General features: G+C 43.3%; 1 protein-coding gene across 1 annotated transcript; it reads right to left on the minus strand.

The window, feature by feature from the left end:
* Positions 1 to 26,559: 26,559 nt before the first annotated feature.
* Positions 26,560 to 49,495, minus strand: PXDC1 (PX domain containing 1). The gene is made up of 5 exons (XM_084282034.1): positions 49,105 to 49,495; positions 38,142 to 38,233; positions 37,782 to 37,899; positions 33,628 to 33,739; positions 26,560 to 28,169 (listed from the first exon to the last, which is right to left on the minus strand). Exons 1-5 carry the CDS (start codon positions 49,358 to 49,360, stop codon positions 28,052 to 28,054), a joined length of 696 nt encoding a protein of 231 aa, XP_084138160.1. The 5' UTR covers positions 49,361 to 49,495; the 3' UTR covers positions 26,560 to 28,051.
* Between the last annotated feature and the right edge of the window lie 22,594 nt (positions 49,496 to 72,089).

Here is a 72,089-nt window from a genome sequence, read left to right on the forward strand (position 1 = left end):
TTCTTCTCAGAGCTGAAGTTAGCTTCTCTTTTCTTTGGGTTGACAACTTCCCAGTGTTTTTTGGACAGCCTGTGTCATCTGAGCAGAGGTCCTCAGCTTCACTGGTGGTTTTTGCCTTCCAGTGCATTAGCACTGCTTGACATGGCAGTTTCAAGAGAGCAACTGATATGAACCTATTACTTTTTTTAAAAAATAAAGCTTTCACTATGCTGCTCAATATCAATAAGTTGTCTATAAAATAGGAAGAGATCCTTATCATCTACCCACAAAATGCCCGCCTGTGTTTCTTCTTCTTTATCTGGTTCAAGGCAGGAAGGAAGGAACTGCCTGGACAAAACCCACTCCTTTCTCAGGCCAGCTACTCCCACATGGCACTCAACATCTCTACACAGTCATGTTCACTGTAATGCTGAAGGCCTGAGGGATGGTCCCATATGTATTGGCCATCAAATGCCTCTCAAAGTAAATCCAGACAGAGAAGCAAGCCACCCTTCTTCAAACTCATCTGGAAGCTTTTCTGTGGGAGCATGTGAGATGTCTCAAGGCTGGGGCTGGACTTGTTTTCAAGCTTTGCAACCATTTCTTTCACCCATGACTTGTCAGAGTATAAATACTCAAACAATCCCCACAAATGAGCCTCCACGCTCTTGCCCTCTAATTATATCCACAGCGTTCCCTTTTGCATCCAAACCCTCCCACATCCTTAAGCAAACACGCTGACACCCAGGCAAGCCTTACACAGCACTGTGGAGAAATCCCTCACCATGCTGAGCTTCTCTTCTGCGGCCAAAGTCTGCTGGGCACGCCTCAGTGCTACAACCCCACTCACAGCTGGCTAATATTAGGGCTATGTACTCTGCTGGTACAAAATTATTAAGCCAGTGGCAGATGAACCTCAGCTTTGTTGTCTCTATCACACCCTTTGCCCACCCTGTGGAGACTGCTGTCACCAGCCATGCACCACTGTGCTAGTTTTTCTGAGACAGGGAGCATCTCAGCTCCTTCCCACCCACTGTACTCACATGAGCAATGTAACCCAAATAAACTGGGTGGATAAGAATGGAGGGAGAATAGGTGATCCTGATGCAAGGCACTTGGGCACACTTACGTAGTAAAAAGCAAACACCTCTCTGCTGAACTCGATGGTGCAAATCACTTTAAGACAGAACAGGAGGAAGGAGAAAGGGCATTTCTCTCCATGCAAATGGGCTGGTAGAAGAGCTGTTTGCAAGGACTTTGTGTGCTAGTCCCCAGAGGAAAGCCACCAAGCAGGGCTAGTAAGACTCTCAGTGGTTTTCCACTGGAGACAGACAACATTCTTGCTGAAACACTGTCCGAGCATCTGACCAGCTTTGAGCAATTCTTGCAGCCTAGCCCATGAGACTAGGATTTACAGTCTTATCTTTACCTCTTGAACAAATAGCAAGAGGCAGCCCCTGAGCAGTTCAGTATCCTGCAGGGCTGCTTGGTACCCACATTTGTTAGGTACAAAGAATATAAAGCATCAGGGAAAGCAGCGAGCAGCAAAAACTGCTTCCTGAGGCTCCAAAATGGAGACAAAACAACTGACACTGCTGGAAGGGTATTTCACACTGGGAGGCAGCAGGGCTGGAGGGTGCAGGTAATGCTGAGATGTGTGGGGCAAGGCACAGGACACGGTGCGGTGCTTTGAGCTGTGCTCCGAGGGCATTGTCCACCACAGTACCCCATTAGCAGCACCATGGGATTACCAAAACACCATTTCAGGCCCACTGGCCTTTCACGCAATGGTTGGTTTCTGTCATGAAGAGAGGTGGCCTTGGTTTCCAACCCTATAAAAAAAAAAAAAAAAAAAGACCACTAACAATCCAAAACCAGCACGTGTGATGGGTTTTCCTGTTCAGAAGATCTTAGTTTACTGTATTAAAGATTCAAACTAAGTGCAAACAAAGGGAAAATGGCTATTATAGTTACAGCCTCATGAGCTTGCAGGAGGCTTGGTTCGAGGTCTGTTTTCCTCTGTCAAAGAAGTTGCTGCCTTTAACCCAAAGAAGAAAAAAATATTATTCCTTACCCAAAGAAAGTCTCAGCTGCCACCCAGTGGAATTAGCAATCTCTGCATTATACCAGTGGCTCCTATTGCTACCTCCTCACTCCTCCCAGGCTACAAAGTTTTACTGCCCAGCAGTAAGGCTTGGCTTGTTTGCAGTACCACTTACCTAGAGATCGTTGAGCACAATGAAGTCTCACCACTTCCATTTGTCACAGGGGAAACTGAGGCACAAGAGCCAAATGGTCTCCCCAGTCACAGAGCAGGCCAGGAGCAGAGCTAAGGCTACACCATGCCTCTCCCTAATGGATATCCTAAACACAGGTGGATGCTGAGACAAAAAGGATCCTACTACATCAGAGTTTGAAGCAGAGGGGACACTGCAGAGCAAGGGGTTACACAGTGGGGTTTGGAAATGGGGTTAAGGTTGTCACTTAACTTAGGCCACTAGTTGAGCAATTTATCTTTGTGGTCTTCTACATTTTCTTGTAAGTAAAACAAGCAAGCAGTCTGGTTTAAGAGATGCCTGCAGGGATGTTGCCAGCTGTCACCAGTTATTTTTCACTCTAGGAGAGCATGCTCCATTACTGCAAGAAAGATTTTGACATATGGTAGGCTCTAGAGGGGAAAGACAGAGCTGTCTGTACAGCTGGCAGTGCAATTCTCTGCAATAAGTGAGGAGCCAGGAAGTCTGAGGTACAAAGAGTGAAGACGAAGTGCTAGATAGAGGCATGCACAGCCCTAACCAAAATGTGAGCAGGATCTGTCCTCGCACTGGGCTTTGACCACTTTATGTGCAATGGGAACATGACCTACCTTTCAGGTCTTACAGGGGGCCTCAAATCCCACAACCCCTCCTCTGTCTACACACAGCACAAACTTTAAGCCTCTGTGAGCCTTTTCAGTGAAGGAAAATTAGAATAGCTGGAATATTTCCTCCCCATCCTACGCAAGTACATTTCTGAGCTGCAGCCCTGTGTATAGCAGGGACAAGACCCAGTAAGTGCCACGCATGGGGATGGGTGGAAGGATCCTAGAAATTGGCAGTGGCAGCCTGAGGGGCATTTATTCCTGAAAACAGTGTGTATGCGTGCACATGCATATCTATGTTGCTTGGAAGATGAAGAATGCCAGATTCACGGGAGACCCAGATTCTGACAAAGGCAGCTCTCAGCTATTTGCAAAGCTTGACCTCCTCTGACCTAAAGTACAACGGCAGATATATATAAGCAGGTTATTTCTCAGAAGAGGAACACTTTGTGCCTTCTGCTGTCCTCCTAAACAGCACTCGGCAAACAATCATTATCAGTAAGAAGTATATAGCTTTTCTAGAAGCCTACGCCCTCCTTGAATAGCTGGGTTTGAAAGATGCATGTCCAAAGCCTCACCTAGAGATCCAGATATCTCAGCACGAAGCACAGCAACCTTTGGGATTTTAGGGATTCAAGGGAGAATGCCCAGCAGCCAGCAGTTCAGGCTACTCCAGGTCAAATGGGAGCTTTGTCTTTCAACCCACTTGCTAGTTTGCTGAGCCTTTATTCCCTTTAGAAGAAAAGATGCAGTGGATACTGAACAGGAGATGAACACATGCACTCAGCTGTTTGTGAAGGCCCCCTGTTTTTTGGTTGGGTGTTGTTTTTTTTTTTTTTTTTTTTTTTGGCAATTTCACTCTGCTATTGAAATTTCACAACACTGGAAGCCCACTTCAAACCAAAAGCGAACAGTGACCCAGAACCACAGAGCAATCCCAGATGCAGCACAATTCTCGATTTGAGGGCATCATCAAGTTACCCCCCAAATCTCCCTTGTTAGACTTACCAAATTGAAACAATTTCAGAGGAGGGTTATCAAGCTTTATATTTTAAAGATGGAAGTGACCTACTTAGCTTCTCATCTTACCTATGGAAGAAAAGGCACTTTCTGTTGCTGTGTGAGAGGATTTTAAAACAGTTTCCATAGAAAACCTCCCTGAATAGTGTTTACAGCAGCAGCAAGCCTCCCCTGGCATTATCTACTTAACCTCATGCACTGCTGCATCAAATCCACAACTAGTGCAAATCGTCGGTTGATCGACTGTACTAGTCAGGGGCTAAAGGATGTTGATTAGCAAGGTGAAAAAATCTGTCATTAGAAATCCAGATAGTCTCACATGGCCAGATCTAGGCACCGACAATTCCAAGCAGAGCAACTACATGAAAGTCCCAAGATCACTGGAGGGAAAAAAAAAAGAAATGTGTAAACAGAAGCCTTATTTACCAGGCTAATTTTGTTATTTAATTAGTTGCTCTGGATGCACAGAAAATTAAATCTGAAGGATGTACTTTGCCAGGCAATTGCATCATGATGGACACCACAACCAGGCACACAGGCTGCCAAATCTTGCACCTAAAGCCATATAAGACAGCGCTAGGCTTATTCCCTTTCTAAGCAGACCTTGATGGGTAAGATACTGTCATACTCTGAATAAGCAGTCACAGCAGACCACATGTACATAGTGCTATCTGCCTCTCCCTTGGGAGCACGCATCTTTGGCTATCCAGTTGTGCTTCCATGTGCAATTTCTCCCAGACCCTATGGAATGACTTTTGTACCTCTCAGTGTCCAAAGTGCACTGATATGCTCATGTGCCAGTGCATACTAACATTGATGTTGCTTTGGCTTTCCTAGCATGCTTGGCCTCCTTGTTTTTTTTTTGTTTTTTTTTTTTTTTGTTTGTTTGTTTGTTTGTTTGTTTTTTGAGAAAGAAAAGCACACTGCAGTCTTGAAGTCTAAAGCATCAGATGCCCACAGTTATTCCAAGGAGGCACTTCATGACTATCCCACAAAGTAAATCACACTTGCTTGCTCGGTAAAGCATACCACAGTGAATGCACAGAGTGTAAATGAAAGTTAGAAAACAAAGCAGAGGAGAAGTGCAATCAGATGGCCTTCCCCAGCCAATTAGAGCCTCCTTACACTATGTTTCCCTGCATGAAGGCAGATTTCACTTAACCCAAAAAATCCACGCCACCAAGTCTGTTCAGCATGAAGGGATACCTCATTTAGCTTGGCAGTGTTGGAAGCAGTTGCTGTAGCATCTATTTAGAAGCTGGGTGAATTGAGGGACTATGAGGCTTCAAACCAACTCCTTCTCCATCCCCAGGCTACTGTGTGGGGCACTGAACTGTGTTGAGGGAACCCACTTTAAGAGCTTTTCTTTAGAACCTATGGACTGTCCTGCTCCATGCAGCAAATAGCACATGCTACACAGGCCTCAGGGAACCCTCTCCATCAATCCTGCTGCTCATGTCTGCATCCTGACAAGCTCCTTACCCTGGTGCTCATTGAGGGTCCACCAAACACAGCCATTCCGAACCAAAAAAGTTCAAGGTTAATGAACAGAAGGAGAGTGGGGTTCCCAAAATAACATCCTGTAACATAATTATGAAATCACTTGAAGTCTCAGGCAATTACAACTTCAGAGTGCTGCTACCCAGAAAGTTCAGCTATGCACCAGCATTGCACTCTGATTTCTCTTCTGCATTAACCACATTATAATGTGAATACAACTGCAGATCTTCCCTAGGACTCTTTCCTTTCTCTCGAGGAAAATATATATTAATATATATTGTCAGTCACTTCATGATTTAAACATATGTTTTGTTTTACATGCCATGAGAGACAAGGTTTTTTATTTTCAACATTTTTCTCATGATCTACAAACATGTCAAGAAGACAAAAGAAAGTTCATGTACCTTAGTATACCATTCAGCTGTTCATAGCACTAGCTATACACACTGATATTTGAATGAAAGTTATAGGTAATGTTGATAAAAGATTTTGTAAGTGTATTTAAGACAACCAAATAGTTACACGTAATATGCTCTTCAAGTAACAGCTTAGCTTCAAACAAGATACTTCAAGTGTTTCACTGTCTCCGTGACAATTATCCCATTGGGAACATTTGTTCTTCCCCACTGATTAGATGGGAATTTGAGGTGTCTAGCTTTTCTCCTCTCCAATATCTTCTTGTTAGGCATGCAAAATATGCAGCTTAATACGTCCAGTATGACTCCAGCTTCCCTGCAGTCAGAGGAAGCACCCACGGGTTGGAAAATGCATCTTGGCTTTGCCAATGCACAAGAGACCCAGCTGTGCTGCTTCAGAGACTGCAACAGCAGGCGTCCCATGGAGGCTGGCTGCTGGGTACAGACCGTGTCACTGTGGACATGATATATGAGGAATTTCATTCTGAGTGGAGCCTTGTTCAAAAGACATCTGGACTGAAGTCTGTGAGGATTTGCCTGCCCCTCCTTCTATTTTTAACCTGCTAGTCAGTGGGGAACAACAAATGAGAGCATTTCGAATGCAAGAGACAGCTGGGAAAGGATTTAGAAAACTCAGTAGTAGGTACCAGGAAATGATAGTTGGTGTTTGTTCACAATATTTTGTTTAGTACAGAAGAGTCATTCTAAGATAAAGAAAAACAGAGTTACTCTTTGGAAGCTTTTATTCCAGATAATGCTTCAGTCCTTTGAAGTTATGATATCTTGGCCATGAAGAAGGATTGCTTTGTATTAGAACCAGTACAACGCGATGGTTTCTGCCTCAAAGAACTTATGCTTAATGAGTCATTAGGCTATTGAACAGACAGGCTGAAAACAAGAGTGCCGGAATAGGGAATTATTTGTTTTGCTGTTGAAAATGAGTGTAGTAATCAAATATCCAGCCAACATTAGCAGCAGCTCCAGCTCTCAAGCCTGCGTGAAGTTTTCTGGTAAGGTTAAGAAAGCTGATTCTAAAGAAAGGCTTGGTTCAACAACTACAGCAGGGTGGCTTGTTTCTGGAGCCTAGGGGTATTCCTCACACTTCAGAGGAAGAATTCTTCCCTGTAGTGCTCTGCCCTCCTTGTAAAGCACTTGTACTCTGGTTTGCATCCTTGTAGACAAGATCATCATTCCTACACCTGCCTCCTCCACTTTGGGTCAGTTGAGGCTTTAAAACATGCAGATTCCAGCACACAGGGATTACAGCTGTCACTGACTTCTCTGTCTGCAGAGGTAGGAGCAGTCTTCTCAAACTACGTCTCCTTTTTGCTCACCTTTGCATCATCTTGCAGCAATCTCACTCACCAAAGGTTGTAAACCTCTCTGTTAGTCAATCAGTTCGACATTGCTCTTCATTGTTATTCAAATAAATTTAGCAATGAAGCTGTAGTCCTCATCAGTGTAAAAGCACAGTTTCTGCAAACATTTTCTCATGGTTATAACTTGTCACCTAAACTCATTTATTGCCTGAGTATGTGAGGCTTTGGAGTGCAGCAAAAAATCAACATACAATCATGATCTATTGGAAAGCCTGATGAATGCTTACAAGATACCTCTTACAGGTAGCCAAAATAATGTCATATTTACAAGATGGAAAGAGCTGAAATGAGAAGGATGACTTCATTGGTTGCTTCAAGCAACACGATCACTTCTCTTGCAACTCACGCTACATTCACAGCCAATTAAAGCTACCACAGAGAGATTCCTTTCAAATGTTACCAGTCTAAGCTAATAAAGAGCAAACGACAGAACTACAGAAACAGGCTTGCTGTTTGATGAACAGCAAGGATTTCTCAACCTTTTCCAACGTTTAGAACAGGCAAGTAGTAACAGCAGAACAGCTGGGACCACCGCAGTGATTCACTAAGTTTATTTATAAACTTCAATGCATAGACAGAGAAGCTTGTTTTCTTCCTGTGGCACCAAGTGGCATTGACCATTGCTTGACATCATTTACAGCTGTGTTCTTATCATTACCCAGGATATCTGTGCTGTTTTGCCAATGAAGCAGCAGCAAGATAGCAGCGCAACACAGCAGTCAACAAAATTGCTCCTCTGAAATGCCACTTACAGATACCTGAAACACTTGTTAACAAATAAGACTGAACCAGCTAATGCATTTTGAATTTGGAAAGTCATATAGGATTTCATTCACTGAAATACCACTGACCCACCTCATTCAGGACCATGGGAAGGACAGAGAAAATAAGAGTCAACTCAAACCTCAAGGTCTTGTAGGTAATTTTCAGTGCAAAGTGAGAGGCAGCCAAGGAACAAAATGGCTGGGACAGAGCTAATTGATTTTAGTTCCAGCCCAGTATTTAGAACCAAATTCTCTAGTTCTTCATTTAAAGTATAAAGGTTCTTCAGCATATGGGAAGGTTGGTGAAAAGTCTAATACATGTGTACAACTGTCTACATATATTTGACTCCACTGTTTATATTTGAGACTCTGAAGAATCATTCCTTCAACCATGCTAGAAAACGCCAGTCCTAAGCGCATATTTTCCCTAGGAACAGCATTATGCTGATAAGAATGACATGGTGGACTCTTTCCAGATTGCCATACTGTAATTATTAGGGAATAATTGCAAACAAGAATGAAATGTAATCACAATATTGACTATATCACCTAATATGCTTCAAATTATACTCCTCAAACAGCTGCAATAATAATGTATTAGCTAGGAAGTAATTCAATATCATAAGAGTCCTTTGTTACAGGGAAAAATAGTAGGACAGCTATAATAAAAGTGAGAAAATAGAGCTCACGGAGCACAAGGTCCTGCCTCTTTTGCACTCTGGAGATACCTCTCTGACTTTTTAAATGCAGCCATTTGTGCTGCTCAGTAGCATTACCACCACCCCCACAGGAGTCACACCTTGAAAAAATCAGCTTAGTCCCATTCAGTTTTGGCACCACATTAGTGTGTTTGAAATAATTAAGAACTAAGCAGAAAAGAAAGGAACAAGGAACTGAGCTGACAGAAATACCTGAAAACATCAAAAACAGTCAATCACAGGTTACCAGGACACAGATATTAAACTGAAGCAAGTGTTCACCATACCCAAAGCTGGGAAAAGTGAGCAGTCTTTTGGGGTGCTCCTAAACCAGATGGGTTTTCCCACAAATACTCAAGGGACACAGCAGGACTGAAGACCCACACTATCTTCCCAATGAAAATGTGGCAGCCTATCACATTTTTCTTTGAGGTAGGGATCAATCTGTGTACTCAAGCCTGCATGTCTGACAAGACGAGGAGCTTTAAGGCAGACCAGGGTGTGAGATCATCACTAGTACTACGGCCAGAGGGAAGACTCAAGCAAAAGCATTCTCACAGGGTGAGCACAGAAAAACTGAGGGACAAGCTAGGATGGGAAATACATCCACTGAGTAAATAGATTTTTACAGCTAGGCAGTAATAGTGGTGCTTATTTTATATGTTTAGTGAGCTACTGTCCTGAAAAGTGGTGTCTGTCACATTCAGGAAGTCAGATCATAAATCAGACTTGGAATTCCTCACTCAAGTGACCAAAGCATGATCACTTATGTTTTTCTGCCAAACAGCCACATTAGGCTCAAAGCCCTCCAAACTAAGAAATGCAGGTTGCAATATTGTTATTTAGTAGGTTTTAGTAACAGGCTGTCTGACATGAATACGGAAGGCATTAATATTTACAGCTGACTGGGAGCAAGCTTCTTGCCAGTTAGTGTCATTCATCTACTGAACACCAAAAGCTTGTCTCTCAAGTCACTACAGCTCATCTTTCTCTCCTTTAAACTTCGCTGCCTGTCTTGCTGTGACCTATTTTCTAGGGAACATATACTCACCTAATGCTTGAAGATCAAATCAAAACTAGCTATGCTTCCTTTGAACAAAGATACATCCTTTGCATTTGAAGTACACTGTATCTGCCTCCTTCCTGGCACTTGCTTCTAAATGGAAACACTAAATCTGATGGGAAGCCTAACTAATCTGAGAATCAGTCATCCTTATTATCAAAAGTACTTCTGGATTACAGCAACAAAAGCTCATTATTTTCTCAAACTAGGCTGGGATACCTCTACAAGTAACTCAATTGAAACCTCTTATCCGTAACACTGAAAAAAAAGCAGATGGGAATAGCTCTGCTATCTGACTTTTGATAAATTTGTACCTAGTTCTAACTGTGCGGATTTACTTGCTACTTCTAAAGCCCACTAGACCCTCACCAAGCACATTAACTTAATTGGTAAGTCGAACCCAGCTGGAAGAAATACCTTTGGGTCTCTTCCTACAACCAGCTCAGCACAAGACATGCTCAGCTCTGCTTCAGCACCTAGTTACTGCTCAGTCTTTCCACACCTTAAGGAATTTCACGGGTGTTCACCTTCCTTGCCCAGCAGCAGCCCATGGCCTACCCAACATATATTCTCCCCTCTGTATATAGCCTGGGATTACCAAGAGCTCATTTCATTTAACAGAGCACATTTCCCTCACTGATAGCTGTGTCTGGCCTGTGCCTTGGCAGGCCTGTCTCCGCTATCTCCCCTCAAATACTAGAAATACTTTGTGTATGTTTTTTCTGGGCTTTATGCCCATAGAACTCCGGTTCCCCAAATACATGAAGTTATTTCAAAAATGCTCTCTCCACAACAACAACAAAAAAAAAGGCAGTGCATTACTACAGAGAGTCAGGGCAAGGCTAGATACTGCAGAAGGCTCCTTTAATGCCTTGTGTCGTGGGCCATGAATCATTTCTAAAGCTCTTCTGGAGTTAATGGTCATCGTTCCGCTTGCTTCACTAGGAGCTGGATCAAGACCTTGGCTTTCATCCAAGAGCCCCTGCACTTTAAATGGCATAGCATTTATCTGCTGCAACTGGAAAAAGGCTGAGCTGACCCTACAAAGATTTATAGCCAAACTTCTGGGGAAAGAGGTAGGCACATTGATACAACAAGAGCAGTCACATTTTCTCCTTCTATCAGCTAGATATTTTTAAGCTCCAGATGTTATTTTATACACCTAGATCTTTTGCAGCTTTTGAAGCTGTATTTTTTTTTTTAATGTTTCAATTAGAAAGAAAAGGAAATCATGTTTTTTGTCTTTTTTTTTTTTTAAATGGGGTTTTGGTTCTCTTTTGACTTAGTCAATTTTTATTTATATATACACATACGTCTGTAAAAGCTAAAAGTGAGTTTGAGAAAAATCTTTAAAAGTACATTTAAAGTATTTTTAAATTAACTTTTTTTTTTTTTCAGTGCTAGAAGAAAAGTCAGAACTTTAGACTCTGTCAGCTTGAAAAGATGATATTCCTTTAAGACAGCACATTGCCAGATCCCCAAATCATCTCTTTGTTTGTCCAGTGTCCAAAGAGACTTGGCCTCAATGAAAAGTGTGCTGGATTTGATCAGCAACTAAGAAAGTCCTGAGAACAAGTTCCTTTTCCCCAACTGTTCCCCTTCATGCTTTTCTGCGCACATCATCTTAAGACAGACTGACCCAAGGGACTTGCTCTCCAAAAATGATCATCAAGGTTACATGTCGCGTTTGTACAAAGCAGGATTCACAGCTTCTGTCCTAGTGAAAATGCAGCATTGTGATCTGAAACAACTGCATATGCTCTAGTGCTGATTTTTCACAGATTTCCTTCTACTCCACTACATGCACCTTAAGAAATGCTTTCTGTAAAAAATAATGATAATAAAAGGCTTTTTCTTCTTTTTGTATAATTTCGATGCATACCAGGTCACAGCTTGATAACCTTGAAGAATTTGATGTGATGACTTTAACATACAGCTACAGACATCCACAGTATCCCTCTGCAAGACTGTCTTGACCTTTAAGTGCTTCAGCAACCAGCTTTCAAATGAATTATACAGATACTCATATTCAAAATATAGAGCATGGGGCAGAGGGCTGACTGTCAGGAGTGACAATTGACAGAGTGAAGTCACACTTGCTGTGTTCTGCAGTTTTGCCTTGAGATAACCCAAAGACCTTCTAACAACATGATCCTGTATTGCCAGGAGCTCAGAGTCCAGCTTATGAGTGAGAAACTCAAGTACTGCAGGTTCCTTTGTGTGGTCACTCCTGAAATGGGAGAAGTTTGATTCTGGAATAACAACTCAGTTTTAAAGCACAGGCCTTCTCCAGAATAGAGTCATTTGTGTTCTGGGGGAGGGTGCAAGTCAGAGGAAAGAAGATAGCTGAAGGAAACTCATCAGCCTACCTTAATGATAACCAAACTCACTGCAGCAGAATAGCACTAAGGCCAGTCAACAGCCCCTCATGCAGCCAGTCCTGTGTCCCAGCTTTCAAAAGCACATTGCTGTTTGCACACCATTTTAGTCCAATACAAATACTTGTCTCTAAGCTGCTTTTGGAAAAGCAGATGTGCGCTCCTTAGTCACTTAGGTATTACAGAAGTTTCTACTCTGCTCATATTAATTAAGAGGAGAATAACACTCATTAGAGATCCTAATTAGTACTAGAGTTGGCAGAGAGTTGGTGTATCATAAACATACAATGTTTAATGAGTACGTGGCAGATGTTAGTCATCTCATTTAACACACAGCTGGCAGAGGTTCCTCTCACAACAGAGTAGGATGGTAAAAATGAACCAGCCACAGATATTGCTGTCCTTTGCAGAACCATTTCTGGGGCACTAGCTGACCCATTTCTTTTTTCCCTAGTTATCTGTTCCTAGAGGTTTCACCTTGATCATTGTGAGCTAGCACAGCCCCACATATTGCCAAAGCTGCTGCATGTCTTTCAAAGATGAAGGCAAAGTTGTAAGAGGTTTTCTGGGTGAAATAAAACAGATAAAACCCCACAGAGCCAGCCAAATGCCAGTAAGGAGCCACACATACAATTACTACAGTACACAGTACAGCAGTCCCTAGTCTCCCCAAATTTGGGGGAATTTATAGGGTCGTGTCCTATTGCTGCCGGGAGTATGGGAAACAACCACTGCAGACATCCCTACCAGATCATTAAGACTTCTCTATCAACAAATCACATATAAATGCCATCAATAAATTACTGCCAAGGAATAGCCCCATCAAGCAGCTGCTGCCTCTCTGGGAGAGCCTCACAGCTGCAGGTGGCTGTTGTGGTGGCCGAGCACCAGCAGCAAGCTGCACCCAACCTCATGCTCAGCTGAAACTCATCCATCACTGCAAGTAGTTGCTTGACTCTTTAGCACTAACAGCATTACAAGACTATGATATTAAATATGAATAACTTACGCTGTTAAGCCACCACCTGCTAGAAATAGCAAGGAATTCATTTCAGTAATTTCATTGGAATATGAAAGTCTGGAAGTATTTTGCTTCAGGATGTGAATGTTTATTGCCATTTGCAGTGTTTTACTGCTTGGTAAGCTCCCCTAAATGGTTAGCTGCTCCTTCCATCAAAAACTCATTTTATTTTTCTTAAGTACTGCAGAGCTGTAAAAATTGCAAACAAGACATCTGCAACCTGGGCTTTATAAAAAGTCAGAAAATACATTTAAAAGAAATGGGGAAGCTTTTGGGGTGTATTTAGCCCAAAGGCTCATTTTAACAGTAGTTGAATGAGGGATTTTTTTTTTTAAACAATTAATGAAAATTAAATACATTAGCACAAAGCCTTTGATAATCTTGCTTGTAGCACCAGCTAGTCCCCTGAGTGCTTTTATCATCATCCATGAGATGCAGCTGCACTCACCTTGGAAATGTTGTTTGAGCAAGCATCAACTAACAGCCCTGCATTAACAGGGTAAACAGCTACAGTTCAACCTTGTGGAGGAGGAAAACAAGAGAAGTCATTGCTAAGCCTAACTTCTCATGTACAGCTTTTCTTCATTTACTGCTCTTTCTTTTCCTTTTCTCTTCACTATAGACAGGTCTTGCAGGAGAACGTGAACCAAAGTTGGCGGATTGTTGCCTGAAGTTGCCAAAGTTGCTAGCTAGCACTCCTGACTAAACATGTTTTAGTAAAAGCTAGATTGTTTATTCCCCTAGCTCCTCTCTCCTGGCTACACATGCATGCAGAGGCTCTGCACTGGCCTCTTCAGAAAGGCCTGCTAATTCACCCTTTGCTTTTGTAGTCTAGGCTCCCTAAAATTTTGTTGCAGAGGCAATGAGTTCTTCAGTGACAATCAGGTGAAGAAGGCTTGCTTCAGGTTTACAACAACCAGTTAATGTGTGAAAACAGCTTCTTCACACTAATACTTTTCTGCATAGCAACAAACAGGTTTAAAACATGCCATGTACTGCTCTCTTAGATGTGGCCAGCACTTTCTGGGTTCAAAAAACCCAGCACTGTACAGAGAGCCCCCAGTACTTGCCAGTGCAACCAAGGACAGTAAAAGCAAGGAGAAAACCATTGCATCCCTCTCCAGATTCTAGATTTTACACTTGCATTCAGTTCTTTCCTCCAAATAAAATGCAATAATAACCCTGGACAAAAGAGAGAAAGCACTTTTTCCTTACACAGCAAAATAGCACAACTTAGTTTAATAGTGTATTTTGCAACACAGACGGTTTCCTGCCCTCCAATACTCGAGCCACGACAGAAATAACAGTGCTTCCAGCAATCTGAAAAGACCTAATGGTAAAGGAGAGCACTACATTTCACAGCAAGACAAGAGGGTTGAGAATAACATCAATTTTCCTCTGTTTCCCATTGGCTTTTACCTAGGATGGAATGGCCATTACAGCTACAAAGCACATTTCCCCTGTCCCGGATGTGCTGGTTTGTGCATTTGCTCTCTGCAGATTTCTCACTCCAAGAGCAGCTGTGTCCTCGTAACCATGGAAACTGCTCGTGGCAAATTCCCTCAAAACATGAAAGTAGAAGGATAGAAAGGAACAAACATTTTAAGAAGGCTGTACACGAAGAGCAAGACAGCAGCTTATCTTCATAGCACGCTTCCAGTGACTTGGGGATCATGTGAGAGAGAAAGCCATGGTTTCTTGAAGCTGGAGGGTTGGTTGCTCACCTTCCTAACTGGACAAAATAGAGGACTTCATCCAAGGTTGCTCTGTAGCACTACAGTTGTACTCTCTGAAGACTTGCACCTATGTAGAGTCAAAGCTTTTCTAAACTTCTGGAGGAATCGAAGGACTCAACACTGAATTTTCATGGCAGTGCAAGACAACCTTGTGCCATGCCTAGGACAGAAGTACATCAAATTTAAAAGAGTAACTTGGATCATCTTCAAAAGGAAAAAAATAAAGGCGTGCACCTGTGTAAAACTGTAACAAAAAAAGCAAGTTGTATCTGAGTAGACCTTGGTCCTCCTAGTTCAGGGTTTTGTCTCCAACTGGGCTTGTAAATAGGGAAGAGTAAATACCCTTCATGCAGCCCTTCCACCCTAATAATCCCTACCTGTAACTCCCCCTTTTAACTCTTCAGGCTTTCTCCTGCTCCAATACATCTTGACATGAGAAGACCAGAACTGCACAGAGGAGGGTGAACCTTGGAGTCATACAATGGCTTTAAAAAAATTCTCTATTCTCTTTCCTAGAAGTAATATCGTTTAACCTTCTTTCCCATTACTACTGAGCACTGAGCTGTTGGAGCTATGTATTATAAACCCCCCAGTGTCACCCATAAGTGACAAAAATGATACCATAGCTCAATATTTTATACATGAGGCCAGGATTACTTTTATCCAGGAGTTACATTTACCTGCATTGAACTTCATCTTCTATTATTACTGTCTCAAATACAGCAGGTCCTTCTCCGTGCCTCAGTCTAACTCTGAGTCCCTCCAGATCACTTGGGTGAATACCACCAGACAGACCTGGACATTGGATAGTTTTTTGTTTTCTTTGTTTGGACACCTCAGCCTGCTCCATGATTAATTCAGACTTCAGGCTGATCATTTCCTGAGTCACTGATTAAAAGAACAGAGAATTTCTCTGTTTTCCTCTACAGCTATTGGGAAAAAAAATGTTTCTCCGCAGTAGCCTTGTACACATGGCTCTCAGATAACCCCACCAACTTTCTGGTGGAGTTTTTGTTAGGTAGCCTTGATTCCTCCTCCTCCCAGAGGTTTCACAGCTGCTGCTCAAGGCCAGCTCTGACACCATGCAGCTGTGTGACCTTGGGCCTGACCGCTGGGAACAGAGCTGGGAGAAGTCTTGGTGGGAGCCCCTGCTCTTTCCCTTGGGAAATGCATCTAAGATGTTCTGTCAGTCCCCTCCTGAGCTATGCTGTAGGTGTCCCTGTGCCCACCTTTACTCCTCACCAGCCCAGACCCTGACTCAATGACTTGACTTCCCAGCCCCAGGCCTCATCACCACCATGGGCTGGCCTGACCAGCTGGACTCCTGCCTAGCCCAGGTCACTGCCACCCAACCTGCTCTGCTCTTTGTGCCTGGGCACTGTGGGACTGGGACCCAGCCACGAGGGAGCAGTCCTGCCAACCTTGCTTCACCTTCATTCCCAGCTCCCCTTGCCCTGAGGGGCAGCTTCAGCCCCACTGCTCCCTGACAGACAGGCTGAGGAATCAGGAAGACTGATTCTTCTAGCCAATCTTCAAGTTTGGAGCATAATATATTATAATAATATTTTTCAAACCCAAGAAAACTAAGCATGAGTTGTTTTTGAAGAGAAGAAGTGAAGACTCCAATTTGTTCCACCGCTAGCTGAGGAGGCAGGACAGCTGTGTACTCCACATTTCCTGTGCATGACCTTCATCTTGTCACTTAGATGCTCCCTGAGAGTCTCTCTTGCTCTAGAAAGGGATAAAGTTTCCTCCTGAGAGCAAAGGAACCCTGCTTCTTCCCTCACTGTACCAAAATGTCAACAGTGACGGCCCTGGCTGGGAGGCTCTGGAAGTTTGCCATTTTCCCTAGCAAGCTACCAGGCTTCACATACAGAGCAGGGACAAGACTGACTACAGGAGAAGTTGGTCCTCCTCTGTGTATTAATACAAATAATGCACTAGCACTAGGATATAAAATTGGGCATCAGATATCATTCCCAAGCCTTGTCCAAATATATTTAGAAACTCAAAGAAAGAAGGTTTTCATACAGAAGCAGCAAGAATAATCTTTACTAGAAAGTATAACAATTTGAATTGCTTGCATTGGTATAGCTAGTTTGAGCCTCAGCTAGCAGGATTTCCTTTTTAAATGGGTATTTTAGCAACAATTTTACAATGCCAAGCTGTAAAGATGAAGACCTGTACTTTTCTTCTCACTAAGCTTCAGAAAATTACTCCTGCAATATTGCTTTCCAAAAAGAGTGCTAACACAATTTTGATAGCTGTGTGTTGAGGTACAGGCACAGAAAGTGAGAAATAAAATTCAATTTAAGATCTATAGTGCATGCTTAAGCATGTTGCAAATCTAAACTTCTACAGAGTGCTAAGGGCACCTTGGAAAGGCAGGAGGTCAAAACCACCAGGCTTCTTGGCATAGAAGCCACACAAGATATTAAAATATCTATTCATACCTATTCTGCTCTGTAACACTGCAGTTGCATGTATCATGCCTATTCATTATACATTTACATTTTCCAAACTGGCTAAAATGCTTATTTTAAATCAGATTCCAGTCTCATATCTAAGTTTAAGAAACACTGGTACTAACGGAATAAAATGAAAACAAGCATGTTAATTTCCTCACTTTGAACATTTAACATCAGTTCTGCATTTGACTGTCCCTACCTGGGTGCAGGGAGATCCATAAAGCATCTGCACAGAGCATGTAGAAGATTGTTAATAGCAATAATTGCAACAGGACACACTGCAGCTGAAATGGAACAAGGACTTTGAATTTTGGTCCAAAAGTCTCCCAGAACAGGCTTGACATTTCTTAGGCAACTGATCATAGCCAAAGGGAAGATGTTCCTGCCTCTCCTGTGCAGACTGTCCTCCCAGCACAGCAATCTGGTGATTGTCTCGGCTGCCAGACAGAAGCGGGTGCACTGTCACACCGGGCCCTAGGGAATCAGGGCTGCTCGTTGTACATCACATCCTTTCTCCCAGGCTTTAGTCATTCAAAAGGTTTAAAGTTGCAGTGGACCTAGAGAGAAAATGAGACCTCCCCTTAGATATGCGGGGTGGCAAGTAAAAGGGGGCATCTACAGCAGGTGACTGAACAGCAGCCCCTGCTTGAGCCCTGTCCTAACACTCACGTTGAGGTGGAAGAGCTTGGCTATCTAAATACCACACAGCAATGTGCAGGGCAGGGGCATGTGAATCCTGATCTCAGCAGCAATTAAATTTCGCCACTTTGTGAAGTGTGTGAGCAGCAAGGTGGAAAGCTAATGAGATAGGAATAATTCACTTGGTGGAAATGGCCTATGGACTAGAAAGCCAGCTGCAGGTTTTAATTGTTCAGGATAACGTTTCCTTCAAATGCATGCCCCATAAGCTTCCCTTAACCAGAAATTCAACGTTCCTAAGTACCATCAGTGTCTCTGTTCCCAAGCTGTAGCTGTGGTCCCTGCAGCAGCCATAAGCAGAAGGCAGCTATTTTTAGCCCAGCAGCTCGGAGTCCCATTTCACGGGTGTTATGTCTGAGTATGCTTCACAGACCAAAAGGGTAACACTGCTGTACGCAGGCAGGATATTTTCCCTCTTCGGGTAATTAGATGTGTTAAGGGAGGTTCCTGATGAGCACATCTAACTGCATATAAAGCACAAAAGATATCTATCTCCCTTTGCAGCTATTAGTGAATCACCATTTCGATGCCTAGTAAGCTTGCACATTAAATTCTAATTGCTTCCTGCTTCCCTCATTAACCTGAATTACTCTACCTACCCATAAAAATCCTGCTCTTCCAGGAGGTACTGCAGTGCCTGACAGTCTCTGATCAGTCTAAATCCCTGAATCTGGATCTGCAATCTCAGAGCTGTCAAAAGCAATAATTCCATCTTCTCTATTTATCACAGCCATGTAACTCTTCGGCAACTCTCTTGACTCACCCAAGTATATTTCTCTGCCCTGTTGCTTGCTTCATAAAAATCCTGGCTGGCATTGTGGGTCTATGGAAAATAATGTCTGTTTTCTATATAAACATTTAAAAAAGCTTAAGCCAAAATCTGGTTAGTTCACTATATGTAGCTGTAGTATCAGTTACTATATCCCTCAGCTGGAGATCTTGCTCCTGTTTTGCTAACATCTGCTTACACGTATTTGCCAGCTTTTTCTCTCCTCAGTCATGTATCTAACCACCCATCCTCCACATCTGGCTTTCCTCCTTCATTATATCTCAGGTTGTTAAGCACGGAGGAGACAAATCTAATTGGAAGTCTTCTTACAGCCTGCAAACTGCAGATCTCTGCATTGCAATACAAGATGGGTTAAACACCCTTACTGCCTCCTGGATATGGGGAATGGGACTCCCAGCCCCCCCAGCCAGTTCACAGCCAAACCCTGGGATATCATGTTTTCCTGACTGTGCTCCAGTAGTGCTGAAGTAGGAAGGAGACCAGAATTGTTTATTCCAAGAGTTCCCTAGCTTGCACATTGAAGATAACCAGCAGTCAGTGATTACGCAGCCTCCGCAGTAATGTCCCATCAGAAGAGAAACAGAAGCAAAGTTCCCAGTAACCAAACATCGACCTCAAATACAGTAAATTGATTATTTCTAGAAGCTACATGTGAACATACTTCATCATTTTAGACTAAAACCTGAAGAGCCACTGCTGTGGTTTAACCCAGCAGGCAGTTATGAATCATACAGCTGTTCCTTCACCCCATCGCCCCCATCTGGGTGTAAGAGAGGAACGAGGAAAAAAAAAGTACAACTCATGGGTTGAAATAAAAACAGTATAACAGGACAGAAAAGGAAGGAAATATACTACTAATAATAGAATACACAAAGCAAGAGATGCACAATGCACTTGCCCATCACCTGCTGACCAATGCCCAGCCAGTCCCCAAGCAGCAGCACCCCCCTGCCCACCCAACTCCCCTCAGTTTTATTGCTCACCATGACACCACACGGTGCAGGACGTCCCTTTGGCCAGTCTGGGTCAGCTGGCCTGGTTCCCTTCTCTCCCAGCTTCTTGTGCAGCCCCAGCCTCCTCCTGGCAGGGCAGCGTGAGAAGCTGAAAAAGCACTTGACTCAGTGCAGGCACTGCTCTGCAATAACTAAAACGTTAGTGTGTAATCAACATTATCCTTGTCCTAAACCCAAAACACAGCACTGTAACTGGCTAGTAGGAAGAATATTAACTCTATCCCAGCTGAAACCAGGACAGTCATTAATTCTTTATAAGTATCAGCATCACATCAGCGTTCTCTAGAAGTTGAGCCAACAAGCAGTTGTATTCTCCAGACAAAACTAACTACGCTATAAGCTTATATATCACACAAAGAAATATTCCCAAGTATCCATTTCTTTAGACATCCCTAGAAAGCACTCCCCTATAACAGAACAGTTGACATCTGTATTAGCACAGGCTTGTAAAGACGAGGTTTACTAGAGCAAGCAGATCCAGGGAACTCACTGCTGGGTGCAGCAAGGGGTCTCGGCAGCCCTCCGGCAAGCACCAAGCTGTGCACCAGCCAACCCAGATGGCAGCCTAAGAGCTTCTAGGAGCCAGACTGAAGGTCCACGCTCTTACAGAACAGCTCAGGAAGAAGCTAAAGGCCCTGGGCTGTACTGAAGGAGAGCTGTGGTGAGAGGGTGTGGCGGTGCAAGCGGTCAGGGCAATCAAAGCCAATTAGTGCCCTCAGGGCCCTGGCACCTGCCTCTGTGTGCATTCCTAACCTGTGAGTATGAAACGGAGCACACCGTGAAAGGTAGATGCATGGGGGACTAAGTGAAACAGAAGCTGGAATAGATAGATCCTATGAGCTGTGCAGTGTTTTTTACAGGACAAACACCACAGATTTTGTTGCTGCAAAATGTCTGTTTCTGCAACATTCAGCACGCTCATTTAATAGAAAGGCTCCTGACCAGACACACAAAGCTCCTTCCAACAGGACCAACCAGGACCAATACCATTCCTTGCAGGATAACTGGTGAGGAACAGCAATTTAGCACCCAGATAACACCCGTACAAGGGAACCCAAGTCCACTCTCACTCTGACAAAGATGACTTACTGCAGCTTCAAGACTGAAACAATCCCTGGAGATCTCTGCTTGCATTACAATCCTTCCCTTATTTCTGCATCCCTCTCTTCCCAAGCCATCCATGTGCCCCCTTGTGCCCCCTCCACATACACCCACTGCTTTCTTTTATATCTGAAGGTCACTTCAAGACTGCTGAATGAAGCATGTGGTATCTCTGCGTGCCCAGCCACCGTAGCCAGCTCCCTCAAGACAAAAAGAAACTTGACAAATTTCTGTAGGCTTCTGTGTTGGGAAGAGCTTATGTTCATGCAGAAGTCATGGATCCTTTTCAACTCAATTTTAATATCTACAAGGGAAAATAATGGACAATGGTTGTTTTGCTGGTGCTGGTGGTATTTTTTGTCTGTTTTGTTGTTTTCATTTTACGTAATGAATTTGGCTTCCGGTACATGCAATTACTTCTCTCTCCAGTCTGATTAGTACAAGGTGACACAGCTAAGCAAGAGGTCATGATTACCAATGGATGGTTTCCAAACTAAACTGCAAAGATAAATGAAGCTTATCTACCAATGGAAATTACCGAAGCTGCTTACAGCCCCCCATGATGCTAGAGGCATTTTAAGGTTACAAGAGCTTTGTATGGAGGACCAGTGCCTCCAAGCAGTTGAGAGCCTCCTGTAAGATGCCAGGGGAGCCAAAGGAGGCTCAGCATCTCACAGTCCTTATAAACACATACTGCAATTGTGGCTAAACATTGTTTTTTTGCCAGGCTGTGTCAGAAGTAGCTGCAACAGAACACACAAAGCCTGACATAGAGCTCCAACTTGTGCTGTAAGAGATTTTAGAGAATAATCCTGTTTGTTTCTTTGGTTTTGTTTTGTTTTGTTTTGTTTTAACTTCATTTGAAAACACATGCACAAAGCTGATGCCAGGATGGTTTTACTCAAGATTCAGTGTGTAGTTGGGTTTTCTTCTTGCATCATCTGTCTTTTATCAACTATTTTCTTTACCTAAAAGCCTCTGAAAACTGTTTAACAGACTCTGTACACTAGAAGCTGGTGCCTGCAGCCTGGGCAGGAGCTGGGTCTAATCCAGCCCTTTCTGTCAGCAGTGGGCCCTTGTACAGCAGAGAGCTCATCTATAAGCCATCAGCTTTTCAGTTCAGAGATGCAGTTAACATCACCAGGCAGCAGAAAATGAATTTTACTCCTGCGCAGTGTTTGAAAAAGCATCTTTAGAGATGAAGAAGCTTTTCTTTACAATCTCACCTGAGCAGGTTCCCATAAAAGCAGCCTTTCAAGTGACGAATGGCACCTGAAACCTCTGTGGCACCTCCCGTCCTGTGGTGCACGGTATCTGCCTGCTAGCACTGGGACAAAGACTAAGCACTGCAAAAGTCTGTCCTAGTCATCTCTTGCTGATGTGGAAGTTTGAACTGTTCTCTCTCTCACCAGAGCATGTGGGGTTATACACTTCAACTGTAAGAAGCACAGGCACGTAATGTTAATGGGGCCTAGGAGAACCTAAGAAAGTCTGAATTCATACAATTCAATAGTAAATGCATCTGAGCAAGCTCCACATCTTCACTGTTGCTCTAATCTTTTAGGTGAATGCGAATTCTCCAACTATTAGATAGAGATATATTGTATATAATATTACCTTGATGTTCTTCCCTTACCTAAATCCCCCAATGTATGTATCACTAACAGTGTTAATTATAATGAGAATGGTTTTAGAGCCTGAAGAAATTACACTGAAAATGGGAATGCTTTGTCTGCTATAAAACTTGGGAACAGCACTTCAGGGTGTGAATATTTCCATAAGGAAGCAATTATATTGATGAAAGCTGACTGGTAAAATAGTCTGAATAATTTGTGTATGTGTGAGGAAGGGAATTCAGAGATAGCTGACTGGTACAGGAATGAACATTGGGATGTGGGATGCAATGGGAAAACATTCACATATACATTTTTAAAGAGCTTGGTGCTGAGCTACAGACTATTCCTGCTACAAAAGAATCCAGTCTTGGAATCCAGTCCTGGCTTTTTTAAAGGTATTTGCTACAACAAATAACAAAAAGACTGATGGACACTATGTAGTGCAGTGTGCTATCTTTTATCTTCCCTTTTCATTCTTGAGATCTAAAAAACTCTGAAGGTTTGGCAACATTACAATGCCAGTGTATTTCATGACCTGAAAAATAAAACCCAAATGAGTTTGTCATCACTGCTCCTCCCAGAAGACATGTGCCTCCTGGTCCTTCAGTAGCTAGTAGCATACTTCACCTTTGCTCGTGCAGCTAACAGCAAGCACTGGTACACGTTATTCCCTTACAACACGTGAAAGGAAGAAGCCAAAGCTGCTGAGAAAATAAAGCCTGGCTTTTTAACAACGCAGCTTACATAGGAAGTGGCTTTGCGTTGTGGAGAGGGGTTTGAAGATTAAGTCCTTGTGTCATCCATTTCTGTCAGAATCATCAGAGGCTAACTAATGACCCACGCCAAAAATTACATTTTCATCATTAGATTTCTGAAGCAAAACACCACTGAGATGAATGGCAGCACTTTGCATCCCAGCAGATATTTTCTGCAGGGTTGTGCAGGCTGGGCAGAGAGGGTTTTATACCTGCTGCAATGGGAGCACGGGGGAGAGGTCTTGTTTACAAACTGAAGAGAAAGTTTTATTTCAGCTACTCCTTTCTTAAGTGATGACAGACTAGTTTTTGGAACACAGTACTGCAGCAAGAACTGAATTCTGCACTATAATCCATGTATGAATACACATTTAGCTATTTGTAGCAATTGAAAATAATAAATGCATTTCTGAAAAATCTCTGAAAATTTTCTGAAAATCCTGGCATCCAGCATTTTAGGGAAGGACTGCAAGGAATGTTTCTGCAGGCTGATTATGAAATTGTTTTCCTAGCACTGGCTGCAAACAAACCCCAACATGTTAGGTATGAGCTCTTCCCCCAGTCACAAAACCTGGCATTGGTTCAGGCCTTGCAGCCCCGTTCCTACACCCACAAAGTGAGGGAAAACCTTTGCAAAGCAGCTGTAACTGCCTGGTCCCAGCAGCCAAGAGAGCCCAACATACGCAGCTGATTTGGTGAGAAGTTTCTTTCCACTTACTGTGCAAGTCACTGCACCACAACACTAGGGTTGTACTTCAGTGACAGCTTTTGCCCATGTATTTGCACTTTCAGTACCTCCAGAGACTCATTCATATACAACCATATAAACTGGCAGTGTTGCCCTGCAGACAAATACATGTTAACTCACCACAACCATGGCCACAAGTCATTTGAACTCCACCATTTTACTCCTTTTCATCAGGATTGCCCCATGGAAATGGCCACTTCCCACCCAGTTATTAGGAATCTAGGATGGGTAAAGCCTGCCTGTGCTCCAAAATCCTCCGCTGCCCCTGCCTGGGGATCAGCTCAAGTCCCCTGGAGATCAGCTCAAAGTCCCCACCACCACTGGCCGAGGAGCAAGGCAGAAGCTCTGGTGTGACCACCCAGCCATGAGCTCCAGAGACATGGCCCATGTGGATGCCAGGTGGCAATGAGCTCCTCCTGCCTGATGGGATCCATGAAGGAGTGACAGCAGCACGGTGACAATCAACCCTGGACAGAAATTAAGGAACAGCTAAGCATAGATGTCAGGGTGAATTCCTGTTTCTCAAGACGTTTTTTATCCTCCCAGAGAAGCAACTACAAGACAAGAATCTTTCAGCCACCAAGGTGAAAGAAGCAGCAGCAGCTAAGAAATTGTTGTTTGCCTTTTGTTGTTGTCGTTGTTACTTGTGTTTTTTTTAAGCTTTTCACTTCTTTGAGATAAATTCTCTTCTGTGAGAGATTTTGTTGTGACACAAATCTGCTGACTTAAAAATGCCCGAAAAGGGCTCTGTAAAACAGAAAAATATCGCTGTAAATCCTCCACAGCTGCCCCAACGAACGATTGCGAGGATATTTTGTGGTGATTCCAAAAGAAGAACCACATCTTACCCAGGGAGTAAGTACCTAGGACTATACTTTTATTTGCTCCTCAGTACTTGATGGCTCAGCTGAGGCAGGTCCCACAGGCCCAGACCTCTTCTCACACTTGTGTAATGCCGAGGACATTGCCTGGAAAGCCAACAGGAGTGGCCCAAGCACCACATGAAGGGCTGGCAGGACACAGCAGAACACATGTGCCTACTCTACAGGGCTCAACTGCAGGTGAACTGTGTGCCAGGCTGGCCCCATAGAGTAATTCAGAGTATTTTAAGACGTGAGCTGAAGGACAGCTGGCCTGGAATAGAATCCTGCAGAAATGTAGAAAGCTCTGAAGACTGTACCGTAACATACACATACAAGAAAGCTTCACTCGAAACGTAAATGAAATTTTCTAAATTTCTACTGTTGCATTCAAGTAAAGTCTTAGTAGTCTTTTAACAAAACCTTGTGCACACATAAATTGCATCTTGGACTGTAAATGCGAATTTATTTTAATTCCTCAAAGATGATATTGGTTCTACGTCACCACTGATCTATTCTGAACCTATGAATTGACCATATGCATAATTCATACTCTGAACTTTTAAGTTGTAGAGAACTGGTCTGCAGGAGAAAATTGCAGTGGTTTAACAAAATTAGTGTTGTTTCTTCTTTTTACATTAACTCTCTGCACAAAGTAATATATGCAACGATTTATATTGCTTTGATTTACCAAATAGCTAGATTTTAGTTAAGTGAAATCAATTAGGTAATCACCTCTGGAAAATTATTGATTAAAATGTCTTTTGAAAAATACAAGTTAAACAGTGCAACTTCTGTTTGTAAAGAATTTCCTTTGCCCTACACTTCCCCTTCCTTGAAGACTTCAATGTCCATGCAGCTTAGCTGTTTTTCATGAGGAATGTGGTTGTACCTTTTAGAAATTAGCAATACTTTATTTTTATAACATATAACTTAACTACTTATATTTTCCAGAGCACTTTATCACTGAGTTAAAAATTCATAGGAACATTCAAATGAACCAGGGGAAAATATTGCATCAAAAGCCAATGACACTGCGGTGCTCTAAAAAACATTACTCTAGAAAAAACTCAGGCATAAGGCAACAAAGCAGAATTACCCAAAGCACCATGGTAGGCTGAGAGCTGGGCCAGGAACTGGAATCAAATATTCCAACTCCCAATCCAACATATTTATTTACTACATACTAACCCACCACGGTTAACTGAAAGCACTGACAGAAGAGTTAAAAATAATGAGATTAAAAACAAACAAACAAAAACCCCACTATTTGAATTCAAGAGGCTGTGCAGAAAGCCTTTGGATGAGTGAGGACATGCACCTTTCTACTCTAGAAGTGTTATGTACAAGAATCTGCTTTATCTTTAAAAACTGTGAGTGCCAGACTTGATTTACCTTATAGTTGTAATGATGCAGCATTCCTCCACTAAACTTAGTGGTATTGAACAACATTCACAAGATCAACAGTTACGCTAAGAGGCTGCGCATGTGTTGTCCATAATGCTGAGATGGCACATACTCGTGGAGCAGCATAGAAAGAGTTCCCAAAACTCAGCATTTTTCCAAAACTGCTAGAGAAAGAATGAAAATTTGGCATGACTGTGAGAGAGTCCCCAAAGAACAAGAAGGGGAGAAAAAAAAAGTAGCCACCATTTAAAGCTGCAGAAATTTTACTGAAGGCGAGTTATATTTTATTTCATTAAAATATATTTTGAAAACATACTGTGTAAAAGAATTAGGGTTCTCAATAATTTATTATTTACATTAGCAAATGCTGTTTGACTGTTATTCTACAGATAGAAATGAGAAGTCTGCAGAAGGAATTGTACCAATTTCTTCAGGACCACACAAGCCCCATTACAAGGAAACATCCAAAACACACTCCTCCCCGTTTCAATCCTTTCAAATTCACGTTTGCAATCAGATCACAAGAAGCCCAATGACAGGTCACACTGGCGAGTGTTGAACACTGACAATGAGAGCTGGGAGTTCACAGCGCTCCCCAAGAGAGAGCCCCCGAAGAGGTTGTAACCTTGCACTACTCAGTAGCCAAGATGCTGTAGGGTCCAATCCCTCTCTTGCTCCCACTGTCTTAATGCCACTGAAACCAAGAGCATTACATGACAAGGCCTGCACCAGGCCCCCAGGCATATCCCAGAAAGCTAGACAGACTCCTCGAGCTTCACCAGCCCAGGAGAGAGTGTATGTCCTACCACTGTAGACACACTGTAGCTTATTCTTTTTCAGTCCAAACACGTTATAAATCTCATTGGCTTCCTCCCCATCCTCTGGGGAGAAAGATGCATAGGAAATTATCTCTCTGATGTAAACAACTGTAAGCACCATTCACATTTTCTGGTCCACGTGACAAAATTCAGATCCAAGTGCCTGTCATAGCCTTGACCATTCTTAGCAGGGCAGCTCAGCTTTTCCATCAGCTTTCCCGATCTCTGACATCATCCAGGTACCCAAACATTGTGTGCAGTCCATTGCAATGCCAGCTGCTGTCTGCTTTACTCATGGAAAGAGGGTAAGAGTAGTCATCTCTTCAGGGATTTTATAAAAATCCACAATTAAAAGAAATAAAGCAGTCAGCTCATGTGTCCTGTGTCCTGGAGGCACTCAATGGTATTTCTGACATCTCATGTAAGGCACCAGTCACCCGGTAGCTGAGCAAAAAGTGACCTGCAAAGCCTCCATTTAGCAACCGCAGAGGGAACTGACAAAATTCAGCTGGTTTGCTTGCCTTCTCGCTTACATAGCATAAAAAGTGTGGTCGAGACATCTGGTGGAATCCTGAAAGAGGAAGCCTCAACTTGCACTGCAAGCCAAGGAACACGGGTGACAGCACACCACAGCACAAGTTTTCATGGCTGTATCAGTCACAGTTGCCACAGACATTGCAGAGATTTCCTCAAGCCCCGGGAAGCCTCTGCTGCCTTGCTTTCATGGAAAATGAGTTTGTTGTCAGCAGCGAAGCAGTTATCTCCTCACATGATGTCTCTGCAAGACACACCGGAAGGCCAGACTCCGAAGCCAGCTTTGTGGTGTACTTGCTGCAACTTCTCTGCTGTTGGTCCTGTCTGCACAGCCATGTTCACAGAGCTGCAATGCTGGAGAGAGCAGAGAATTCACCTGTGGACGAAGAGGTTGGCTGGATGCTGGCTGACTGCAACACTGAACAGCCTCAGTCCAGAATATCAGTCTCAAATGGGACCAGGTGGTAGTATGTCAAGTTGGTGACATAAGCTGTTGGGTCATCACTGTCTTCTAGCTCTGAGGTAAAGTCACTCACACTCTCAAACCTAAGGAGAAACCAAACCAAAAAGACATTAAGTCATTAATATTTATTTTTAAAAAGTCAAGGGAATCTGAAGAAAGGTACTGGGGGAAGAGAAGGCTAGAATATTTGAAGACTGATCCCTAGAAATTTTGAGAAAAGACATTTGTGAGGTCATTTGGAATAAGGGCTGCAGGCAAGAATGCCTCTGCTGGCATCTCAGGTTAAATTTCTGAGTAAATATAATGCACTGACTTCCTTTGCACCTGAGTAGTGTTACTGTGATAGTCTTTCTAATGCTCGTTTGCAGCTTCAGCTTTGCAAAGCTCAGTTTGCAAGGCAGAGATCTAGAGTCCCAACCCTTTTCTGAATGAAATCATCAGTATCTCCACCTCTCAGCAGCTTGAAATTCAAACTTACTCTAGAAGCTGTCAAACAAGGTCCATGCAGATCAGCCATGAATCATTAAGTTACAGTTTCAGCCTACATATTGTTGTGCTAGTGTGGAGAGACCAGAAATGGCATCTTCTGCCACTTAAGTAAACCCAGATCCAGCACTTACTAAAGAGGGTTGAGACAAATGAAAAACTTTGCTCTCCATGTCCTTAATTACAAAGAAAACCTGCTTCTTTGTAACCTGTGGAAATGAATGGGCAAAAGAGCTTACTTTCAGTAAAACAGGATGGCTATTCCCTTCTAAAACTGTGGCAAAACACAGCCACACAGCACACTAGGAGAGCAAGTTCCACATCTCTTTGGACAGCAGTCTTCAGTGGAAGGGACTTTTATCACTCCTCTCCCGTATGACACTGACTCTTCACAGCACTTGTCATGGTAATACCTGAACTTATCTCATGACATCTGGTGACCGTGTTGAGTTGGAGGTGACCTGGATCAAAACCATTATTAATTGATTTTAATTTCCTAGGGCTCCTCTCCTACTAATGAATGAATGATTTCATAGGATGTAGCCTTTCTTATCAGGCAATTCTGAATACCTTTGAAACTGGATTTTTATGAGTCTAGAAGAGCTTTCCCTGTGGTATGGGAAGAGCTCCATAGAAAGTACTCAGAACTTATCCCGTCCACCTCCTCCTCAACACAGCCTGGTGTTGATGAATCAACCACAGGACAGTGAGGACACGCAAATCTTCTCATCCTCTCTGATTTTCAAAGGTAGTTGTGACGAAGGAAGGAAGCAGCAAGTGAACTCTGGTAAAGTGAGTCATGAAACTGAGGTCCACATTCTTCCATTTTGTTCTCAGAGCATTTGGCAGCAACACGAAATGCCTCTGTTCCCACACAAAAGTGGAACAGAAACTGCCTTTGTATCCAGACTGAACTTGTACCTATGAAGTGAAAGGCTACGAGTCCCTTCTTTCCCTTTGGCTTTTCTATGAGGCCAAATGTTTAAGACAACCAGGAAACAATGACTAAAACATCCTTCCCACAGAGCCTTGGTATCCTCCCCATAGCATGAGATCTAGATTTTGATAAGCCGAGGATATCTGAATACAGAGATTCCCAAATTTGGTTTAATTTGCTTTGGTATTTTCCTTCTCACTTCCTACCTCCTGTGTTACAACTCGTATTTCTGCAAAGATCATTCAGCACCTCATGCCTACTGTCAACCAGAAGGCATCAACTTGTTAAAACCTACACTTTCCTCAGTGACACACATTCCAGTTCCAAGGAGGCTGCGATTTCTGCACTAAGAAAACATTTTACTTCTTCCCAGATAGCATAGCAGTTAAGAGCAAGTCACTTCAGACCAAGGATTAAATCTCATCTTAGTTCAGGCCAGGGACCTGAAGAACTGTCAAATTTCTTTTTCGTACACTGTCACTTTAGTATTTTGAAAGAACATGCATTCATTTAATACAGAGTGAAAAAATGGAAACTAAAAAATTGCACAAGATGGAAAAATAATTTCTAACCTAGCTCTGACTATTGGATGTGTCCCTTTAGGGGACATATTTTCTAACTTTTTTTTTTTTTTTAGACTGGCATACTTCAGCTCTCCGAATAACAGGTAAACAGAGAAAGCTTTAAAATGATTTGTTTTAAAACTGCATCTACCTTCACATCAACTACTTAAACTCCTGCAGTTAAGTAGGACAACTGCAGATTTCATTCTAACTTCAAACTAGAAAGCCCTAGGACTCAGATATCCCTGAAACTCAGGTATTTCAGAAGACACAAACAGGCATGGTAGGATAAAGAAACAGAAAACATCTGCTACTTCCATGTCTTCCCCAAAACTCACTTTCTTTGGAAGCATCATGGATTATTGGATAGCAGTGTCCATACATCCTGGAATATATGGACATGGACAGCTCTGTCTTTTCCACACTCCTGTCTGGTCATTCTCAACTCTTAATGATGAGGACCACCACTTTCTGAACAGAAAATCATGCATTTTCTCCTGCAGTGCTGTCACTATGCTCTTTACTTACAAGCACACAAAAATTACACTGAACACTGAAGGTTTATACGTTCATTCCTCTACTCCCACCAGGCTGTTTGTTAGCTTCACGTGTGTGAAGGTGCGTAGAACAAATTTGACTTAGTTTCCTACAATTATTTCACAGGTGATGTTGTGTTATCTTACAGACCACCAGTGATTCAGAAACAATAGGTTATAAAACACCAGTGAGGCAGACAGAATGACAAAGCCAGAAGAGGAGGCAAGAAGGCTATTCATATTCTTCTTTCCCTCTCTTATCAATTATAGAAAACTAGACTATTACAACGTGCAGAGCCCACAGATTTTGTGGTTCTTCAACCTTACCAATAAGGTTCTACAAGCAGCACACAAGGTACAAAGCTGTGGCATTCACATGCTGTGGGTAGGCAGAAAGGATTCCTTGCTGCTGGAAAGGAAAAATGGGCACAGGGTTCTGCAAAGCTCTTTTCCTGACAAGAGCAGGATTTTGCTTTCCTGGAAACATTCGGCATCTAACTTGACCAGCACACACCTACTTTTGCGTTGCCACCCATGAAAGCCTCTCCCACGAACAACAAGATGCTAATGATGACAGCAGCACCGTCCTGAAAATACACATCTGTCACTGGAATGAGTTTGCCAGAAAGGCAGCACATCCAGCTCCAAAGCCTTTGCTGCCTGCTGCTGGCTGGAAAGACAGAAGTGCAAACGGTCCTCGCAGGGAAAGGTTCTCTCTCTAACAAAATCAGAGTTTGTATGTGCTTATTCACCACCTTTTCTTTGAGGTCTGCAGAGTACTGAAAGAAGCTTATATAAGAGGACTGTTTTATGGCACCTGGAGACCGAACGCACTGGGTTCACCACGTTTTGCAATAGTACAGTGTACTGGCAACTAAAAAATGGTGGAAGAAGAAAGCAAGTACTTCAGAACAACAGAGTAAGCAACTCCAACTTGCAAAAACACTAGTTTCTTCTGTAAGAAGTTTCAGCCTTTTCAGCTGATGGGCTGCTTGGTAGGTAGCACTGTAGGCAGTCCAGCAGCTGAGCAGTGCAGCAGGGCCTCAGCAAACGAATGCTACCTGATGAAGATCCAAGTGCTTCTATCCAAAAAATACAAGTTTGCTTTGCAAAATGTCTGATTCAAGCACATCCGCAGCCAAAACCCACATGGAGTTTAATGTTGCTGAAAGGAAAAAGTTCCCATTTGAGGATATACAAGTCCACAAGGAATTAACTCTAATTTCAGAACAGAAAACATGGGTCCCATAAATCCAATTTTACAGAGACCAAAAGGGAACTGAATAGGATTCCGAAAGATTTTAAAACTTCCTTTCTGGGCTACTAACCTACACTTAAAGCACAACATAGAAAACCTTTTCTTTAAAAAAAATAAAAAAATCAATTTTTACAAAAGAGCTGTTCTACACAAATGCCATTACTTCCTAACTACTACTTTCCAGCTTCAATATACAGCTACAGGAAGAGCAAATTTAGGGTACCATGCACAACAGACATTTAACATTTATTAACTTCTTCATTTCTGATATAACCTCCTTCAGGAAGTTAAGATACAAATCCACAAAGCCAGGCTGTTATCCTGGATTTGTTTCTTCTATCACAGTTTCTGGGAAAACAAACAAATCATCCAGTTTTTACTGTATTTTAGTATTTAGTACTATATACTGGCTTTAGTATCTTCTGACCTTCTATATAGGACAAACAAGGGGATGACAAGTAGATGACAGCAATTTCCAAACCCATACTACTAAGTTTTGCTTGGTCCAGAGCACATTTTTCAAATCAAGACTAATTTTATTTTTTTATTTTTTAAATAAAAACATTTTGAAATAGTAAAAATGGAAAGCCTTTTGCTGCCTTTTGGTAATCTGTTCCAATTATTTATCACTCTCAGCACTAAAACAAGATCCACTGTGAACTGTCAACATTAATTTCCAGACACTGGCCACATAGAATTATCTCCAGCACATCATTTCAACCTCATTAATATAAGCTTATGAGCTTAATGCTGTTAGCAAGGTCTAGGTTCAAAACAGTAAGTGATAAAACCCTGGTTCTTTTAAAAGTTAATAGAATGGCTTTAAAGAAATTACAGTGGAGCCAGAGATACATTTCAGCCCCTGACAAAATCTCGTCAAGCTCTAAATCCTTCTGCAGACTGGCAATGATCACATTTCAAACGTGGCAAGACAGCCTTGTATTCAAAGATAAAGCCTCTATAAGGCAGTTAGCACTCTGTTTCCATCATTTTGACTGCTCTAATGAAAATGTAGGTCAATGTTTCTCATTAAAAATATTTAAAAGCTTCATTACCTGCAGCTCATTGAAATACCAATCGCTTTCCATCACAGAAATTTCTAGGAGCCTATTGCCATTGGTGCCCATCTGTCATTATAGTCACTGACTTTATATGTACATGAAAACCTTTCTGGTTACTGGTCTCTGACCCCAGAATACCCACATGCATTAACAAGCAAAATTTACAAATAAGGCTAATCTAACTTCACCCCTTCTTAATGAAATACACATTTCACCAACTCAGAGCATGTGGCAGCACCTGAGCAGCTGCCCAGCTTCCTTTTTTTCAGGGATGTGTTCCCCCTCTTCTAAGGATGGTGTTTTGCTTCCTAAATATTTGGGATATTTCATCAGTAAGGATTCTCCAGCTTCCAAATCTGGGATCAAGTCAGCTCCTTCACAGTCACGCAAGAAAGAAAAAGCTCTTCTGTTCTCACCTGTCAGGGTCCCTGTGACAGTCACAGCTTTTTGATACACAGAGGATTGAGCTCCCTGGGGTCAATAATTCTCAGACAGCCATTTAATACATTTTAATGTAAAGAGCTGTGAAGCCTTAGCAACCATGCCCAGTAATCTTTAACCAGCTGGAATGACAACTGCACTAGTCTTGCTCCCATACAGAAAATATTTTGCTGGCAAGGGCATAGAGGGAAAGAAACAGCCAAAAACTGAGAGTTTATCTCAAACTTGACAGCACGACTCATGGACAAACCACACTTACAAGTGTTCTGCTGAGTCTACGTCCAGGTGCTTCTCTTTTCCATTGGGTATACTGTGGTCGATGACTATTGTTTCAGTGTTTGCTAAACAAAATCCATTTGATCGCATGATTTCTGTCAGGGGAAGAAAGAAAAACAAGATGAGAGTCCAAAAAAAAAAAAAAAAAAAAAAAAAAGAGGAAGCTGGAAAACAACTGCATGTCATATGTAGTTGACATGATTATGAAATGGGATATGCATGTGACACTGAAAATCTGCATAGGAAAGAAGAAACAAAGAGTTTGTTTCATAGCTTCTAACACCTACAAACTGCCAGCACTTAAGTAGTTTTATTCATGTAAACAACTCCTGATACAGAGCATTTGAAGCAAAACCCAGGTTCAGTCCCACTAATGCCAGTGGCAAAATCTGCATCATTTTTTAGAAGAGTGGTAGCCCATCTATATAGCTGCAATCTACCACTTCTCATAATGATATTTTTCCTGGACAGATTTCCAAGTCTTAAACCAGCTAAGCAGAAAAGAAAAAAAATAAAAACAATAAAAACCCCACAACAAGAGATAAACAGGAAATTAAAAGTTACCCTCCAAATTAATTCAACCAGCATCTTTAAGTCATGTAAAACAATATCATCTGCTATACTGCCCACAACTCTGCTTACTCTCTGCTTACTTGTTTCTTACTGTGTAAGAAGCTCCAGTCCAGAAGAGCTAAAATTTACAGCTAATTCCACTGACTTACCGCCAAGGATAGAGCTGCTAACTAAAGAGTAGTATTTGATATCAATGAGAAGTTAATCCACATCTGTATTAGACAGAAAGGCAAACTAGGCAAATCACAAGGATTTTTCTTCTGGTCACACAATCTTAGATGAGGCTAGGGCCAACACAAAAGGAAAATGCTCTCTATTTAAATCAGCACCAGCTTAAGCAGGATGACCGATCATTTCTTCAAAGTAAGAGGACCCTTTGTTATATCCTTGAGTTATCAGTACAAGCAAAATGAAATTCTTCTGTGGCAGTAAATATGGTAGAGAGAAGAGATATGTACAGGGAATAATGCCTAAGACCTTGCCTCAAAAGCACCAATTTCAACTACACAGCTCAAGCAATGAGCAGGAGAGGGGAGCAGAGAGGAGGTAATTTTTAAGTGCACATTTGCATATTACTACCTAAAGGTAAAGCCAGAACTCACTTCCATATTTTGAGAAAGTAATCTTCAACTTTTAATCTGTATTTTATTGCAACCCACTTCAGCAGAATACGTTTGGGGTGATAAAAACACTGAAAAGCAGCAGAATCACCTTCAGTCATGACTCATCTCGAGCCAACATCATACTGCAGAATAAAATTTACATCATACATTCAAATTGAGCTTTCATCAAAGGATGGGGGCTTTCTCTCATCCCCATCACCTACCACCCTGAACCGGACCACGTGAGGGGACAGCTTGTTTGTTCAGAGAGCACAAAACGTGTTTGCCTGTTTTCTGAGTCTGCAGCCGTGCAAAAAGCTGCACTACGGCCAACATGAATAGCGCACAGTTTTTTCCTAGTGTCCTTGACATGACCTAAAAGTTACAGCATTTCATTGCAATGCAAACTGCTTCGGACATTAACATTTACTGCCATCTACTGACAGCACTTCCAGACACTGAAGCCATTCCCAGTGTGCAACACTCAGATGAGGCAGAGAGCAATTTATTATGATTTCCGCCTATGTTTTAAAAATTTATTTGCAGCAGCCAGTTAAACAATAAAAAAAATACCACATGATGCTTTTGAATAGCCATATAGGTCTTTCTCCAATCTTCCTCCAATTAATTAGGTATGTCTCGACTATGAAAATTAATTTAGGATTAAAACAAAACATGTTAGTGTTCAGCTAACATGGTTTCCACAGCTCCTTCACACGCAGAAGGCCTCCCTGTACTGCTAGCCTGTCCTTCAGCCAGACACCCTCCCTGTGAATTTAGATTCATCTCCACCATCTTCTCTGTTGTACCCAAGCGTGGCATTCTCAGACATGCACAGTATGTGTGCCCCAAGGGGGTACACACCTTCACAACAATTAAAGGAAATATTTCCAAACAAGAAAAAAATAAATAAATCAAAAACCAAAGCAAACAAACAAACAAAAACAATCAAGCCAGAGCAACAGTGCAGTTTTTAACCAATGCAATTCCAAATACACCTGTTCTTGATATTTACCTGTTTGCAAAAGGAATAAGGTTTAAAAGCGTGGCTGCTCTCAGTGGTACATTTTTATAGCATATAGTTCGGATCCTTCATTTCATAATGGGCAGGTACTAGGAGCCACTTTGCAACCTCTGTTCTCATGGAGTAGCAACATATTCTGGACAAAAATAGTGACTATGCTCTCAAGAGCCAACACCCAGGTGTTCAGAAGTAAAGCACATAGCAAAGCCTAGGATGACTGATGTTAGGAAACATGCACATGAGGAATTTCACCTGTGCTTTCCATATCAGCTCAAGACATCACCCAAACCTCCCTGCTCTCAGGCGGAGTGTCAGATGCACTTGTTGGCTCCCATCTCTCATGCCCAAGGAGCCATACCCATGTCACCCCCTTGGCTGTACGACCCCAGAGGCTCTTCTCGACAAGCTCGGTCCTGTCCTGCACTGCAGCCTGGCCCTGGGGGCCCTACAAGAAGGCACCAGCCCAGACAGGCTGGCAAAACCACGCTTTTCACCGAGGCTCTGTGTTACATAGTACTTTTCTAAACAGTTGTTGGTAGGTTCACAAGCGATTTACCAATTTATTAAGAGAATATTTAACCCACGACCAGTTTGTTTATAACCAGAGTTCAGGATCAGTTACAAAAAAAAAAAATCTAAACAGTTTATGAGATCAGTCCTTAAGATGCAGTGTTCACATCCTTAGCATGCTGACACACTGACTAGTTATTAACTAATGACTAGTACCTACTAGTAGTCATTACCTAGTACCTACTAGTACCTACTAGTAGGTACTAATGGTTAGTACCTACGGAAACCGATGTATTTAATATTAGATATCTTAGGCACCTTGGAGGACTATACAGTATTTCACTCTTATTTCACCTACCAAAATAAACTCTTCTGGTGACAATAAAACTGCCACCTTGTGGGACAGGTCATAGACTGCAACCTTCAAAGGAGAAGTCTGCAGTTCCCGCTAGGCTCAAAGGAAGCTTTTCAGTGTAGTAATACAAAACCATGCAAGCCAAATATCCACAGACCTTTTAACAACAGTCAGTAGCAGATTTCAGGGGGGCAGACTGAAAGGATGGACAAGTATAGAAGTGATACTGGTCTTCAGTTTACCCTCCGGGTTTAGAAACTTGCTGTCTCCAACTGTGACAGGTCTCAATGCACTTTTGCTCCATTTTCTTAATTCTTTTTTGAAGTCATTTATGCTTTCAGCTCCATGATATCCTATGACAATTACTTGCATTCTTTAACCGTGTTCCAGATGAAAGCAACATAATATTATAACCTTTCTTTTGTTTGTCTAAAGCCTGTTATCTACCAACCTACAATTCTTGTTTGGTGACAAATACAGGGTAATCAACCTCCTTCCATTCACAGCTTTGTAGGCTTCCATTACATTCCTGCTGTCATGTCTTCTCAAAGTTGAAACGTATTTATTTATTTAACCTTGTCTGTAGAGAAGCTGTCCAATTATTTGAGCCCCTGTCCTTTATTTGTATGTTTTAAAATTTAATTATGTCCTGTCTGAGATAGAGAGACCAGAGCACACTGTATTCAAGATGTGGTGGTTCTTCTTAATTTCTTACCTAATAATTCTGAATATTCTCACTGTCTTTTTTGCTAGCCTCTGAGCAGTGAGCTTACATTTTTACAGAACTGCGTAAAGAGCTCAAAATCTCCTTCCTAAGTGGTAACAACACTGTCATATGCGACAATAGTGAGGACTGCCTTTTCTTCATGTTGTTTCTCTGAACTCAGCTTTCAGTTTCACCTGTCATTTTATTGCCTAGTATGTCAAGGTTAATTATATGTTCTATGTTATAAAGCAGACTATGGAGAACTATCTTTTGAATTGCTGATGGAGAAAGAACAAAGGGAACAGCAAATGCAGTCATTTTCATTCTTTAATTCTTGTCTTGACTGTAGGAAGCAAACAACTCTTACCTGATATTTTAACTGGACTTTGAAAGCTTGGCTGAATTTTATGGACGTTGTCATTCTTTAGAACTTGGTCCAAAGGAGATCTCTCGAAGAATGTGAGGACTACTTCAGACCTTGAATACTAAAAAAGAGAAAGACGTCCATTATTTTACCAGTAGTTTGCTTTGTTCCTCTTTTCCCTTTCCATCCCACTGCCTGGAGATGTCATCACATGGTTCAGGCACTCATCACTTCTGCAAGACACTCAAATTGTTGCTTCTTTAACAGTTTGGCAAAAACCATTGCTTTCTAATCGGCATGAGAGTGTGTGTCACCATCAAGGAGGAGTCAAACCAGGCTAAGTGTGGAACTTGACTTACTCACCTTCCACGGCATGTTTATAATAGTCTTCAGAAGCTTTTCCACTTCATTGAGTCTGGCTTCTATGTCATGGGCTTCTTTTATAGTGATGAGCCCTAGAAACAAAATAAACAGTTTGTGAGCATAGGCAAAAGCACATTTTCATGTGTACACACACTTTAGCACCCAAAAGCAGCTGATCAAGAAGATGTGGAAAGACCTCAAATATTATGCCTTCCAGAAATAAGCCTTTTAACCCACACTGATCACAAAATGTGTACCCAAACTAAGGTGGGTGTAGTTACTAGCACAGTTGCAGGCCTGACACAAGTTCAGCTGTTTATGATCACATTTAGGAGCTGCAAGACAAGCAGAAGTAGAACCGCCTACTCCTTCACCCACAGTTTCACTACACAGCATTCCCAGCAATGATAATCAAAATGCCTGTTTTCTTCTTCCCAGAACCATGATTCATCCTTTCTCTGTCAATAAAAATTGAAAGAAAGCCCAAAGAAGCCAAAAAAATGCAACCCACAGATCAGAGGAAAAGACTAAACACAAGCTAAACAAAAGCCTTCGAGAGCACTCTTGTATTTCCATGAATGCAAACACCAATGAACAGTCCAGGGAAGATTTCTCAGTGCCATGTTCTCCAAGTGCAAAACAACTGTTTGCCTTTCTTTTTTTTTTTTTTTTTTTTCCCTTAAATCATTGAATTATCACAGAGCTGCAGGACGGATTAAAGAGAAATTTTTGCATTCTAGTGTCCTGAATGACGCATTACAATGCTTCTAATTTTGAATTGTTCAATACAGGGATCTTCAAGTGTAATACTGTAGAAATTTCATATTTATAATCTGCAGGGCATACGTAACTTCTGTCTTTCCTGGCAAGCTCAGGGAAATCTAGCACATCATATGCACGTACAGGAAAAATGAGGAGAAGCAAACCCCAATACCTCACATCCTTCTAACAGCCTTTTTATTTCTGGTCTTTGTAACTCACTTGTTCTAACCTAATCATCATTTTGCTTCTACATTTGCACCGCTTTTCCAAAGAACAAGATACATATGTGAAAAGAAATACCTAAGAGACTACTAAATTCAACAAGATTCACTGGTTTAAACAAAAAGTAAAATATTTTTAAAAAGGAGCAAAAGAAGACCCAATAAATCAAAGCCATCTAAATAAAAAGAGAAAAACATCCAAAAGGCAAGCTGTTAGAAACGACCTCAATATATTGACATTGTAAGCACTAAGCTTTCTAAATGCAGTCTTCTGCATGTATCTCCACCTCTGTATTTAAAAGACGAGAAAGAGCTGTTAAATACACACAACCTCAAGCCAACATTCACGAAATGTTTCTGTCTGCATCAGTCCATGTTGCGTTACTGGTGTGACGTGACCACATACAAACTTTCCAGACAAAAAAAGCGTGACTTGGAAACTGTCAGCTCTCCTCAGATTACAGCACTAAATAAAACGGAGATTGTCTCCAGAGCAGCCAGGTTTACTTGAAAGTCTTTCTATTGCTCAATAGTCCCTCATTTTGCCATTTTTGTCAGTGTCACTACCACTTCTTCCTCTGGCACAGCTCTCTCCCTCTCCTGACTGCAGAGCGGCGGGCACCCACAGGCATGTAAGCATGGCAGCGGCACATCCTGCTTTGGCTGGTGTATACCACGGCAGAGCAGCTTTGCATGGGAACTCTCTGAAAGGCTGTAAACACAAATTAACTCATCTGCATGGGTCCACAGACTGCGTATTAGCAGGGCTGTGCTTGACGCCTCAGACCTGAATTGCAGACCAGCACCCTTCATCTTCCTAACTGCTGGGTGTGAGCGGGCCTGGGAGGATCCGTGTCGCCCCTTCTCAAGTATGTTCCCAGCCCACATCTGACAGAAGCTCAAACCTTTCAAAAATAAAAAATTAATCTTTTTCATCCTCCCGAAAAAAGTCTGCCAACAGCCACACAGCTCAGGAGCCCACGTGTGGTGTTCAAGCCATGCTGTCCCCCTGCCACAGCCCACGTCAGAGAGAGCTGAGGGACACAGGCCCCCTCGCCACCAACCCATCGGGGTTGTGCTCTCAAATCCGCCCTTGTCCTCAGAGCCTTCCCCAAATAAGCACTTGTTGGTGAAATGAGTATTTTGCCAGGAGGAGGGATGCTTTGAAACAAATGAAGATACTCATCAAATCAAGAGCAGCCAAAATAAAAAGAGAGAGAAAAAAAAGAAAAAGTCCACCTCACCAACAGCACTGCACATTCCTACTCAGAGGGCAACCAGCCAAGCAGTGAGATTTTCTCTCATTAGTAATCAGGCGAAGCATCTGCAGCTCCGCACAGCCTTTTAAAGCTTCAGAGAGGGAAGTTGGAGAAGACCGGCAGCCTGTGGCCCTCTCGCAGCTCACCCAGTAGGAGGTTTTACAGCTTCTTGCCTTCCCCAGGGATTTCCAGCCCCTGTGTACTCCTTGCTCGAGCTGCTGGAGAGGCACCAGGCATGCAAACCCACGGAAACTGGCACGGCCAACTTCTAACATCTGACACAGTAAGAGCTGTGCCTTACCGACGCTTTTAATATCAAAACCAAAAGGCAGACAGCGTAGGAAGGAGAGCAAGCGATACATCTGCCTGGACAGATGCCTCTGCGTGCGCTTAAGGACTATGGATACACGGCTCTGCTGTGTAGAGCTGCTGACCTTACACGATCAGTCGCAGGGAACTGAGCTTGGCAGGGCTACAGCTTTCCTTTCCATATGTCTGCAGACCGAACGCACAGAAACCACTTGACTCACTATATATATATGTTGAGCCCTGTAATTTCTTCTGCAACAGCTACCAAGTTTCACAAGGCCCTCATTTATCATAATTCTGAAAGTCTCTGTTTTTAAGAGTTAACAGATGCCCTGGCGGCTTTCAGTTCGTCATGGGCTGCGATCCCACACCCCGAGGGATTGCTTACAGCCCAACATCTGCACTACCCTGAGCAAGACACTGCCTGCCCACACAGCCAGCGGGGACGGAGGCCTCAATCCCTCCTTTTGCTCCCTTCCAGCACTCGCTGACTGCTTGCTGTCATCAGCCACAACACACGTGCCTGGGTAACAACACCGTGGGTTCCTGAGGTGAAGTCTCCAGCGGCAGTGCTGGTTCAAGGTGTTTTCACCCTCCCCTGCAACTCATTTCCTCTCCCACGCTGCTGCAGCACACCGCTGCCTCTGCTTTGCCAGCACAATTAAGGGAATACCTTCAGCCAGCCCTGTCAAAGACTTCACCTCAGGAAATCCCAGCCTGTGCAGGAGATGTAAGAGCCTGCAGGCCAGGATGCCCGCTGCAAGCTCCTTTCCCCCCCAGGCACCACACAGCCAACTCAAGCAGGAATTGGGATTCATGTTAAGAAAGGTCACAATTGCACCAGAGCTTTCCATCTCTAGCCCTCACTAACAGCTTGATTAAGCACAGAGGCTGCCCTTTGAGTGGGGCTTTCTCCCCTGGCTGCCTTATTTTTTCCGTTCTGAGGCTTTGACAAGGCAGAGGAAAAGAAAAAAAGACCAGAAACCGGTCTAGGATCTCCAGACGCTGGAAACGTCTGAACAAACAGACACGATGCACGTGCCAGCTGCCTTCGTAGACAGTCCAGCACCTCCAGCTCTTGTTAATCCTGACACGAACACACCACAAGCTGGATGCATCTGGAGCACACTGCACTCACTGCACATCCACTGGCCACGTATGCAGTGTCCGTACGGCAGCTACAGCATGTCCTGATGCCTTTGTCCCTCTGCCCATAGAGCTGAGAGACGTGCCTATCTTTCCATCAGGGACTTTCTGACCCCGAGAACCTTTCTTCAGGCAGCTCGCCCTGAAATAAAGAGAAAACATTAATAAAGCTACCAGTAGCCTGGAACCAGTTGTGCTTTCTTCCACTTGTTCAGTCATGCAACAGAGCTGAGCTGAAGGCTAGGAAATCTCTTAGTGAGGTCATGGCGAAACGCTGTTCTCATGCCTTTCCCTCTGCCCTGGCTGCTGTCTGACTGCTAATTGAAAACATGTGCAAACTCCTCCCAGGAAAACTTTGCTCTCTGTCTTCTTACCCATACTGTGCTTGGACAATTAACTATCATTTCAAGTGATTTAAATACTATAAACACCTATGTTTATAGGGCTTGAGGTAAATTGGAGCCCTGCTGGCTCCTTTTTTTTTTTTTTTTTTTTTTAACCACAAAGCCTTTTGCTGCCAAACACCACAAACCTCTAAGATTTTTTTTTCACCCTGCACACAAGGGAGCCCACACGCTGGGTCATGGGAGGGACAATACAGACACACTGTGTGACCAAGGGTGGCACTTGCCTGTACCTGGGATATTTGGTTTTAGCAGTGTGCTGCTGTGCACACAACCCCTGGAACTAGCAAGCTGATTTTAAGGGAGGAGACGATCATTTTGACATCTCCCCTACCCCTTTCCTGATCAAGAACCCCACACAGAGTCCTGAAGATGGGGTGAACAGTCTGAGCCCAGTCTGAGACCACGCACACGTAACAATAACACACCTCTGGAAAAACAGCACAAACAGCAGCTCAGGCCTGCAGCATCCTTCCCGCTCGGGGACCCTGGTGCCAGAACAGCTGCAGGAGACTCAGGGAGCAAGCATGCAGCTGTGTCCCTGGCACGCTGGGTCACGGCGTGGGAGAGAGGCCTGGAGCTGAAAATGAGCAGGAAACGAGTTCAGCTGAGGAGGAGAGCGAACTGGGAGCCAGTTAAAGATGTCAACACACAAGCCTTGATAGCCTGTCCTATTACTGCCATATGAGCCACCAAACCTGCAACTAATGATATTTTGACAGCCACATTTAACCCACTGCATAGCTTGTAATGAAATCACGATGTGGTCCTGACAGCTGATGCCCACGATGACTGCTTTGTCTCAGCAGTCCTCTAGTGAGTGAGTTCATGCCTAAATCAAATTTGCCTCATGCGCCATCCCTCAATGATGACACAAAGTCATCTGTTTGTCTGGAGAGGGGTTGCTGTGTACAAGTTGCTAGGTCCGTGATCTCAAACTGTGGGCAAACCCTGTCCCTCCAGGCTGAAGGACTCCACTTGAGGCTTTTGGTCAGGAGAGGAGCAAAGAATGTCCAAGAGATCTCCTATTTTCTCAAAATTAGTTCAACAAGTATAGGAGACTGAGCAAGGACAGAGGCCAAGGTGTACTTTTTGGAGATGTGTGACCGATGACAGTACAAATGCTATGTATTTCGGTATCTACATGAAGATTAAACATTTGCGCTGAGCCCTCCTCACCCAATCCCCTCTCAGTCCCATGCAGGAAAAACTGCAGAACGGGTATCAAAGTGAAAAAAAGGAGTAGAAGATAAATAGAGGCAGAAGTCTTACTGTGTTTTGCTAAATCCGCACTGCAATAAAGATTTATGGCCTATAGGTGCTGATCCTGAGCCCACCCTTATCTCTTTGCACAAGTCAGTGAGCGGCAATTAGGGATCCCAGATCTTTAGGGAAGATGCATAAGCTGTCTCACACAGATGACTGCCACTCTGCTAGGAAGATAGGTAAGAGCTCGTTTCACACAACTTCTCAGTAATTCTGCAGAAATAACACCACAGGAATCCCTTCAGTCCAAAGGCTTGATAAGACCCAGAGAAGGGCAGATAATTAGGGTCAATCAGGGATATCAGCTCTCCAATTACCAGAGACCAGGATAGCCACTCTTCTGTTCTCTGCTGGTTATTTGTGATGTCTTCTGGGGCATCTGGTTCTCATCACGACGGACAGAATCCCAGAGCTAGCTGTGGCTCTAGTCTTAGTCCAGCAGCACTGGCAGCTCCTCTTTGATGCTTCTTCCCTAATTATTCTGCACCCTTCTCTTGGGGCAGATGCACTTGCCCCTTCCTCTCGTGAGGAAATCCATCCATATTGTATGACAGGAGTCAACTGCAGTCTCTAAAACCTTTACAAAAGGTTTACTATTCATGGAGTATCACTGACATGATACATATTGTTGGCATTGCTCATGGAGCAGTCAAAAGGACATGGTGGAGTTCAAAAGAGGGGTGCAGGGGGCTGGATGTCTGCAGTTTGTTGCACATTTGCTGCTCTTCTTAACCCGGATTGCTGAGGAACAAAACAGGGACAGCGTTTCTGAGAGAGAGATGATTTCAGAAAATGCAAGTAAGCCACTCCATGCTTTTCTAAGTCTTACTAGGTAGCAACGAGCATATTGACATTGATATGAGTCTGTTAGACACTGAAAGACATAGAGCTTTGAAAGCCCTGCCTGCACTGTGTGCTTTCAGCTCTAACGCTGAGCACTTCTTTGGCAATTCATACATCGCAGGTGTGAAAATACGGATGGCACAAAGTACTATTCAAACAGCTGTCTGGCTAAAATCGATCCTCAGGATCACTTGAGGATGCTGGCACACCCAAGCAAAGCACAGGAGGCGGGTTAAAAGCAAGTTAAAAGTCCAGACCTCCAGCTGACGGGTTTTACACACATTTTTCACACGTGTGTGTGAGTGTTAGACGTGGGGAAATGGTACCTCCCAGTGACTGAGCTCAGCACAGACCTTCCCCGCAGAGCTCCCTGCCTTGATGCTTGATGAGCCACAAGAAACGAGATGTCAAAGAAGCACAAGATAAAAGTGAACAAAGCAGTCAGCACCTGATGAAAAATGCAAGCTCCTACAACCATTTTTAGTGCCAGCTCCTTATCAGGTGAGAACTGTCACGAGGAAACAACCTCATTTCCATTCCTTCCCACCAAAATCCTCCCAGACACATTGCCTGGTTGCCTCAGTCCACCACAAAAAGGCAACTTGTGCCTAGCTTTGTTACAACACAGCAAGCTTCATTTATCTCCATCATTACCGATGAACCATGAAATTCAGCCAATAAAAAAAAAATAAAAAAAAAATGCAGAAGCCCCAAACTTAATTTCAGTCATAGAGCACTGCTAGAGCCTGATAACCGAGAGCGGCATCCTTTGTCTGCCAGACAGAAGCTCAGAGCAAGCTCCACTAATGAACTGTTGACAATGTCAACAATGGAAAGAGCACAATAGATGCAGTGTATTTATCTGCATTGTCACCGCACCGAAACAGCTGCCGTCTGTGGAAAACCACTGTGCTGCTTGTGCAGAGCTCCCTCTTTGCATAAATCACCCTCCCAGACGGCCTTGTAAACAACAACAGCACAATGCAGCATATAGAAAACCGTACGTTAAAAACACAACGTTTACAGCGAAAAGCGTGGGCAAACAAAGTCCCTGGGACAGGTCCTTCGAACCGCAGCCCCGGAGGAGCCTCCCATGTGCTTCCCGGACACAGAAAACAGCTGATCATCTGCTTCCCACATGAGGCAACCCCGCCGCAGGGCAGGCACAAGCCTCAGAGCTTGAGCTCAGCGTTAGTCACCCAGGAAGGACTGCCCAGGGGCTGCTACGGGTGACGAGTGAAGTCCTCTGTGCTACCAGGAGAGCTACAGGCGCAGAGTTTCCATGGGAAGCCTCCACGGCTGCTGGACAGCTTGTACGGCTGGGCAAAGGTTGAGTGCCAGCACAGCAGAAGATAACCGAGAAGTTTCGGAGAGCTTTTCCAGGTAAACACCACTGGCAGCAATCTGGTGAAGGTGAAGAAAAGGGAGTGCAGCTGGAGGAAAGCAAGCGGAGAAGCAGATACAATAACAAAAAGGAGAGCGAGGGAAAAAAAGGCCACAACAGAGCAGAATGAGTCAGAGGAGGGATGGAAAGAAGAAAGGGGAGGGAATGAGCACTTTGGAAAGGAAGTCCATCTAGGAAGAAAAAAATGTGTAAGACTGAAGAGCATTTCTGACTTGACAGCTCGGAGTATCAGAGCTGCACGAGGCACGGGGCAAACAGCCATGCTGGAAGAGCATCTGAGCTTCTGTCCCGATCATGAAAGCAACAGAGCAGTGGTATGGGGCAGCACAGACCCATATGGGGCAGAGCAGGGCTGCCAGAGAACACCCTGCCACTCCAAGGGCAAACCAAACCCAAACTCTGAAAGGTTGCTAATGAGCTCACAAGTAGATGACTGCACTGACATTGGGTCAGGTTCCAGGATAAATCTTAACCAAGAATCCTTAGAAGTAAGAGGTAGAGAAAACAGAAGGGAAAAATGAAGAAGTGCGTTTCCAGATTTATACTTTGCTTCCAGCGCCTACTGGGTCTGTTGCAACGACTTCTAAATCACCAACATAAAGTCAGCTCCTAAGTCCAGGGGCTGTTTTTCTCATCCAGTGATTTAAATACAAACATTGTTTATTCTGCATACAGCAAGGCACAGACAGATTAGTAACGTCAAGAGTGAACGAGCCTGTGTTTGTCTGTGAGCCTCTTTGTGCATTTGCCTACAGCAAGGGCTGGGCACGCTTCAGACACAAATAAGATACTAGCAAGTTACTGGTAACATCACAGTGAATCATGTTTAGTCACCCTGCAGGTATGCACATATCTAACCTTGTTTACGAGCTCACTAGTAAGACACCTCGTGTTGCTGAACATCCTTGGCCCTCAGCATCATAACACGCTCCAGATGCAGGCACGGAGCGCGCCGTGCCATGTGCTGTTAGTAGTTATCAAAGACAAGACCAGGCTGCGTGTATGCCCTGCTCCCCCACGGGGACCTCCTCTTTTCTCCTGCCAAAGCAGGGGTGAGACGAACAGCGTACGCCAAAAGCGGTGCCTCCCATCCCCTCCTCTGCAACCACAAAGCGCCCTGAGGGTCTAAGTACGGGCAGGGAGAGATTGTGGAGGGCAAGGAAAGGGGCAGGGGAGGAGAAATGGAAGGAGAAGGCAGGTTGTGCTGTTTGCTCTGGCTGAACAAGAAAAGGAGCACACTGCTGCTCAGCGTTAGCTGTTTGCTGAAACCAGCTATAATGGTGACAACCAACTCTTCCTAAAATTGCTCACATTAAGAAAAATATATAAATTCTTCCAAAAAGAAGTCAGTAACATCAAATAGCTCAACCTTGCACTCCTCAAGCACATCCCTGTACTGTAACACACCGCAGCATGACCAAGCTGCGGGATAATTCTAGTTCTTCTAATGCTCCTTAAGCAAATCTGTAGGAGCGCTGCATTCTTTCAATGCAATGCAAATTTGGTTTGCAGCATTTAACCACTTCCTCCAGATAAAAGGCATGGCTAATATTCAGATTCTTTCGGAAAGCCCAAGATAAATAAACCAACAAACACACATACATATGCACATACATCTGTATGCGTATAAACACACACAGATCTATACGACTGAATGCTAACATGCGCAAGGCTGTATCTCTGTCAGGTGTTTTTGCTGGGTTAAACACATTGAGCTTTACCACTGCTTTTAAACAGGACATGAAGAAACCGTGCTTACCCCAGAAGTTTTCTCAAGAGCGGACATGCGCCACGCAGCCTGTGCTTAGAGCCAAGTCTCTGCATCAGTGTCACTCGGTTAAATGAGATTTTTATGTTTCAGCTTCATGACGTTACACAAGGCTGTGGGCACTCAGTTTAAAATGCTGGCGTGATGAAGTGTTCTCCAGGCAGAGAAACACACTTGGCAAAGTAATTTTCTTCAGCCCAGGAGCAGCTTAATTTTAAAGAGTACTACTGAAATTGTGAGGCACGCCGTGACTGCTTACAAACTATTCTGGGTTTTGATTCCGTCTCTGCAGCAGATTTAACCTCCACCTCCTCGCCATGCTGAATAGATCACGATCTGCTTACATTAGCCATCAATTTTTCAAACCTTGGCCTGATGCTTTGGCTCATTCCAGGTCTGTTCCCGAGATAGGGGCAAGCGGAGGTTGCTGGCTCCAGGTCTCGGGCAGGATCTGAGGATGCTTCCCTTTTCCCAGCTGTTCATGGACCAACATCGTGTTTCACCTGGCCCTGCCGAGCACACCCCAAGCACTGACTGTAACCCCACCTGGCTGCACCTGCCCTGACGATGCCTTGGCGATGCAGGAACCCAGCTCAGCACTCCACAGAAGCCTCATTGCGCTTCCAGGCTCTTGCAGGAGGCGCTGAGGGACGAATTTAACGAGGGGCCGGAGTCCGGGACCCCCAGGGCCCGATCCTGCCTGCCCCCAGCTCGGCCCCATCCCCAGCGCCCGCCGCCTGCAGAGGGCACCCGGCCCCCGCGAGTGGCGGCGGTGCCCGGCCGGGAGGCGACACCACGGCCCCGGGATGCCACCGGCACCGGGGGGGGGACACGACCCGGCCGGGGGGAGCCCTCCGGGGCTACCCTGCCGCTCCCAGCCAGCCGAGGCCCGGGGATAAAAGCAGGCAGCCCCCGGCCGCGCAGCAAACGGAGGGCACCCCGCGGGTTAACGAGCGGGGGCTGAGCAGGGGGAGCCCCCCCGGGGCCGCTCCAGCCGCTGCCGAAACGGGAAGGGAGAAGGAAAATGGCTCGGGCCGCGGCTGCTGGGACTGCCCTGCGCTGCACGAAGTTAGGGCAGCAACTGCGCTCGCTCCCAGCGCCGCGAGAGTCCACTGCCAAGAGCCGCTGACGGCATTTTTTTTCTCTTTTTTTTTTTTTTTTTCCCTATTTTTCCTTTTATTTTTTTTTCTTTTTCTCTTTTTTCTTTCTTTTTTTTTTCTTTTTCATTTTTTCCTTTTTTTCCTTTTCCTTTTTTTTTTCCCTTTTTCTTCTTCTTTTTTTTTTTTTTTTCCTTTTTCCCACCCCCTTTGCCGACAAGCTGGGGAGCTTCCCCCTTAGCCCCTCTCCCCCCAGCACCCCCAAGGGTGCCAACACCGACCCAGCGCCCACCCCCGCGGCGGGGGGATCGCTCGTTTCCAGCCACGAAACCACCCCAAAAACCAACCCAACCGAGACACGCACAGCCCGGCAGGAGCTGCCGACCGCAGAGCGCCGCTCCCCAGCCCCGTCCCGTCCCCTCGCCCCCCTTGGGGCTGGAGGGGAGAGAGGGGGACACCCCCACCGCATCCCCAACCCCAAACCTTGCAGCAGCGGGGAGCGGGACAGCTCGGGCCGGTCCTCGGGGAAGGAGTCGAGGAGGCGCTTGAAGAGGCGCCCCAGGTCGGAGTAGCTGCGGTGCAGGTAGAGGACGTTGCGGTCCGACCACTCGGTGCGGATCTCGTAAAACTCCTCCTCGTCGCCCCGGCGGCTGATGACGAGCCGGCGGATGCCGTTCACCCAGCAGCCCCGCACGTACATGTTCACCAGCGAGGTGCCCTCGAACACGGCCGAGGCCATCCCGCCGCCGGCGGAGGGCGAAGCCAGCCGCCCCGCCCGCCGCGCCCCACTTAAGGGGAGGAGGAGGAAGAGGAGGAGGAGGAGGAGGAGGAGGAGGATGGGGGGTGCCACCCAGCGCACCCCCGGGGCGGAGGAGCAGGGCGGCCCGGCCCCTTCTTCCCCGCCGCCGCCAGGGGGGGAGGCTCCGGGCAGGGAGGGGGGAGCGGGGCTGCGGCCCCCCAAATCCCCCCAAAACCCTCCCAAATCCCCCCGTTCCCCCGCCGCCCCCGAAGGCCCCGCGGAGGGCGGCGGGATCCTCCTCTTCCTCCCCGGGACGGTTTCGCAGACGCCACAGACGTGACGAGGAATTTGGTTTTCCCCTCCCAGTGACCCTAGAAGTCTTTTTTGTTTTTCCTCTCTCTCTCTCTCTTTTTCTTTTTTTTTTTTTTTTTTTCTTCAAACTTCCAGGCCAGCCGAGGAAGGAAGCCTCCAGCTGCTGCATGAGAGGCTGCGGGCACCCAGCACCCCACAGGGCTCCCCTGTGCCGTGGGGAGCCCGATAAGAGACATCCGTGGGGAAAGGGAAGCCCGTGACAAGGAGAAAGGCAGCAAGGACTCTTGGTAGCCCCATAAGCCAGCATCCCCATTTGAGATCCAGCTGTGCTGCCCGTGATGGGAAGCCCACCCTTGCACATGGGTGCCCCCAAGCAGTGCATAATGCACCCCGAGGGTGCCTGTGGGGTCGTACAGCAAGGGAACGTGGGGGGAGACACCCGGGTGCCAGAAAATGCCTGGAAGCTGCAAAAAGGACGTGTACATTCCTGGAGGTGTAGGGAATGACAGCGCGGTGATGTGGGGTGCGTCATCGGGACAGGCCTCTGCGTGCGGGGCCTGCGGCAGGGAGCACCCTGCGGGACAGGGATCGGGACGAGGTGGGCAACGTGGAAAGTCTCATATGTAAGGAACACAAACAGCAGAGCCCTGCTTCTCCAAACAGAGACACACGTGCCTGCTCGCCGCAGCCTCGCTCCGCAGCGAGGCCCACCCACCTCACCTTGGCTCACCACAAAAGGGTTTTCGCAGCCCTGTAGGGCCAGACACCCCTCGTGCCGCGGGTATGGGCTACCAGAATGTGCAATGCGGCTCCGCAGGAAAGGAATCGCCGCGAAGCTTTGTCCCGCAGGAGGATCTCGGCACAGTGCTTTTTGTTCGGGACGGGCTTTTGTGATCTCTCCTCTTGTCCCAGCACTTGGTGGTCTCCCCAGCTCTTCCATGGAAAAAACAAAACAAGAAAATAAAATGCCTTCTTGTCTGACAGTTGCTGTGGCAACCTGAAATAGCCACGTATCTGAGGGAAGTGAAACTTTTAGGAAGAGAGCTGTAAGACTATCCCCCCCCCCCCTTTCTGAAAGATGTCAGCCTTGAGTTGCTTCTAACTATTCGCATGCTTGACTTCTGCTCATTCCTACTGGTATTTTTTGCCTTTGCTATAGAATGAGTTTTGCTGTTGTCAGCCTGCCCACGAAGTGTGTGCAACTCCCAGACCTCCGAGGCTCTCAGCACCTCACCAAAGCTCTGGCCTCAGCTTGATTCCTCAGTTAAGAGGTCTTGCAGACCCACTTTTGCTGGGTTATGGGTGATGTGCAGTGTCCTGTAGGCTTGAGTCATTAAATGTTTGGTTCCGTTTTTCTTTCAGTCTGACTGGTGCCACCCTTCCAATTTTATTAAAAAGTTCAGATCGCGCTAAACCCTATGTGACTGTCACTGCCTGCTCATGACAAAATAAGCCTATGCCAACATTTTTACATCCAAAAGGCTTGAAGTTGACATACTGGTGCCAGATCCTGATTTTTAGGATTATGAAAAGTTGAAGTATTCCTATAACTAATGCCGTACATGTAGAATTTGCAGGATCGGTTCCTTATTCCCCCAAGAGTACGATACTGTTCCAGAAAAAGCAGTCTTGATCCCGTAAGTTTAGAAGCACAACATCCCCTTTTTGGAGTGAAAGGGTAAGCTGTGGTGGAGCTTCGAAACCTGCCACTGAGTACTTCTGGTGGCTGCCTCGTTGCCTGTGGGCGAGTCCACAGCCCACTGGAATTTAATCTGCTTCTCACCTCAGGTGGCAGGGCACGTGTATGACATATCTGTCCTCTTGTCGACCCGGTACATGTAGCAGTGTAATGCCGGCCAGGCACTAAATCTGGGCAGAATTGCTGCTCAGGAAGGTTGGCTTAGTAATAATCATCTGTTACTGTGTGGCACTGGGAAAGTTTCGCCGGGAAATGCTCACACACAGAAAATAAATGTTTGCATTAGAATAGCGGTGTGCTGAGGAGGAAGGCAGCTCTTGCAAGAGTTTCTGCACTGTGGAATGTAAAATGGATGAGGATGGATAGTCACAAGGGACACAGACATCTTGCAGATGAAAGTATCTCCTATTATCAGCACCTTCTATTGTTGCTATACTAATTGTATCTGTCATGCACTTTTAAAAGTACATAGAGGGCAGTCATTTGCATTTGACTAGTTTTTCACGTGCATGCAGCATGGGCAGAGGCACTGCGCAGCAGCTGCTCTTCAGCAGAAAATGGGGAATATGGATTTGCCCTTTTTTAAAGACAGGCTTTTATTGAAAGCCATTTTATTCCTTTTGTGTGTGACACTTTGGGTTACTATTTTCCATATTTAAGTTTGGAGACATAAGTGGCAATTGCACCTGACAGAAGAAAGATGCTGGTTGAGTATGTATTTTATTCCTTTGCATTTTTTGTGCTCTTATTGTTTCATTGGAGCCGTAAAATACTAGTGGGACGCATGTATTCTCTTGGGCCATTTATTAGCTTCATTTCTACCTACGAGTTTTTCAGTCTTGTGTTTGGTTTCACAAGCTGGTAATCAATTTCATTCATTTAAAATACATGCAGAGCACCTATCACATACTGTTAATCACCTTGCTGAGGTGACCCAGGCTCTTTGGAGATTAATCTGGCCAAAAATTCACCCCCAAGTCTTCAACGGATGCAAAGTGATGCAACGAAATGGCCTGAATTTGCGAAGAGGCCGGCATCAAATCACAGGGTTTAAGAAGCCCAGGAGCAGGTAACTCTTCCCTCTTACATTTACACAGTGAACTATGGCTGGAAACACAAATGAAGATGATTGAGTGTGTGGTTCTAACCTCATGCCATGCTGGGACATCTGCCAGCCCTGCTTTTTCAGGTTTCTTCATCCATGTAGTGGTAGTGATAGGGATACTTGCCTTCCGTCACATACAAACAGGCTATGGGGACTTCTGGTAGCAGTCCCCACACCACCTACCTTTTCTCCATGTGTCCTGCACCCTCCAGTCCATTGCAGCACCTCCTTTGCCCTTACTGGTTATAGTCTCCACTAATTATTGACTCCAAGACTGCATCTGCATTTGGGAGGAACTTCATGTAAACATCCAAGAAGATCTCTCTCTGTTATTGTTTGAAAGTCATTAGGGTTTCCTTTTGCCATTATACCTTCAACCCCCTTAGCTGAGAGGCATGGTGATTCACCCTCTTTCTGTCCACATCCGTAATCTATATAATTCACAGGGTAGGGAACAGGCTTTTTGTGCTACACAGATAGATAAAGTCCTATTTTTTTTGCCAGTAGACTTTACAGCAAGCAATAAGGACCACCCACTACTGCAAAACATGGCATAAGGAAAGCAGTTTTCACCTTAAGGAAAAAACACACCGTCTGAACCAAAGTGTCTTTTGTGAGTGCACCCCCTGAAGCTGGCAGGTTTCACGACCTTGGTTTAGCTCATTAGCCTCCCTACAAGGAAACACATTGCAGAAATAGCAGCAGCCACCAAGCAGGCAATGCACAGCCCCACCTGCCAGATGATCTGGGTGAAGCGCGCAGTATTGTGGCATGGAGGAAGAAGAACCAGCCAGGAGCAGAGAGGGGAAGTATTTCCTTCAGCTGGCACTGCTACCAAAACTCAAGCATTGGAAAATGCCGATTCAAGAAGGAGGCTGAATGGCTTTGGTGCATTACGCTGGAAACAGTCAGAGGCAGGAGGGGGAGAATGCCTGCCTTGGGGGGAGAGGCTCTCTGGTCAAGTCTTCCCTTGCTCAGAGAAGCTGACTTTCTTCGTTCTTGTAAATAAGACAAAATTGCACCCCGGGTGCCTGGCTCCATTAAGCATTTCTCTAACTGGAACAAGTGCTCAAGACCCCAACATTTCAACAAGCTGCTTAACACATCAAAAAGCAGGAACAGCTCCCAAGCCTGGAGTCACCAAAGAGCTCTTGCCTGGGGAATTTATAAAGCTGTTCCTGCTGGGAAAACATGGACTGCCTGGACTCTGCAGCGGAAGATGAAGTCACACTTCCAGCATCGGATTTGTTAGCGCGGGAGAGCAGAACCTTTGCAAAGATGCTCAGCTCATTTTGCTCTGTTACCAGCGTAGGATTGGAATAAATAAACTATTCAGCTATTCCCCTTGCTCGGCAGTACCAAAGCAATTTGGAAAGCAAGAGGGACTGGAGCTTTATCCACTTACATGTACTGTGAAAAGATGACGAGCGTTGAAAAGCAGCCCACACCTCTGTAATGCTTGCAAACAGTGAGGAGTGGGCCCCCTTCTCCTCTCCCATGATGCACACCCTTCTGTTAAATTACTTTTTTTTTTTTTTTTATTTTTTTTTAATGTGCAATCTGAAGGCCAGGCAGCTCCTTGTGTTTTAGTCTTTAGCTCACATGACAAGATGGTCCCTTGGTCCCTTCTGAACACCTCTGGCGGGAGGGAGCCCCCGAATAAATGAGCTACTGACTGAAGCATCCTTTCATGCTCCTGTGGGGCAGTTCGACTGCACGAGGGTTGAACGCACAGCCAGAGCACTGCTGGGGCTCTGTATTCGCACTTTGTTCTTCTCCTCTCTCCCCCAGGCTGATCCTGTGAAGTACTGAGCCCTCCTGGAGCCAGTGGGAGTTAAAAAACGCTCAATATCCTTCCAGCTTTGGCTACTTCATAATATAGCCATTAATGTATGCACAGCCTATTTTTAGAGTCTGTTACATGTTTTCTGGGTAAAAAAACTGTTTGAAAGACCCTTTCCTCTCCCCAGACATTGACATTGAATTTGATTTAATAGAAGAGCCTGAAATTCTTTCCATTAAAAAGTATATTATAAATGCTCATGGAGCTGTAACTGCAGTTGAAAGCTAGGTATATTCCTGCCAAAGGGTAAACTTGCTTCATCTAATAGGGGAATATTTCTAGGGGAACAATTTACCCTTTATGAGCTTTCTTCCTAGAGACAACATAGAAAGTATGCCTTCACTATGTTTCGAGCAGAACAAAATAAATTAAATACACCTGCAGCTACACTAACAAAAAGCACCAGCATAAAAATAGCCAAGACAAAATTTATCTGCGTTTTCAGTCTCTCAGCCTAATGCAATCAACCAACTGGGCAATGCAAGGTCTGCAGCACTGGGATTTGGTATGGGTTGTAATGATCCCTTGTATGGCCTAAGACTGCAAATTCGTATTGCACATCGAAATAGAAAGCCCTAAAGTGTTCAGCAATGACAAGCATTATTATTCTGAGTCTGCAGAAGGGGAGACAGCCACAGAGCAGAGAAAGCAGCTTGCCTAAGCCCGCAAAAAGAGGTTGTCCTAGAGGTTAAAATATTTGTAGCACTTGGCACATGGACTTGTATGCAACCCTTAGAGAACATACTGTTTTGCAGGGGGAAAAAAAAAAAAAAAAAGCACATTGCATATGTCCACTAGACTCATAAATGCAAAAGTGAACCATTTACACATGCTAAGAAGGCATGGGTTTTTGTTGTTTTCCTTTTTTTTTTTTTTTAACCATGAATTAGCTCTAATGCTTTCCCCTTTTTTTTTTTTTTTTTCTCTTTGTAGTGAAGAAAAATTATCCAGTTTAAAAATGGTGTGCTGAGGATAACAAATTCAAGCTGGGCATTTTTTTGCTACTGTTGTTAGTAACTGGAACAAATTCTTCCTTTGCTCTCCCTGCACCACCCTAGGATAAGTAATTGGCCTTGTTTTAGATGCTGAAACCTCTGGCTGTATCCGAACTGGTGATAAGTCTCACTGAAAACATACGAGCCATCCAGCTGAACTGCAATACCCTGCTCTTGCACTTAAAATTAAGGGCACGTTAAGTGCTTAGCTATGTGAATATGGAGCCCTTCAACACCTGCCCATGGCAAGGAGAAGCTCTCAATGACAGAAACGCACGAGGAAGTTGCAGCAACAGGAATGCTGAGTATGAAAGAAATGCAGGATTGGACCCTGAGCCTGACGAACAGGTATGACTGAATTGCATTCATTCACGTAGCTGCATCCGTAAGATATAGCTCATCAGTGTTTATGCTTCAAATGCTTCAAGTCAAAACAAGCGTGAGTGATTTGATGTGTCTACATGGCGTAATTAGAGATGTAAACAACGGCTGCCGTTGCAGAAACTAGAGCAATATGCTAAGTAACTACCTGAGTTATTTCAGTCGAGCTATATTCTGCATCATTAGTGTAATTACAGGAATAAAATTCAAGCTCATCATACCTTCGGTAGTTCAGCTTGTGTATAACAACCTGTTCTTCAATTTTTGTGATGTTTCTTCCCCTATCACCAGGGTGGCCCATGCTCTCCCCCATTTTCAGCTGTCTAAACCACAAAGGAAAGATCCACTAATGAAAACAAGGTTAATTATGCTTTCATCAGAATGTTTTCAGAAGGGATTCCTTCTGAGAAACACTAGACTGGGGAGTCCATTCATTCTGCTCCCTTCTGCCACAAAAAATAAAGTAAAACCACACAATGAATGTCTCTATTTATGTTTCAGAGTTCTTTTCATGCCAAATGTGTCTATGTGAATGTACCAAACACAAATGGAGCATTAATAATATACAACTATTTTTCCTTTTTCATTTTTTTTTCCTCCTATATTGCTCAGCACTCTATTTTTCTAACTCTTCCCGAGAGCAAGAAGGAAACCATTTCCCTGCCCCCTACTTCTTTGTTTCTTTTTCTTCTTATTCAGGAAGGGGCTTGTAGTGAATCTGCTAGGACTATTGTGCTATATTCATCGCTGTTACTTAGCGCAGCTCATGTGTGAGTCGAGGCTCTTTTCTCTATGAGAAAAGATATTTCCCTTTATAGCACTGTAAGTCAATTACTGTGTTGGCCTTATGTATTTTTCCCTTTGAACCAGACATATGATAAGTACTATCCCTAAAGCCCTTTTATTATTTATCATGTTACAAAAAACGGAGTACCTTGAACATGTGTATGGTTCCTGTATATGCTACACTCACTGAAGAAGGTCGTAGCACCTTCTTATAAGCAAAGGGCAAGATCTAATGGACAACTCTTGTTATTCTCAATATAAGGAGGTTAAGAAAGCACCTACAAAATTTTTGTCCTTGCATAGGTCAGTGATGTTTTGTTCCTTAATAAATAAAATCATTAACTTTGACCAAGGGTTGACTCTCAGCTGAACACACTGCGAAGCCTCAAAGGAACATGAAGAATGATGCAAGAGACACACCATGGTTTTAGTACAGATGATTTTTGGAAGAACAACCTCTACCCATGATAAAAGCCTTTGGCTTTGATTGTACAATTGCTCCAAGCATAAAAAAACATAGGGTTGCAACACTAAAGGTATTTTGTTTGTTTTATTTTGAAGAAAGTGGAATGGAAAGCCAGTGGGAATTGTTCCCATACAGTTCAGGTATACAGCTCACTGCACTCCAGCTTAAGTTTCCAGCACAGTCAGGCTCAAATTAGGCCAGCTAAAAACCTACAGAAGCCTTCTGGTTTTCAGCACAAAATATTGTCATGTCCCATGGGCCAGAACCAACAGACTCTGTAACATGGTGCACTGATCCAACTTACTTTGTGGGACAGGAAGGGTCTATACAGTCCTTGTCAAAAGTACAAGTCCTTGGTTGCTCCTGCAAGCAGAGGCTATGCTAATGCAATATCCTACTGCAAGATTACTGTAATTCCACTGCCTGTCTACTTTGGGCCTTTCCAGTGCAGTTTTAGCAGTTTTTTATGAGCCCAATGCAGTCCTTAGTCCAAGACCATTTCTTCAGTCGCTTCAGTGAAACTAAAACAAATATAAATTAATTGTATTAGAAGTTTGCAGTTGTGCATACAATCATTGACCACAGGAAACATCTGGAAATTAAGAGAGTTCAAGGAGCTCTCCCCAGACAGCACTAGGTTTTAATGGTAACAGTTCAAAAAAATGTGACTTAAAAAAATTAAAGATGCTATATAATGGGTAAGCAAAGAACGACGTCATACAGAGGTCTCATGGAAAATACATATCATTAATAAGCAAAATTTTAAAAAATAACAAAAGAAGAAATTGAAAATATATAAAGATGAAAGCAAAAGGTTTTCTGAAGAAATCTAGTAGGGAATTTAGCAATGAGGTCTGAAAGTCTTTCTTAACTTCAGTTCAGGGACTGAGTCAAAGAGTTCTTTGCAACCTCTGTAGATGGGAACCGCTACATGAACAGAGGTTCAGTGCTGCAGGAAGACCATCATGGTGCCAGATGCTTCTTTTATCCCAGACTACAGCAGCTTACACAGTATCATGATTTGAATGATTTAATTATGTAAGTAAATAAATGGGATAATAAAGCTGTATCTTATTGTAAATATGGCATAAATTGCATCTTCTGGCTGGTTTGTGGATCAGTCTGATTCTTCAGTTGTTGCCTGGAAAAAAAAAATAAGGCTTGTTTTTCTTTTCTACTGCTTAGGTTTCTCTGCTTGCTCATTCTCCATTTGCATAACTGAAGCAGAGGTGACAAAAACTGCCTGTAATGGTTACTTGTTGCTGCTAAACCAGGACTCACATTTTTTTCCCTCTAATATTTAGTGAACATCCTATGCTAGTTCTTCTGTTATCTTAAAGTAACTGCTATACTTAGGCCTACTAAAAAAAGTTAATATTAAATGAGAGGTATATACAATTAGCTAGATGTTTCTTCTCCAAATGAGATGTAAATTCCACTATTAAGTGTAATTTTCCTTGAATTGCATACTTTCAGAAACCCATTTGACAGTGTAGATTCCCAGTGCATGCTTTGTTTCAAAAAAGTAATGGCTCTGTGAGGATATGTTCTCTTTGCCTTTCAATTGCTTTCCCATAACATCTGTGATCCAAACAACACAATACTGCTCATGGAGTGCACCTCCCAAACAAAACAATCTAAAATAAAAGCACTGCTAACATTTTAATAATAGTGTTTGCTCACAGGGTCCCAAATGCGAAAAAAGATTTTTTTGTTGTTGCTGCAAGAATTTTCTAATCATTCAGCCTGCAGGACTGTATGGGAATAGAGGAGGAAACAGCCTTCGGGAGGACTGTATGCCATGGAAAATGCCTTCTCCCTCAGCCATAAAGATATTCCCCTCAAGAACTGGAAGCTTCTCTGCATCCAAGCATTTTAGAGTGATATAACTGCACAAGCCCAACTTCATCAGTGCAAATCTCCAGGAAGCTCTGATTGCACCGATGTAAAGGCATGTGTCAGCACAATTAAACACAGGTGCCAAGTAAGCCCATGCAGAAGTAAGCACAGAATCAGAGTTTTATCACAAAATGCTTCAGTGGGGCCACAAAAGTTTTCTTTTCCTTCCTAAAAAGTAGGGGCCAGGAAGGATCTCGGGAAGACAGAGGCATCTGCATAGATGAAAAAGAGATGAGAGACCCTGGAAAGACCTGCAGGGAATAAGAAAACTGACAGTCTAAACCCTCAAAAGCACAGCAGCTTTCTTGTCTTTTTAGCTGCACAGAAAAATCAATGCTAGGGCCCTATCCTGAAAGGAAACAAGAAACACAAAGGCAGAACAGCATAACTATCTGCCATCTGCTTGGGGGGAGCTGTCAGTCGCATGCTTTGCGATAGGTGCTGGACTGAAGCAAGCCTGTCCTTCTGGCAGGTGGGGCAGCCACAAGCTTTTGCTCTCACCTTGTCTCGGCTCACAAAAAATACGTTCTTTCAAGCAAGAAATTGAGCAACTTCCCTCTTTAGAATGGCTTGATTCCCACCACGTGCCAGAAAATAAATAAATAAATAGAAGTCCAAAGTAGTTAGAAACATAAGTACACACACACACACACACATATATATACATATATATATATATATAATATAGCCAGCCCCTTGCACAGCAGCTGAGTAAAACAAGTGAAACTTCCAACTTCCTCTTCTCCCCAGTTTTCATCTTATAAAGGCATGCGTGGGGGGAAAGACTCAACTGCCTCCTAATTGTTCCCTGGCTTCCTGTCAGAAAAATCCAGGCCTAAATCCCAGGAAACTTGTCATTCCCTGTCTGAGGCAGAGCTCAGAAGAACAATAGCTGGCTACAGTCAACAGCAGCAGAGACTTAAACGTTTGCATTGCATTACACTACTGAGAAGTGCCACTGTATAACAGCAGCACAGGACACTTACAGTAGACATGTATTAGTAAGTCTAAGTACTGAAAATCACCAACTAATTTATCTTTTAGCTTCTCTGATGATTGCTAGTAAGAATTATCTCCCTTTAAAAAGCACCACCACCAGCAAACAGATGGATAGAATAAAAAGGTCTACAAAGAAATTCATCATAGTACAGCGCAAAACCATGGCACAGTGCGGTTTAAAAAAGCAGCGCTCACTATTCCCAAAGCCATCATTTCTCATCTTCATTTCAGCTCCAAGGACTGATGATGCTATAATGCCTAAGATGGTGAAAAGAGGGTGGCCCTTGAGTCATTATTCTCCATATCCTTCTCAGTGCTATCTCACAGCTTCTAAATTTATTAGATTAGCAGTTTCTTTTGAGATAAACCCAAAACTTGTTTATCCTGAGTCACTAAAAGTAGTTTTCCAAAGCCATATTTGGTACTCAAATGAGTTGGCCTGATATCCCCAGAAAAAGCAACCCTTCTCTGTCTCCTGGAGCAATGGGAGTTGCCCAGCGTGGCAGACAGGGCCTGTACATCTAGCCCCTCAAATGGTTGTTACTGGCAGGCAAGAGGCCATAGAATATGACTGAGGGAGATAAATATCAGAGTACCTCATAGGCTCTATCCTTCCAGAAAGTCGCCATTGTCTTGAGCTTACTTTCCACCACTGTCAGCATAAAACTATTAAAAATGCATAATTTATTGCAGATTGCTTCAATATAGCTGAAAAGATCATCCCTGTAAAGGTCTCCGTCTTCAAATCCTGCACAGATTTCCTCTAACAGCAAAGGACATTAAAAAAATTAGAAGAAAGAAGTAGGAGATTTGAGACTAACTTATTTGAGAAAAAGGTGAAGTGTCATCTCTTATTTTTCTCTCGTGTTGCCGACACTCAGTTGAGTCGCTCACTCTACACTGGGAACATCCAAGATGTCACCCATTTGGAAACTTGAAAAAATAATTCTGAGAACAATGAACAGGACTGGAGGCCCAAATCCTGTTTGATTGTCTGGCTTTAACACAGAACTGCACGTAGAATCAGCCCATTCTGCAAGAAAGCATGATGTACAAACACGGTTGTATAAGCCTCAGTGGATTCCTTGGGGAGATCCAGTCAAAACACAGCACGTCAGGTAAATTAAGAGGTCAAGCAGAACACATTCTCTGTTCTGGTGAGAACTGGGAGGTTTAATGATCTAACTCTCTCAAAAGCAGACTGCTTACTAGAAGCATCTCTGCATATGAATGTCTAGTCTACCCACAGGCAATCAAGCTTGACCAAGTCATACAGCTTAAAAATGTCAAGATCACCAAGGAAATTCTGTGGGGAAAAAAAAAAAAAGAAAACAGAATAAAACCCTTATTGTCCTATTACTACAAGGCTTTCTTTCTTCCATTGTTAAAGTAATTCATTTTGTACGGATTTAACAAACTAAATCTTAAACTCGCTCCTAAACCAGACTTGGATCCAAGGTACGCCATGCATTGGTGTAACCAAGATCAGAATTCAGACTTCCATTCTTCTTCATTCCATACCAGGCAGGTTCCCCTCTCCTTCAGAATAAAGCGTAGGTGTCAGTTACAGAATTAAGGATTCATCTCTATGTAAGCAATGAGAAGTGCATATTTTACAGTACTTTTTACCTCATTAAGGATACCATGGTATTTCTGAAAAGTGATGGTGACTCTTACAACTAGCGACCATTTTAGAAATGGAAGTGCCACTACGTTGCTTTGCTTTCCCTAATAGGATCCTAAGCACGCAGTAGAAACTCCCTGTGTGCATCTCAGTCTCCCATGGAGATCATTAACAGAGATCATTATAATTTTCAATAGAAGCACGTCACCACCCTTCTCTTCTCAAGGACAGTAAAGACCACTGGAAGGAACTCATCACAGTTATTAGGCCACAGGCTTCTTATGCTCAGAAAGGGCCACTGAGCTCTTAACTCCTTGAAGAAAGGGTCTACAGAAAGCTCAAAGGGAGGAAAGGTGGCAGCTGGGGCTGCCTGGCCAGAAGCTGTGCTGCTGTGAAGGCCCTGGGGTGGTGGTGGGCTGTGAGCTGGGCAGAAGGCCCAGCATGGCAGCCAGGAAGGCCCACAGCATCCCGGGCTGCACCAACAGCACCTCAGGCAGCAGATCGAGGGCAATAGTTATTCCCATTTTCTTGGCACTAAATTAGACTGGAATATGCATTCAGTTCTGGCCCTCGGGACAAGAGGGAGGATGATCGTGTAGGGCAAGTCCAGGTGACTGGGGCACAGGCCAGTGAGGAGAGGATGAGGCACCAGGGCTTGTTCAGCCCAGAGAAGAGACAGCTTCAGGAACCTGAGAGCACCTCTGAGAAGAGATGAGAAGGAAGATGCACAGCACAGAGACAGTAGCCACAAATTGAAAAGGGTAGAAGGGGGAAAATTGCCCACTGTGACAGTCAGACAGCAGCTCAGTTTGCCCAGACAGGCTGTGCAATCTCTGTCCTTGGAGGTTTTCAGGACCTGACTGGACAAAGTCCTGAGCAATCCAGTCTGATCTTATCACTAATCCTGCTTTGGGAAGGTTGGACTAGAGACCTACTGAGGTCCTTTCTAACTTAAATCATTTTATAGAAAATTACAAAGCAATAAAAGATGCAAAATATCTACACAAACAAGTAAAAATCCACCCCTTTTCACAGTAGAAAGGAAAGCAGGACTTTTCAGATGTGATGTATAAAAACAAAACCAAACAACCTCCCTCTTTCTCAGTCTGTAATATTGAGCTATTACATTAAAATCTACTCCAGATATCATTATCTGACTTGTAAACTTTGTTCTGACTAGTCACTTCAGAGATTAATGCATCTGGGATTCAGAAGAAAGAAATCCCTCCTTTCTTCAGGCAGGTATTCATAGCAAAGCAAAGAAGGGAGTATATTATTAAAGCTTAACTGCTGTTTAAGCTTTTGAAATAGGACTTTTGCCTGTTTCTTCCAAGAAAATCCCTTCTCCCTTGCCCTACAAACATAAAAAACAGACTAAATCCACCAGTGTCATCCAGAGAGATTCTTATCCTGTTTACACTGGCCTGAGTCTGAATAGTTCCCCAAGAAAGAAATTCATCTCAATATACACCACTGTGACTGAGAAATGCATGACCTAATGAATTTCATCATAAACAACCATACAAGAAAGAAGAAAAAAAACAGGCTAGGTGTTTTTTAAGAAGACTGAAAAGGCATTAAAAGAAAGCAATTAGTGAATATCATTCTTTGTTGGCACAAGGCAAAAGTAGGAAGCTGCATAACACTCTCAGCTCCTAAATCTGCACGACATGTAAGCCAAAGGGGTCCACGGCCAAAGGGTTCTGGTGGGACCTGAGCCAGGGAAGCCTGCTCCACAGGGACTTCTGAAGTCTTCTCAGCTACACAAGAATAGGCATGAAATGTCCAAAGTGGTTATTGCATGTCCCATCAAAGGGCCAGACAAGGTACTGCCTTCTTAGAGAAATGAAAGGAGTCAGAAACCACTTGCAAGTCATACTGTTGCATTAACTCGTTTGACATTGAAAACTATGGGCCTAGTTTAATTCTTCATAATGACCTAGACTGATGATGACCAGCTTGAGAAAAATGTTCAGGATCTGGTTCCACATGAAGAAAAGTTTTTAACTGGATCTGGGGTGTGTTATAGGTTTTTGATCTAGAAAGAATGTCTTTATGGCAACTTCTAGGGTGAAAAGTAAGCTCTGCCTGAAAACCTACCTCATTTAATGCTTTGAAATGCTATACTCTGTTTACAAATTAACTTCTGCTCCTCTTGGGTAATGCACGTTTAAATACTCCTTCATATACATCTGTATTTTAAAAAGGATTCCAGAATGAATCCCTCCCCCTTGCAAGAAAAAAATGCTTTGGGGAATTTGTAGGAGGATTAGAGCTTTAACAACATGTACAATAAAATATTAAAATCATATAATGCCCTTTAAGAAACCAGTCTTTCAAAAAGTGGCATTTTCATTTGTTCTGGTCTTTGGTAGAAAGCCCTGCCCATGAATTTTCTCTGCTTTGAAGTCCTAGCACTTTTGCAAAATAGGAAAAATTGAATTTGGAACATTGGGACTATAATTAAATGCCATCATTCAAAATAAGGGGGAATAAAAAGCACATGCTTCCTTGAGTCTTAAAGCTGTAATGGCCATGACCATAAAGAAGCTGGTAAAGCCTCAGGATAAAATTCCAGCTTTGCTGAAGTTGACAAGGGCTCTACTACAAGATTTCACCCTTGGGATTTCACTTCGAGGACTTGAACCTGGCCTTGTGTGGATTTAGGTTTTCTAGTTTTAAAGATGGCATCGAATTATGCACAACTCCCACAGATCAAATGAAAAAGACCAGGTGTAAAATTCTTCTTTTCCTCTGCCTCACACACATAAAAGGAAATGTTCAAGTCTTTAACTCAGTGAATAATACAGAAATTTTTGATAAATAGAAAATAAATTTCTGTATAAGAAGTTTGCAAGGTATTTTTGTTTTTTTGTTTGTTTGCTTGCTTGTTTTTTATAGAAAGGATATATATATATGTTTTACTTCAGAGCAAATGTGGTATTTTTCACTCCAACCAAAGTCATGAACTGGGCTAATGAAGAAACTTATTATACATGTGGACTTCATTCTTTTCAGAAGAGTGCTGTTTTTCTCTAACATACTGCTCTAGACAGGGAAAGATATTCCAGAAACAGAGCTAGTGTTCATAATGAGGGAAGAAGGCCAATGATCAAAAAAGACTGTGTAAAACAAAGATTAAGAATATTCATTTTTATGTATTATAAGATCCTTGGAAATGTAAGAAATTATTAGCACTCAGCAGGTTTGATTCTTTCCTTCCTTGGAATTTTTCCAGCGTGAATTTTTGGAGTTCCTACTATCAATCAGTGACAGAAAGAAAGATAAAGAGTAACATTTAAAAAGGGAAATCCCGTTGTCCAGTTTTGCTTGTCTGCAATAAACCTATTGCACAAAAAAGGAAGACAAAGGAAATTGAAAGAGACTGTGTCTCTTGTAGTGGTGGGAAGCAGAAGAAAACTAAGTGTATTTGCTGGCAACTCCTTGTATACCATCCTGAAGCATAATGTAATAGCAGCTCTAAACTGCTTTTAAGAACAATTTCACCTTCACTATACTGAATCATGAAGGGTGAAAACTTTCATGAATGGTGCCTTGTCCCAGCATACCATATAGGCATGCATAGTGATGCACGGAAGATCAGTGATCCAGGTCAGACATGATAAGTATTTACTACCAGCTTCAAAAGGAAGCACATTTTAACACTACTGCTATCTAGTCTTATCACCTATATTTTGTTAACCATCCATACCCTGCTTGCAAATTATGTTTTGCGTCATGCATGTAACCCTGTAATTCTGCTTGCATCAGGCCATCTGCCCCAGATTGTTACCACGACCTGCCCAGAAGTAACACGGTTTTGGAAAAGCTTTCTTAGAAGTCTCCCAGGTCATTCCCTTCCATCTCTCCTCAGTTTTGATGTAGGACTGTAACTACAACCCAAGTGCACCTCCTGGCACATGGCATGCTGTGTAATACAGTACACTGCACTTGATGTATAATTTACCTACTGTTTTGCAACAGGTAATATTATGTTGTTGCTATGTTCTGTTGTGCCCCGATTAAACCTTGGCAAGATATTACAAACATTTCAATATTAGATTTATTCTTAAAGTTGTTCTCCTTGGGTAGTTATCATGCCCCATAATTTTCTTTCATTTTAAAATACTTTCAAGGAATTAGAACCCAAATGTCCTTGTTGTACCCAAAGAGAATTAAATGTACCGGAAATACTAATGCCTATAACATCACCATCTTCTCTTTTGCCATATTTATGGTCATTCCCTGCCCTTTGATACACAAGGGATTCATTCCCATGAAAGCAAAACTGGGATGGTATTGAAGGAAAGATTCTCTTAAACCCTTGCAGTGCTTTAAGTGACACATAACTATTATGGTCAATGACTGTGAGTAACAAGGTAGTCATTTAAGTGGCAATAAACCCTATTTTTGGTCAATCTTAACTCTTACATGGCCATTTAGACTAATAAATGAAGTAAGATATCTGTTCCCCCCCCCCAAAAAAGAGACAGAATTTTTTAGATAGGTACACTATAGTATTATTACAGAATGTTGCAATGGATCCCCTAACACTTCCAGACTGCTGTTCACCTCTCCTATTGCTGCTCCAGTCCCCTCAGAGGATCGTTTTAGAAGTAAAGGGACCAAAAATGCCTGGGTTCAGGATCTTCCACCCTGTACAATACATCCACAGAGTCTTAACGGTGATATCTGACAAAGCATCAGTACTCAAGAACTTCAACGATTTACTCTAGCTTGAAATTAAAAATAGTCTTTATACCACGTAGTAGCCAGACAGTGTGGTCCAAAAGATGCTAGGGAAGAACAGCTGCACGCTTCCTGTTGTTGTTTTCACTAAGATTGTGAGGATTTACTATTTGTTTTGTTGTAGTGTAAGACATTCCAAGAAATAATAAAAAGATCAGTGTCTAAAAAAGACAGAAAAAGACTATTCTTATTTGGTGTGCCTAATTTAAAATAAGCAAACAACAACAAAAATGCTTAAGCGTGCTCTTTCCTCATCTTTCTGACATCACTGGATTTTGGCAGCTCGTGTGTTTTTTAAATCCTGTCTGAAAAAAAAAAAAAAAAAAAAAAAAAGCATTTTCCTAATTGGAACCTAAATAGTTCAGAAGGCAAAACTGCTCCCTTGGAGTCCCCTCAAACCTCCACTGTGATGTGTCCCCTGCAAATACAACCACAAATACAATTTTTAGATTATTGGAACAGGACAGCATTCTGCTTTTCTACACCTCAAGTATTGAGCGTAATCAGCCTATTTGTCCTGCTTAATTTAGTCAGTCATAAATGCTGGAGTGGAGGATGACATCTGACTCACTGCCACAGTAATTAATTGTGATTTCATAAAAGCATCGTTATGTTATTTATTCTGGCAGAGGAAGTTGAAATAGATAAATAATAGTTAGCAATTACACATATACCAGCGATAGTCATGCTGTGTACTGGTAAAGCCCTTCAAGGAATCATACAACATCTCATTAAATATGATGATGGAAGATACATAGAAAGCATACGTAAAAAGGTAGCTTAGGAGAGACTAGCATTCCTACTTGCTAGGAACAAGTATAAGCTATAATTCAAGTACAACACTGACAGACACTCCAGAAAGTTAATTCAGAATAAAACACTGAACTAGAATAAAGAAGATCCACCTCCAATTCTCCCCAGGAACAGAGTTTCTCTCGAAACTTTTAACGAGTCTCTTCTAATTTGTATTCTGTGTGAAATTGTTTTCTCTAGTCTAAGAAACTCCAGTGCTTCAGTATTTTCCTTGTTTTATGTCAGTGCCAAAGACTCTTCTTAGGGTTAGCAGAGACCAAGCCTGAGTGCCCTGATTCAGATCAAGAACTTAAATGTGATCTTCTGAACTTCAGGATATTTTGTGCAGGTACAAACGACCAGTTTGGCTACAACATTTGCCTTTGATAATTGTATTCCTTAATGAAAAATCTCATCCCAATAACATATTCCCACCTCTAACATTTTAGAAGCACTGATAGTCAGAAGTCACACTTCAGTTCAATTTCTCCAGACGTAGGCAACATTTCTTTTGGTGTCTTTACAATGCACAGCACCATGAAGGAGGCATTCAGTTGTGCTAAGTCAAAACACTCCAGATGTCAGCATGTTCAGGAATACAGCCTCACTTATGCTGTCTGCAGAGCAGAGCCAAGTTTAGGACACTATGGTCCTAAATGATCCTAAATATGCCGATATGCAGCAGATCATTAATCTGTAGGTTATCTTGGTGAAACTGTTTGAGAGACCAAACACATCTGTCAGGCCAAACAGCAGACTGGATCAGGTAAAAGAAGAAAGCCTGTGTTTGTAAAGAAGGTGGCTTCACCTTTCTGGTTTCATAGCATGACTCCACAAGCAATTGCATCTGGCTCCTGTTTGGAACAGGAGAGCAGCAGAAACAAACCACACTCTAATTTAGTGGCTTCATTGCTGGGACTGATCCTGTATTCTAATTTTGTTTTAGTCAGCAGCGAATCTCCCATTTACTTTATCAGATCTAAAGTTTATACGTGTTTGCTTCTATTTGTCACTTCAAAAGCTCAGTTTGTCATAACTGGTTCCTACTCCGAGTTTCCCCTTAAGCACTTCAAATGCTCTCTGTCTAGACATTACTTCTATGTAGCAGGTCAAAATTATTTTCTCAGTTGTGCTCAGCTCTGGGCAATAACACCCTCCTGTGTGGTAAACTCTACAGAGCCCTACCCCTTCAAAACCAGAAAGGACGATAAAGGCAGTATTTTCCTCACACAGAAGTAGCACCCACCCACCCCACACAGATGTTGCAGACCCAAAGAAGAGCATTTAAGGATGAGTTTTCACTGAAACTCTTCTCACTTTCATTTGCCTGCTTTTACATTTTGAGATGGGTTACAAAAAGAAGCAGAAAAACGAGTTTCTGTATTTGGTCGGTTGGTTTGAAATCCATTTTCTCCTCATTTTCACATCCAAAATACTTTCCAGGAAAAGAACATAACAAGTAATAGACAGAAAGCAACACCAGCTTCCATTTTCTCCACCAGGAATTAAAAAGAACCCTATGAAGAAATTATGAACTCTCTATACACACGTACACACTAACTCTTTCATCTTCTCCATTTGAAATCTAGGACATTTAAGAGCATTTTACTACCCGAAATATATTTTCCTTCATGATTTTATTCATCTTTGCAGAAAATGAAGCCTATTTCCAGTCGGCAGTCCATAACAGCATAAACATTTTAAGAGCTCCCTTGGCAGAACACCTTATCAGGAGTTGCTCTATGGGATTCAGACATGGCATTTCCAGGCATAGAACTACCCGGCTGTGTGAACAGCTCCATAAAGAAAGAGATTCAACTTTGCCCATTCTTTATTTTTTTTTTCCCCCAATAAATTTAACAGAAAGGTTGAAACTTCAGGGGTTGATATGTCTTCAGCCAAGGCTAGCGGGGGACTTCTGCCATCAGCAGCAGTGATGTAAGTCCACCCTCACAGAGCGTGATGGTTACCAGCACTGGAAAGGAGGCTGGAACATCTTCAAAGTCAGACTCAGCCTTGAACTCTGAAAATCGAGCGGATTCCATGTATCCATGGAATTGCATTAAAGCCCCATGTTGGATGACTGGATTTGGCCCATGTACATCAGTAAAACTATTCTCAAGTCAAATCTTGGTTACTGGGGACAATAGAGGTATTTGGGTGCACCAGGAGTGCAGCACAGAACCAATCTGGGCATGCTGAGACATAATGAATGCCTCTGTGAGGGGGAGAGGAAAAAAAATGCTTCACACATATATAAGCCAGACTTTTATCATGTGAAAAGGGTTCTTTTAAGGACACTCTCCAAGGACAGGTTTGCGAGTTTTTTGATAGCTGCTATGTCACTTCCTTCTTGTCCAGCAAAAGATGAATTAATGCTTTTTGACAAACTCATACAACTCAGATAATTCACAGCCAGCCATCACATACCATACAATTTAAACCAGCATGAAAATAAAATAATACGAAAGGTTTGGAGTTAAGAACAACCTTTTACAAGTTCAGCTCAAACTTGCTGCCACCAGAGATGGTTGGTGCTCTGGGGCTTTCAATGGCGGCAGACTTAGCTTGCAGCTCTGGACACTTGATCCAAAAAGAGCTCATTTTCAGGTCAGTAGTTCTGAAAATCTAAGTTTAACAGTAGAGGACATGACCACTATATCACCTTGTAAAGCCAATCTGCAGTTGTAAGCTTAAGCTGTGTTTTTGATAGGAAATACTGGACAATATCTCCACTGGGCTTACTGGTGTATGCATTTGGAAGTCTGAACAAGGGAGAAAGATAAGGAAGATCTCTTTTACTGATGTATATTGGCCTGCTGCCTCTGGAGAGTTCTGCAAGCTGAAAAACTGCAAATCACATCAACTGCAAACCTGGACTGGGTAATTTGCATAATGCAAAGAGTCAGCAAAGCTTACAACGTAGGAAAGAGGAGACCCATAGGAAACAAGACTTGAAAGGTTAATACAAACTATTAAAAAGGTATTTTTGGTACCTGAACATTCAGCTACACTTTTATAGCAAACATAAATGGAATACTTTAGTTATAGGATATCAAAGGAAGACCATGGAGATGCCTTCTCTGAAAACTTTACTAACAGTGAATCATTTATTCTAATACATTCAGCACATCTTTTTCAAACCTGTTATCCATATGCATTACATCCTTATTGCTGCTTTAAAACTAAAAGGGTCTCCATGAAGGGCTCAGATATCTTAAGTAATGGAGACTGATCAAAGTGAGAGCTACTAACGCACAATGGTCTACAGAACCAAGCTTCAAATGCTGGAGACATCCAGCTTCAAGCTGGAGGCATCTATGGGCAGAAACCTGTTGATTTGGGTTGGAGTGGGTTTAAGGTTCCCTGCTGAGCATATACAAGATGGTGTGAAACAGAACTGGTGGTACCTTGTTGGCAGGCTGGGTCACACCTGCAGTTGTACAGATGCCAGAATGGCAGGCATTAATACTCCACTCTGCCACTGCTCCCTCCCAGGTGGTTTCCTGACGCAATGGAAAAGATGATGCTCTGAGAGGTTAAATGGGGTAGAGAAGAACTGGGACCATCACAAGCCCCTGGCCCCCTGGCAGGATGAAGCTGGGAAGAGAAGAAAGGAGAAGCAAAAGGGAAAACATACGTGGTCTCCCCACATTGAAAGTACAGAGAAGACTGATATATATATATATATATATATATATATATATATATATATTTTTTTTTTTTTTTTTCCAGGAGACTGGAAAGCATCAGCACTCACAACCCCTGGTAGGCAGCTGTGGGACAAGCACTCTGAAAACGAGGACGGTAAGACATACAGAAAGTTTGCAGTTGCAAGAACTACTGGAATGCAAAAATTACCCTGAGTGCAATGAAATACAGCCTATAGGAGCAACAAAGCGTGTAACCTTGCAGTTCAAATGAAAACCAAGTTATGTCAGTTCTTAGTAGGTGACCTCTCAGATGTATGTACACATACATAACAAGATGAGACAGTTGTGTGCAAAGGAAGAGCCAGCACTGGTGATTGAATATAAAATGACAAGCCTTTTCAAAATAATGGGTTTGTTTCAGATATGGTTTATCTTAACAGGCTTTTCAGGCAAACTGTTGCAGTCTGACTAGTCTCACCAAGGCCACAGAGCTGTAGAGATGGAAATCAAGGATTAACTCTGAATGTGGTTCCAGGTCAGTTTTGACAAAAACTTCCAGACAACTCTTCAGAGGTGGCAACAGCCACTCTGCAAAAAATTCCAGACCTGTGTCAAGGTTCCTATGAAGTTAGACTCCAGCTTCAAGAAACAGACCATCTTCTTAGAGTTTCAGGTCCTATTTTGAATGATCAGTTGCATCTGGGGATTGACATCTGGAAAATACACACATATATGCAACAGGGAAGAAGTACAGTGCACAACTTGACCTTCTCTCCAGGGGAAAAGAAAATAGCAAGAGGCAAGAAAAATAAGAGATTGTATGCAAAATCAGGTGGAAGTAATTGCAATAAATGTATCAGCCCATGAACAGCACTTTCCAGTTTGGAGGCAAGAGAAGTGCAGTCATGACCAAGATTTAAGGCATGACACAATGTCAGAGAGGTTAATTGCCAAGAAGAAAAACACCAGATGTGAAACCCCAGCTCACAAAACCACGTGAGTTTTGCCACTGATTTCAGTGCAGCTAGGCCTTGCTGCAGGTTTCTTTAGGGCAAGCTACAGTAATTTCCTTGTGCTGCAAAGGAAAACGTGGAATTTCCTCTTTCCTTTGCCTGAGACATTTTCAAGTTTACTGAATAAGACACAATGAGGACTTTGCATAAACCAGGGTAAAGCACAGCCTTTGTATAACTTCCTCTGAATTTGCTGGAATGGTATTTACAGCAGGTCTCACTGGTAACCTCAGTGGATGTCTTGCTCGTGTTGACAGTCCCTCACAGAGTTTGTTTCTGCCACAGTGTATTATCTAGAAATCTCACGTCTCCATTAAAGACTGATTTCCAAACATCTCCTATGTCAAATTCATTATGCAGCACTACAGTGTAGGACAAATGAAGACAGCACATTTCATTACAATGACTACATT

The sequence above is a fragment of the Netta rufina genome, assembly GCF_964035555.1.
Source record: "Netta rufina genome assembly, chromosome: 2".
Lineage (NCBI taxonomy): Eukaryota > Metazoa > Chordata > Aves > Anseriformes > Anatidae > Netta > Netta rufina.

Coding starts and splice junctions, on each gene's coding strand:
- PXDC1 (XM_084282034.1), bottom strand. CDS start 49,360: ATGGCCTCGGCCGTGTTCGAGGGCACCTCGCTGGTGAACATGTACGTG. Junction 33,740..37,781: donor AAGTCCAGTTAAAATATCAG/GTAAGAGTTGTT, acceptor TTCCCCTGACAG/AAATCATGCGATCAAATGGA. Junction 28,170..33,627: donor GTAGACTCAGCAGAACACTT/GTAAGTGTGGTT, acceptor GTTTCTCCTTAG/GTTTGAGAGTGTGAGTGACT.